The following is a 72,089-nucleotide window of genomic DNA, read 5'->3' as shown; positions in this document are numbered from 1 at the left end:
GGCAATACGTGTAACGACATTCCTCTCAACAGCGAGTAGTTCGCCTTCCGTAATGCTCGCACATGCATTGACAATGCGCTGACGCATATTGTCAGGAGTTGTCGGTGGATCACGATAGCAAATATCCTACAACTTTCCCCACAGAAAGAAATCCGGGGACGTCAGATCCGGTGGTTGCATGGTAGTACCTCAGAAACTGGAACGCAAAGTTGACGCGAGAAATGAACGAAACTCATTGCGATGTGTCTGAAGTACTACTATGTGACAAATGCTGCTGTCACACGTTGCTGTGTACATTTTTAGTAAATGGCCTGGGAAACATACGGATGTCCAGTCACCCACAGTTAAAACAAGGACACGGTTTACTTGTATGTGCTTTATTGAACCTTTCGACCGTACTACAATGGTACTACAATGGATATAACGGTAACGAAATACCGATAATCACCGGTCAGAGTAAACAAAATTAACGGCTTTCAAAGGGTCGCACGGAGGGATACATGCTATTTGTGTATAGTTGGACATCAAGTACACAGTGGTACATGCCACCTAAAGGACATGTAACTGAACATCTTCAATGACTGCGACACAACTGAACCATTGCAGATGGTGCAATGCATACATAAACGTACAGTAGTGCCAACGAAACAAACATACGTCTTCTCTGTAACACATAAAATGTACGCGGATGTGCAATCACATGTCTCGCAGCCCGCATCTCGTGGTCGTGCGGTAGCGTTCTCGCTTCCCACGCCAGGGTTCCCGGGTTCGATTCCCGGCGGGGTCAGGGATTTTCTCTGCCTCGTGATGGCTGGGTGTTGTGTGCTGTCCTTAGGTTAGTTAGGTTTAAGTAGTTCTAAGTTCTAGGGGACTGATGACCATAGATGTTAAGTCCCATAGTGCTCAGAGCCATTTGAACCATTTTTTGAACATGTCTCGCATCCGAAACGCTACAACGTATGTGCGACGAGATCGCCATTTCCTTGGTAACACCGCTGTGCACGCTCCATCACGGATCCATTCACGGCTGGGAGTGTTTGTGGTGTTATTGCAGCGCATGCATTGGTAATACGGGCTTTCAGCCGGCCGCCGTGACCGAGCGGCTCTAGACGCTTCAGTCCGGAACCACGCGGCTGCTACGGTCGCAGGTTCGAATTCTGCCTCGGGCGTGGATGTGTGTGACGTCCTTATGTTAGTTATGTTTACGTAGTTCTATATCTAGGAGACTGATGGCCTCAGAAGATAAGTCCCATATTGCTTAGAGCCATTTCAACCAGTTAAACGGGCTTTCAGGTTGCTCATTGTTGCTGGGACCGGTTGATAAACCACAGACTTCACATGTCCCCAGACTAAAATGTCCATGGGGGTGAGCTACGGTGTCCGTGATGGAAATCCCTGAATGGCACTGCCCCGTCCGCTTGTCGAAATTGTAAGTGTAGTGCCACCACGGCATTATGTTCAGGGTATCAGATATGTTGATACCACACTATTTGACGCAAATCAGTTCAGGTAAGGTACATCACAGGAACCATTCGTACTGTTGCCCATTAACGTGTCATCAAAGAAATACGGGCGAATGATGTTGTGCACTACAATATCACACCATACATCGACATTCCACGGATGTTGATGTTCAACCCGGCGAATCCAGTGCGTGTTTTCTGGTGACCAGTAGTGCATATTGTGTAAGTTGACGTTCCCATCGTTTATAAACGTGGCCTCACCGGTAACCATTACCCTACACATGAAGCCATGGCCTTGCCGCAGAATCCACTGGCAGCATTCCAGGGGATTGTGAACACGGAGACCTTGATTTGATGTGAGTGGTGCAGAATACGCATCACATTTGTTCGAGGGATTCTCTTCTGTCCCTCCATTCCAGGAATACTTCCATGAGGACTTATTGCAGCGGCCACCAGAACAGGTACTTCTGCTACTTCATGTGTTACGCGTCTGCTCCGGATCCGCTTTGTTCGTGAAAGTATGGGGGGTCGGCGGAACTCTATTAGGGTACTGCTGGACATACAGTTCTGCTGCATGTGCGCCATTTCGGTGGCATTCTCCGTACAGTAATATCGTATCAACCATTTCCTCATTTGAGGGTACCATGTCGAAGGCCTAGAATGGATGGACAGGTAAATTAATATCACGATTACAACAGTGACACCAAGTACAATGTACAGTACACCGATGCCTTGTATCTGTACGTACTTACGCATAGAGAAGCCTGCTCCGTTGTGAGCCGCTCGCCGCTCCCATATACAGCGCCGATTGCGGCGCTGTACAACTGCAGAGGGGAAGGGTAGACCTGGGCGGTGTAACGGGGCGGTATACAACGGCCGCTACTGTTCCGTAGTCTATACGTAGATACAGGGTGTTTCAAAAATGACCGGTATATTTGAAACGGCAATAAAAACTAAACGAGCAGCGATAGAAATACACCGTTTGTTGCAATATGCTTGGGACAACAGTACATTTTCAGGCAGACAAACTTTCGAAATTACAGTAGTTACAATTTTCAACAACAGATGGCGCTGCGGTCTGGGAAACTCTATAGTACGATATTTTCCACATATCCACCATGCGTAGCAATAATATGGCGTAGTCTCTGAATGAAATTACCCGAAACCTTTGACAACGTGTCTGGCGGAATGGCTTCACATGCAGATGAGATGTACTGCTTCAGCTGTTCAATTGTTTCTGGATTCTGGCGGTACACCTGGTCTTTCAAGTGTCCCCACAGAAAGAAGTCACAGGGGTTCATGTCTGGCGAATAGGGAGGCCAATCTACGCCGCCTCCTGTATGTTTCGGATAGCCCAAAGCAATCACACGATCATCGAAATATTCATTCAGGAAATTAAAGACGTCGGCCGTGCGATGTGGCCGGGCACCATCTTGCATAAACCACGAGGTGTTCGCAGTGTCGTCTAAGGCAGTTTGTACCGCCACAAATTCACGAAGAATGTCCAGATAGCGTGATGCAGTAATCGTTTCGGATCTGAAAAATGGGCCAATGATTCCATTGGAAGACATGGCGGCCCAGACCAGTACTTTTTGAGGATGCAGGGACGATGGGTTCCCCATATGCGCCAGTTCTGTTTATGGACGAAGCCGTCCAGGTAAAAATAAGCTTCGTCAGTAAACCAAATGCTGCCCACATGCATATCGCCGTCATCAATCCTGTGCACTATATCGTTAGCGAATGTCTCTCGTGCAGCAATGGTAGCGGCGCTGAGGGGTTGCCGCGTTTGAATTTTGTATGGATAGAGGTGTAAACTCTGGCGCATGAGACGATACGTGGACGTTGGCGTCATTTGGACCGCAGCTGCAACACGGCGAACGGAAACCCGAGGCCGCTGTTGGATCACCTGCTGCACTAGCTGCGCGTTGCCCTCTGTGGTTGCCGTACGCGGTCGTCCTACCTTTCCAGCACGTTCATCCGTCACGTTCCCAGTCCGTTGAAATGTTTCAAACAGAGCCTTTATTGTATCGCTTTTCGGTCCTTTGGTTACATTAAACCTCTGTTTAAAACTTCGTCTTGTTGCAACAACACTGTGTTCTAGGCGGTGGAATTCCAACACCAGAAAAATCCTCTGTTCTAAGGAATAAACCATGTTGTCTACAGCACACTTGCACGTTGTGAACAGCACACGCTTACAGCAGAAAGACGACGTACAGAATGGTGCACCCACAGACTGCGTTGTCTTCTATATCTTTCACATCACTTGCAGCGCCATCTGTTGTTGACAATTGTAACTACTGTAATTTCGAAAGTTTGTCCGCCTGAAAATGTGTAGTGGACTGACAAGGCAGCCAGTCCACAGTGACGGGTAGCCGAAAGGGCACACGTACACACACGCTGACTGGCGCGAAGTCTGGAACAGGATTCGTAATGAATGTGATAAAGAAAAGAACGTAGCTACTAGAACACTTAACTTTTATATCGTCCTTTGGTATACAGCATTCTTGATGATACAAGTGAGACTATCTTGAGATACATGCAATGGTACAAATGGCGCCTTGCTAGGTCGTAGCCATTAACTTAGCTGAAGGCTATTCTAACTGTCTCTCGGCAAATGAGAGAAAGGCTTCGTCAGTGTAGTCGCTAGCAACGTCGTCGTACAACTGGGGCGAGTGCTAGTAAGTCTCTCGAGACCTGCCTTGTCGTGGCGCTCGGTCTGCGATCCTGACAGTGGCGACACGCTGGTCCGACATGTACTAATGGACCGCGGCCGATTTAAGCTACCACCTAGCAAGTGTGGTGTCTGGCGATGACACCACAAAATGAACTGTTGTCCCAAGCATATTGCAACAAACGGTGTATTTCTATCGCTGCTCGTTTAGTTTTTATTGCCGTTTCAAATATACTGGTCATTTTTGAAACACCCTGTAAATACAACACGCACGTGGGACACCGTTATGTACATATCAATGTTTGTGGCAGGAATTCCTGTTATTGCTTTCGGGCCTCGTGATAACAGTGCAAGTAAGAATATCGTGATTTCGAGCAACGTACGGATCACGCTTGCTTTTGGAGAGTCGCAATAGCGGCGTGTTTCGTTCATTTCACGAGTCAACTTCGCGTTCCAATTTCTCGGGATGTAACTGACCTATTACGAAACAGCCAACGCCATTATTATTGTGATTTCTCAACTCATTGATTGCAGGTGGAATAATACGAGGCACCCATTTAAAAAACACATACGTTCGCGTTAAAAACAATATTTGCACACTGTTTTGAATGTCTCATATACTTGCACTCGTGAGCCTCCGCAGTACATTCATACACAAGAAAGCCGTTTGTCAGTATCTACTGTGGTTCCAGAGATATTGGCGGTGAAAAGTTTATGTGGGGCACCTGTATATAGAGTGTTACAAAAAGGTACCGCCAAACTTTCAGGAAACATTCCTCACACACAAAGAAAGAAAATATGTTATGTGGACATGTGTCCGGAAACGCTTACTTTCCATGTTAGAGCTCATTTTATAACTTCTCTTCAAATCACATTAATCATGGAATGGAAACACACAGCAACAGAACGTACCAGCGGGACTTCAAACACTTTGTTACAGGAAATGTTCAAAATGTCCTCCGTTAGCGAGGATACATGCATCCACCATCCGTCGCATGGAATCCCTGATGCGCTGATGCAGCCCTGGAGAATGGCGTATTGTATCACAGCCGTCCACAATACGAGCGCGAAGAGTCTCTACATTTGGTACCGGGGTTGCGTAGACAAGAGCTTTCAAATGCCCCCGTAAATGAAAGTCAAGAGGGTTGAGGTCAGGAGAGCGTGGAGGCCATGGAATTGGTCCGCCTCTACCAATCCATCGGTCACCGAATCTGTTGTTGAGAAGCGTACGAACGATTCGACTGAAATGTGCAGGAGCTCCATCGTGCATGAACCACATGTTGTGTCGTACTTGTAAAGGCACATGTTCTAGCAGCACCGGTAGAGTATCCCGTATGAAATCATGATAACGTGCTCCATTGAGCGTAGGTGAAAGAAACTAAAGCCGGCCGGAGTGGCCGTGCGGTTCTAGGCGCTACAGTCTGGAACTGCGTGACCGCTACGGTCGCAGGTTCGAATCCCATCTCGGGCATGGATGTGTGTGATGTCGTTAGGTTAGTTAGGTTTAAGTAGTTCTAAGTGCTAGGGGACTGATGACCACAGAAGTTAAATCCCATAGTGCTCAGAGCTATTTGCTATTTGAAGAAACTAAAATGAGCTCTAACATGGAAATTAAGCGTTTCCGGACACATGTCCACATAACATCTTTTCTTTATTTGTGTGTGAGGAATGTTTCCTGAAAGTTTGGCCGTACCTTTTTGTAACACCCTGTATATATAAAATCGCGTCATGCATTATCCAGTTAGAGCTCCCATACTGGACGGTGTTTACTAATAGCACGCTTTATGGGCGTCTCCCAGTCATGTAAACGTACCACTGCCTTAGCAGCACGCCGCGAGCAGTCCAGTATCAACAACAGCTCCCTTCCATTTGTGTTTAGCATTTCAATAACATGCCAAGTAGAGATATACAACAACTTGATAGAGTCAGGATAGTGGCTTTACTCTCATATATATATATATATATATATATATATATATATATATATATATATATATATATATATATATATATATATCTGTGTGTGTGTGTGTGTGTGTGTTCATTCTTGTCTGGGGACTGTGCTGGCCATTGCATTCAGTTAATGTTGCATAATTGAAGTAATTGAAGATATTGAGATACTGCTAGAGTATGGTGTGGTCTTGCATTGTCATCGGCTAGAATGCAATTGTCACCGAGTGCACATCTGCGCGGCCTTAAAATCGTTTTTATTACCTCTTGGAGGTATCGGGGACCAGTCAAAGTGACGTAGATGGGAATTAGAGGGGTCCGGCGTCCCATCATTATTGCCCCCAGAACATCTCACTTCCACTTGCAAACGGATGGACCTCCGGAACGTATCGGCAGTCCTGGTGTCGTCTAGCACTTCTTCAAACCCTAACACGTTCCTGGGCCCATAGAAAACATGAAATTACTCAGTTTTGCTATGGTCCAAAGTGGATGTGCAAGAGTCCAGGTCCTACGATATCTTTGGTTCCGTTGGTTCAGTACACAATGAGTTTACTACAAAGACTTCTTATGGTACACCCACTGAAGCCTCTACAACACCTCATTAACAATAAAACTTAATTCCTTCTGAAAACAAGAACGATTTTAGCTAACAACAAAAATTCATTACAAAACAAAGGAGGCTCTTTCCTAAGTGTACATCTTGAAAACAAAAAAAGTGTAAATCCTTATCTCATGATATTCTTCCACTCTGCAAGGCTTGCTCTGGTTGAGACTATCAAGTTAAATTTGGGGTATGAAGTCCCACTCCTCATTGACGTTCTGTAGACTGTCAGGTGGATTCAGACGCTCTGCAATGCCCACCTTCAACAGGTCCCATGCATGCTCAATTGCACTCAGGTTTGATGTTGCATTTTTTAAGATATTTGAGGCAATGCTAGCGTACAGTGCGGTGTTGCATTGTCATCGATTAGGATGAAGGTGTCACCGACTCCACGTCGGCAGAGTCTTACAACCGTGAGGTGTGTCTAAGTTGTGAAGAAAGTACAGAGAGACGGTAAATGTGAACGACAGACCTCGCAGTGGTCGTTCCTCGTATGACAACACCACTGTAGGATTGGTTTCTCTAAGTGTTGGCTCTCGGGTGCCCAGCATCAACTCCCAGAAATATTGGCTATCACTTCTCCCGGGCAACAGGGATTCGTATCTCAGACCAAACACTGCGTAGAAGATTTCATCAGCATGGTCTTCTGGAATCAAGAAAAACGAAAAGTTTTGTACTGAACCGACGATTTCGTAACACCTGGACTCTTGCACATCAACATTGGACCATAGTAAAACTGAGTAATGTCATGTTTGCTGACGGGACCAGGAACGTGTTAGGGTTTGGAGAAGTGCTAGACGACACCAGGACTGCCGATACGTTCTAGAGGTCTGTCCGTTTGCAGGTGGAAGTGTGTTGTTCTGGGGGGCAATAATGATGGGACGCCGGACCCCTCCAATTCCCATCTACGTCACTTTGACTGGTCCCCGATACCTCCAAGAGGTAATAAAAACGATTTTAAGGCCACGCAGACGTGAAGTCGGTGACAATTTCATTCTAGTTGATGATAATGCAAGACCACACCATACTCTAGCAGTATCCCAGTATCTTCAAAGATGCAAAATTTACTGAATGCAACGGCCAGCACAGTCCCCAGACAAGAATGCAACTGTGATGCTTAAAGCTTTCCCGGCGTACTGATTGTTCCATAAAAACACGGGAGAACTGCCGGATATCAGTAACGTCCTGCCACGATATTGCGGCGCATAGTCTTCTGGCTATCTTCAGGTGAATGCCACTGTAGTAGTACTGGCGAGTACGCTTTTTTTTTCCTTTATTGTATTTCAATTCCCCATCGGGGCGGGCTGGCAGCAGCATAGGCGCTGCTCTTCAGCCGAAAGACATAGAACAAAACAATAGAAGACATTTAAAAACAGCAAAGGAGAGAATAAGGTGAACATAGATATAAAAAAGGGGAACATCATGGAAGACAATAGACAAAAAACGGGGTGACTGTAAAATGGAGATAAAAAAAACTGTTAAAAGTAGCACACACAAAAAGCCACACACTGCGACGGCTAAAAGAACACAAGGCACAGTATGACTGGAGCATAAAGGTAGCGACGGATGGCATAGCACATAACGTAACACTGACGGCGAACCTCAAGGCAGGACACAATTAAAAGCACACCTCTTGACGCACACGAGAAACAGCACTAAACAACACTGATGTGGCACACTGATGAAGAACAATACAGAGGATCTGCCAGGCACTAGGAGATGAGGGAGACCTGAAGAAGGGAGGGAGGGAGGGGAAGAGATGGGGGAGGTGAGCGGGGGGCGCGCGGAAGAGGGCCAGGTAGGGAGGGATGTGGGAAGGAGAGAGGCAAGTATGGGGTGCAGGGTCTCAGGGGAGGGGGGGACGGAGGAAAATCCGCTCTGGGAGAAGGAGGAAAGAGGAAAAGGGGGCCCTGGGGAGAGGGGGGGGGGAGGAACAAGGCCAGGTTATAGTTGGAAGGAAGGGTAGATGTCACGGCGGTCATCCGGGAGGGGGAGGCGTTGGAAATTGCCCTGATGAAGGAGATGGAGGGTGTGGAGGTGGAGAGAGGGAGGGATACAGCGATAGAGGCGCGGCAACGGGCAGGGGGTGGAGAGGAAGGAGGAGACCAGAGGGTGGGGGGGATCAAGCCTGCGAACAATGTAAAGGATGCGGAGATGTTGGAGGAACAGGAGGAGGTGGGGGAAGGGGATCAATTCATACAGGAGCCGTGTGGGGGAAGGAAGGCGGATACGGAAGGCAAGGCGGAGCGCATGGCGTTCAAGGATTTGGAGGGCCTTGTAAAAGCGGGTGGGGGCGGAGATCCAGGCAACGCTGGCATAACAGAGGATAGGACAGATGAGGGATTTGTAGGTGTGAAGGATGGTAGAAGGATGCAATCCCCATGTCCGGCCAGACAGGAGTTTCAGAAGGCGGAGGCGGGAATGGGCTTTCTGCTGGATGGTCAGGAAATGAGGGGTCCAGGTGAGGTGTCGGTCAAGGGTGAGGCCAAGGTATTTCAGGGTGGGGGTGAGTTGGATAGGACGACCATAAAGGGTGAGGTAGAAATCATGGAGGCGAAAGGAGCGAGTGGTGCGGCCTATGATGATTGCCTGGGTTTTGGAGGGGTTGAGACGGAGGAACCACTGGTTACACCAAGTGGTGAACTGGTTAAGGTGAGTTTGGAGGGTACGTTGAGACCGTTGAAGGGTAGGATAGAGAGCCAGGAAGGCGGTGTCATCAGCATACTGGAGAAGGTGGACTGGTGGGGGTGGCTGGGGCATATCAGCTGTATACAAGAGATAAAGGAGAGGGGAGAGGACAGAACCTTGGGGAACGCCAGCCGTGGGATAAAAGATACGGGAGTTGGTGTTGTGGATGGTGACATAGGAAGGACGGTGCGAGAGGAAGGAAGCGACCAGACGGACAAAATTGATAGGCAGGGCGTAGGTTTGGAGTTTAAAGAGGAGACCGGGATGCCATATACAGTCATAGGCATTTTGGAGGTCAAGGGAAACAAAAATGGCGGAGCGACGGGAGTTGAGCTGGAGGGACAGAAGGTGAACAAGGTTGAGGAGTTGGTCGTCAGCAGAGAAGGAGGGTCGGAAGCCACACTGGGTAAGGGGGAGGAGGTGGTGTTGAGCAAGGTGCTGATGGATACGGCGGGAGAGGATGGATTCAAAGACCTTACTGAAGATGGAGGTGAGGCAGATGGGACGATAGGAAGAGGCGGCAGAAGGGGGTTTGTTGGGTTTGAGGAATAAGAGGACGCGGGAGGTCTTCCACAGGTCAGGGTAGAAGCCAGTAGAGAGGACGACATTATAGAGATGGGCGAGGACAGTCAGGAAGGAATAGGGGCTTTCGCGAAGGTGACAGTAGGTGACACAGTCGTGACCAGGGGCCGTGTTGCGTTTGGACCGGAGGATAAGTTTAATGTCTTGTGCTGTGATGGGAGTGTTTAAGTCGGAGGGGGGCAACTGCCCCAAGTACTGGAGACTAGGAGCAAGTGGAGCGACTGAGGTATCGGCACGTTCCATGACCGTGGGGAAAAGAGAATAATCAAAGTGGGGATCATCGGGGATGGAGAAGACCTCGGAAAGGTGGGAAGCGAAGTGGTTGGCCTTACTGAGGTTGTCAGGAAGGGGGCGATCGTTATGGAGAAGGGGGTAGTGGGGAGCAGAAAGGGAACCAGTAAGACGATGGAAGGCGGACCAGTACTTGGAGGAGTTGATAGGGAGGGTGGCGTTGAGTCGTGTGCAGGTCTGGCGCCAGTCTCGGCGTTTCGTTGCTGTAATAAGGTTCCGTACGTGTCGCTGTATTTGCCGGTGGCGTTGGAGTGTATCCCTGTCACGAGTGCGCAGGAAGGAGGGATATAGGCGGCGGGATTCACGGAGGAGGAGGACAGCCCGTGGAGGGAGAGTGGGATGGTGTGGGTGGATGGTTTTAGTAGGAACATGGGCCTCCACGGCGTCAGTAATTACCTGCTGAAGGAGGGACGAGGCGTGGTTGATGTCGTCAGGATGGCGATAGGTAAGAGGGTGGCTTTCGACCTGGGTGGAGATGGAGTCCCGGTAGGCATCCCAGTTGGCTCGGCGATAGTCGTGGACGACCCTGGGAGGGGGTACAGGGTGCAGAGCCGGAGGGGGGCGGTTTGCAGACGTTATGGTGAGAAGAACAGGGAGGTGATCGCTACCTGTGGGGTCAAGGACGGCGACAGTGATACGCCCAAGGAGGTTGGCGGAGGCAATGACAACATCGGGGGTGGTGTTACTTTCAGGTCGGGTGTGCTGGGGAAGAGGAACAAGGTCACCTTGGAGTGTGGAGAGGAACTGATGCGACCGCCGAAGGGCAGCAGGAGTGCGGCTATGGATATTGAGGTCGGCGACAGTCACATAGGTGGAGAAGGTGTGGTCAATGTGTGAGATGAAGTCATAAGGAAGAGGAGCAGTGGAGCGGACATAGATGGTGGCACAGGTATTGGTGAGGGAGGGGAAGAAGACGCTAAGGATAAGGTGTTCAGTGGGGTCATTGAGGAGAGGTTGTGGCCGGACAGGGATATGCTTAAGGTGGCCAATCGCGAGTCCACCCTGCGCACGAGGACCAGGAGCGTAAGTGCGGTGGAGGATATAGGGGGATGTGCGGATAGAATGGTGGGGCTGGAGAAAGGTTTCGTTCAAGAGGAAGGTGTCGACCTGGTGGTGGGAGAGGGTGTGCAGGAGGAGGTATTTGTTGGAGCGGAAGGAGCGAATGTTCTGGAAGAGGATGCGAGACTCGTGCTGCGCCATGACGGGAAGGAGGGGGGGAAGAGAGGGAAGGGAAGAGACTTAAACTAGGGTGTCGAGGCGGGTGAAGGTGAAGTGGGCTTGGTTGTGGGAGTAAGTGGCGAAGGCGTTCAGGTGGAAAACAGAGCGAGCAGCAAGGGATATTTGTTGGAAGGTGTGGGGGCGCTGAAAAGGGTGAATGTTTTGGAGTACAACGGTAATGAACCGGATGATGTCCTCGGCCGTGGGGGGTGGACGGAGGGAATTGTTGGGGTGGACAGGGGGATCGACGGGACGAACTGGGACTGTAAGTTCAGGGGTGGCTGGAGGGGGTTTAGCTTTACACTTGTGGGAGTATGTGGGATGGGGGCCATTGCAGGTATTACAGGAAGGAGGAGCAGCGAGGTTGGGGCAGTACTTAAGAAAGTGGGAGGCCTTGCAATGGGGACAGGTGGGGGGGTTTTTGCAGTTGGGAGTCAGGTGGTCATTGTACATCAGGCACCGCTGGCAACGGTAGGATTGGGGAGGGGATTTGGAGGATTCAACAGGGTGGCGACGGTGGTATATCAGGGCACGCTGGGTGAGGAGATGGTCTATGGATGGGGCGGATTCAGAGAATACCCGCATGAGGTAGGTGGGACCAGAGGCATTGTGGATACGGCGGGCAGAGCGGATTTCCAAGTCTGGGTGGGAGTTCAGTTCTACCAACACTTCATCCTCTGTGATCACCGGGCTGAGCTTGGTGATCACAGCAGTGTAGGTGGGGGGGGGGCGACAGGGAGGCTGGGGCTGACGAGGAGTGGAAGCGGAAAGGAAGGGTGTCAGAGAGGCGTGGGGGCCAAACATAACTCGTGGGAGTTTTCGCAGGAGGTCTGTGTGAAAGGATGGGGACGGGGACTTGATAAGGACTGAGTCCCCGCGGGGAATGAGTTGGGAAATGGGAGCACCAGGTAAGTACTTTCGTATGTCCTTGGTGAGGGTACGAGCGTCGAGGAACTTAGGATCGGGAGTTGACAGGACAAAGGTGTGGAGGGTGGGGGCCAAGGTATGGGTGGCAGGAGGACGGGTGGTGTCCATGGTGACGGCAGGGGGAGGGGGAGGTGGTGTTGATTTTTTGTGGGAAGTGGCGGGAGCAGAGTCGGTAATGACACGCTTTTGGGGTTGTTGGAGGCTGTGAGGAGGGGAGAGGGACGGGGAGGAGAGGGAGGTGGCGGGAGGCAGATCCCTGTGGCGTAGTGGAGGCACCGGGAGAAGCAGCTGGTTCAGTGGTGGCGATGGTGGCTCGGCGCGACGTGATGCGTGCGGCAGATGCAGAAGACGAAGCGACGGGGTCGGTGAGAGAGGGGAAGCCAACCACCTGAGGGGCGGCAGCAGAGGCGGCAACAGAGGCGTACGTGAGGGCGGGGGTAGGAGTGGGAGCCGTTGGGGATGTGGAGGCTGGAGGAATGGTGTAGAGGTGTGGGTATACAGCAGGGGAGGAGATAGGGGGATGGTTAAGTGGGGGAAGCGAAGGGGAGGTGTTAGGAGGGAGGCCAGGAGCGGCACTCCAGGAAGTGACTGTGGGAGAGGGGGAGGGGGAGGTTTAGATGACGGGTGGAGGTGGGAGTACTCATTGCAGACGAACGGCGACGGACAGACGGACGTGCAGCAGGCAGCGGCAGCGGCGGCGTCGGCGTCGGCGTCGGCGATGGTCGGCGGCGAACAGACGGACGAACAGCAGGCGGCGGTAGCGGCGGCGGCGCCGGCGGCGGCGCCGGCGGCGGCGGCAGCGGCAGCGGTTACGACGACGGCGATGGACAGCGAGCAGGCAGGCGGACGGACGGACGAACGAACGAACAGCGACAGCAGCAAGCGGCGGGCACACAGACAGACAGACAGACAAACAAACACAATCTTCGAAGACGGAGATTCCACCCTGAGAGTAGCCCAGGCTTTGCAATCTGACGCTTTCGAAGGAGGGGATCCAACCCTCTAGATGTCCAGGGCGAGTACGCGCTGAGCTCCGCTATTTAAAGCCTTCTGAGTTAACGTAAGGAGGGCTATGCGAGAAGCGTTCAGTGAATTCGAAAGTAAAATTCTATGTACCGACTTGACAGAAAATCCTAGGAAGTTCTGGTCTTACGTTAAATCAGTAAGTGGCTCGAAACAGCATATCCAGACACTACGGGACGATGATGGCATTGAAACAGAGGATGACACGCGTAAAGCTGAAATACTAAACACCTTTTTCCAAAGCTGTTTCACAGAGGAAGACCGCACTGCAGTTCATTCTCTAAATCCTCGCACAAACGGAAAAATGGCTGACATCGAAATAAGTGTCCAAGGAATAGAAAAGCAACTGGAATCACTCAACAGAGGAAAGTCCACTGGACCTGACGGGATACCAATTCGATTCTACACAGAGTACGCGAAAGAACTTGCCCCCCTTCTAACAGCCGTGTACCGCAAGTCTCTAGAGGAACGGAGGGTTCCAAATGATTGGAAAAGAGCACAGGTAGTCCCAGTCTTCAAGAAGGGTCGTCGAGCAGATTCGCAAAACTATAGACCTATATCTCTGACGTCGATCTGTTGTAGAATTTTAGAACATGTTTTTTGCTCGAGTATCATGTCGTTTTTGGAAACCCAGAATCTGCTATGTAGGAATCAACATGGATTCCGGAAACAGCGATCGTGTGAGACCCAACTCGCGTTATTTGTTCATGAGACCCAGAAAATATTAGATACAGGCTCCCAGGTAGATGCTATTTTTCTTGACTTCCGGAAGGCGTTCGATACAGTTCCGCACTGTCGCCTGATAAACAAAGTAAGAGCCTACGGAATATCAGACCAGCTGTGTGGCTGGATTGAAAAGTTTTTAGCAAACAGAACACAGCATGTTGTTATCAATGAAGAGACGTCTACAGACGTTAAAGTAACCTCTTGCGTGCCACAGGGGAGTGTTATGGGACCATTGCTTTTCACAATATATATAAATGACCTAGTAGATAGTGTCGGAAGTTCCATGCGGCTTTTCGCGGATGATGCTGTAGTATACAGTGAAGTTGCAGCATTAGAAAATTGTAGCGAAATGCAGGAAGATCTGCAGCGGATAGGCACTTGGTGCAGGGAGTGGCAACTGTCCCTTAACATAGACAAATGTAATGTATTGCGAATACATAGAAGGAAGGATCCTTTACTGTATGATTATATGATAGCGGAACAAACACTGGTAGCAGTTACTTCTGTAAAATATCTGGGAGTATGCGTGCGGAACGATTTGAAGTGGAATGATCATATAAAATTAATTGTTGGTAAGGCGGGTACCAGGTTGAGATTCATTGGGAGAGTGCTTAGAAAATGTAGTCCATCAACAAAGGAGGTGGCTTACAAAACACTCGTTCGACCTATACTTGAGTATTGCTCATCAGTGTGGGATCCGTACCAGATCGGGTTGACGGAGGAGATAGAGAAGATCCAAAGAAGAGCGGCGCGTTTCATCACAGGGTTATTTGTTAACCGTGATAGCGTTACGGAGATGTTTAATAAACTCAAGTGGCAGACTCTGCAAGAGAGGCGCTCTGCATCGCGGTGTAGCTTGCTCGCCAGGTTTCGAGAGGGTGCGTTTCTGGATGAGGTATCGAATATATTGCTTCCCCCTACTTATACCTCCCGAGGGGATCACGAATGTAAAATTAGAGAGATTTGAGCGCGCACGGAGGCTTTCAGACAGTCGTTCTTCCCGCGAACCATACGCGACTGGAACAGGAAAGGGAGGTAATGACAGTGGCACGTAAAGTGCCCTCCGCCACACACCGTTGGGTGGCTTGCGGAGTATAAATGTAGATGTAGATGTAGACATTGCGCATGCGCTGCTCAGCGTGCGCGTTCATAACGGCTCCGTGCGCTGCGCCTCGCGCCCTCCACGGTGAAAGCCTGGCGTATCGGTATCAGGTCGATTTCCATCTTTATGCAGATAACTACGTCGACTACGAAGTTTCTCTGTAACAGGATTCCAAGCAGAGTTTAGCTGATAACCGCTATCTCGATTGATGAGAGTCTCGTTGTCAGACAATCTTATTTCCACAGATTCATTGATAATCGAGCTCCAAAAGTTTGATGTATGGGCCAAAATTTGTGTGTCGTTGTAATTCATGGAATGGTCTGTTGAAATACAATGTTCGGCGATTGCGGACTTGGTGAGTTGGAGAAGGCGAGTATGCCGTTGGTGTTCCACAATGGTTCCTGCACAGTTCGTGTTGTTTGCCCTGTATATGATTTGCCGCACTCACACGGAATTTTGTAAACACCTGGTTTACGCAGGCCCAGGTCGTCTTTAACGGATCCCACCAGTGATGAAATTTTGGAAGGAGGGCGAAAGATGACACTCACTTGATACTTTCTCAATATTCTGCCTATCAGTGAAGAAATATTCCCAATAAATGGTAGATAAACAGTCGACCTGAAGGCCTCTTCCTCTTCCTTGTTCCGTCGTTTGTAGGTCTTCATCACTCTGTTCACTTGCCTAGGTGAAAAGCCATTCTTCAAAAATACTTTTTGCAGGTGTTCCAGTTCCGCTTGAAGACTGTCGGCGTCAGAGATAGTATGGGCACGGTGGACCAAGGTTTTGAGAACGCCCATTGTTTGTGCTGGATGGTGGCAATTAGTAGCTTGTAGATACAGGTCTGTATGAGTGGGCTTTCTGTACACCGAGTGACCAAGTGTGCCGTCACTCTTCCGTCGCACCAAGACGTCTAAAAATGGCAGACAACCATCTTTCTCTATCTCCATGGTAAACCTGACAATTTTTGGCCCATACATTAAACTTTTGGAGCTCGATTATCAATGAATCTGTGGAAATAAGATTGTCTGACAACGAGACTCTCATCAATCGAGATAGCGGTTATAAGCTAAACTCTGCTTGGAATCCTGTTATAGAGAAACTTCGTAGTCGACGTAGTTATCTGCATAAAGATGGAAATCGACCTGATACCGATACGCCAGGCTTTCACCGTGGAGGGCGCGAGGCGCAGCGCACGGAGCCGTTATGAACGCGCACGCTGAGCAGCGCATGCGCAATGTCACCTCAGAAGGCTTTAAATAGCGGAGCTCAGCGCGTACTCGCCAGTACTACTACAGTGGCATTCACCTGAAGATAGCCAGGAGACTCTGCGCCGAAATATCGTGGCAGGTCGTTACTGATATCCGGCAGTTCTCCCGTGTTTTTATGGAACAAGAATGCAACTGATCATGCATGGGACCTTCTGAAGGCGACCATTACAGAGTGTCCAAATCCACCTGACAATTTTCAGGACCTCACTGAAACTGCCAATGAGGAGTGGGACCTCATACACCAAGATATACTTGATAGTCTCATCCAGAGCATGCCTCGCAGAGCGGAAGAATTCATCTGTGTGCAGGGAGGACATATTCACTACTAGAGGCTGATAATCGTCATCATGAGATGAAGATTTTCACCTTTTTGGATTTCAGTATATATGCCTGCTTTGTTGAGTAATGACTTTTTGAACTAACCAAAATCGTTCTTCTTTTCAGAAGGAATTATGTTTATTTTGTTAATAAGGTATTGTAAAACCACAATGGGTGTACTAAAAGAAGTCAATGTATTAAACTCTATGATACCCTAAACTTTTTTGGCTTCACAATTCACGTTACACATTTCTAGAGGTTGTGGAACGGACTTAGTAGATCAAGTTTTCCGTAGTGAACCATGTCTGGAAACGTCATCCATCGATACTACAGAGCCTCAAAGCAATAGGCGCCGGCACCTGTAAATGTACGTACATACTGAGTGATCCCGTGATAATGTTACAGAGGAATAAATGTGTCAATTTGAGGTATGGGTCCCTGGTCCGGATAGGATCGACTCGAAAAAGCGAAAATCATTCTATTATCTCTGACAGTGGAATAAATGTACCGTGACTGTTGTTGCTAAGACTGTAGGGTATTTATCATTCAGAGATGGTAGCATAAAGCAAGACGAGAAAAAATGTATAGTAAACATGGGATCTAAAATGCTTACGTAAGGAGCTATGAGCGCTTGCTCATCTTCTCTAGTGTGAAACACGTTTCTTCAATTGAAGTGCTCACAGTTCTCAAGGTATGCAGTTTAGAGCCGAAATTTAATAGACATTTTTTTTGTTTTTTTTTTGTCCATACTACCACTTCCTGAAAGTTACCCTACCCTACAGTCTTAGTAACAACAGTACTGGTACGTATATTCCACTGTCACAGGTATCACAAAACTGTGCGCTCATAAATTGCCTCAAATTGATACATTTATCCTTCTCCATCATCCTTGAAAGCTTGTAACATCATCACGGGGTCACTCTGTACATACATACATTTACAGACACTGGCGCCTATAACTCTGACGTTCTTGTCGTCGTTGGATGAAGCTTGCGGACATGGGTTCCTATGTAAAACTTCGTCTACTAACGTCTCCTCTACAACCTGTAGAAGTGTGTAACACGAAATGTGAAACTAACTGTACGTATATACAGTCCATTTACATTAATGCGACCACCACCCGTGTTCAGCATCAACGGTCCAATAACCACTCACAGACGGGAGATGGCAGCACTAGCAGTGGAGGGTATACAGAATGATCAGATACAATCTGAAAATTTTGTAAGCGTGTTACACGATAGGTTGTGCTGAGAAATAATTGTTAAGGGAAAAATTCGATACTTTGCGCCTTATTCGAGTTAATTAGCATTAAAGTTATCCAATCAGAGAATTGTGCGCACAAATCCAGCAGCCCGCCAGAGACGATGACGCCAAGGGTGTTCTTCGTTTGGTTTCCTAGAATCCAACAAGAGAGGGAAACATAGACTGGAATGCAAACTAAAGGCTGAACAGTCTCATGCGCTATCATCCACGCCACGAGAACAATTGACATTAGCTGTATCTAGCGAGCCGCGTGTTGTGCACTATTTGTTTGGGCTGACTTCAGCTACACAATGCAAAAATAAAATTGCAAATACCTGCCGAAACACTGGAGAAAATGCTCCTGAAGACTCTTAGGTCACACACACAATACATGTATGTGCTTAGTTTGTAAAAAATGGATTCTGATACTGTGACGTTCCACGGGATGTTTTTGAAATTTATAATTCTTAAAATGTTATTTTAACGCTTTCCTGAGCATGTTAAAGGAATGAATACAACATTTGTTTCACATCGCTTCAACCGCGACAAAAGTTCTATCATTTCGTAAGTGTCCGCAACTCGTGGTCGTGCGGTAGCGTTCTCGCTTCCCAGGTCCGGGTTCCCGGGTTCGATTCCCGGCGGGGTGAGGGATTTTCTCTGCCTCGTGATGACTGGGTGTTGTGTGCTGTCCTTAGGTTAGTTAGGTTTAAGTAGTTCTAAGTTCTAGGGGACTGATGACCATAGATGTTAAGTCCCATAGTGCTCAGAGCCATTTCAATCATTTCATAAGTTGCGACTTGGTCACGGATAAAGACAGTGATCCTGGAAGTGAAGAATGAATTTCTTTTATTTCCGCCATCGAACACAAAACTTTTGGTTCTTAGATTACCGGCCTCAGTCAGCAATGATTATCTTCAGAATGCAGCAAATCATGGGAAATGAAGATAGTGAACAGATTACGTCTTAGAACGATTGAATGTGCCATAACCGAAATTTATTACTTTCATGGATATGAAAGCATGCGCTTAAAATATGAAGAGGAACACCTGTTTCACCACTTGTCCTAAAATAACAGAACCATAGCGGCGGCGTCACAAAATGAACATAAAATCAATATAGCATCGTCGCAAATATTTAAAATGTAATGTAAGCTAGGCGACAGTTCTGGCAGAATCATACTGTCTCTGTCGCTACAGGTCATAACAAACTGAAATACAGTAGCCACAAAATATGTTTGTGCCCTAAGCTCCTTATATGTTGCTACTGTAAGACTAGACATATTCCAAAATTACTTTTGATCAACGGATGACTTTACGAGACGATAAATGGCAGCTTAATCTCCAAACATCAAAGACGACTGCTTGGATTGTCTCCTAAATCGTTTATATAAATTAGGAAAAGCAGAGTGCCTATAAAACTTTGTTGGGGAACGCCTGATATCATTTCTACGATACTGTAGTACCTGTGTTGTTCTGAATACGATTATTACTTTGATTCGTAATCAGAATAATACAGGCACTGCAATATCGTATTTATCAGCCGATACCGGTTAAGCGACTTTCAAGTACAAAGTCTGACCTGTACGGGAATAGACATAATGGATCTACGAGTACAGGTCGTAGACGCATGGGTGACAATATATGGAAGGTTGGGTCTGGCCGTGAGTCGTGCACGTCTACCTAAATGCTAAGGCGACCGCTCGCGATAAGCGGGATATCCGGGTTCATGTCCCGGTCCGGCATAAATTTTCGTTGTCATCATGCCGTTCTACAGCTAATGGTAGTCCTTATTCGCAACTGCGAATTCATTTGATGAGATATCATTTATACCTTACTCGACGACTTTCTGTCAGTTACTACGAACAGTGACCTATCTGACAGCAAATCACGAATCGAACAGCGCCATTGAGACGATAATCTGTAGCGCGAAGTATGATTAGAAGTCTATTGTAAGCAACGGTGTCAAAAGTCTTCCGGAAATCTAGAAATATGGAATCAGTCTGAGATCCCCTGTCGGTAGAACTCATTACTTCGTGTGAACAAAGACCTAGTTGTGTTTTACAAGAACGATATTTTCTGAATTTCTGGCGTCTATGTGTCAATAGATCGTTCTCTTTGAGGTAATTCTTAATGTTGGAACATCCTACTGCAAATCAAGCGGATTACAGAACCCATTTTTCCGTGTGACCTGTACGACTTCCCAGGCTGTAGGTACGTATCGTTCGTCGAGTGAGCGGTTGTACGTGATTGCTAAGTAGGGAGCTATTGTATCAGTATACTCTGAAAGGAACCTGACTGGAATATAACCTGAACCGGAGAAGTTGTCTTGATTAAGTGATTTAAGCTGCTTCGCTACACCGACGATATCAACTGACCAATGTTGGCAGCTGTTCTTGATTAGAATTCTGGAACATTTACTTCGTCTTTTTGTGGTGAAGGACTTTGGAAACGCATGTTTAGTAACTCCGCTTTAGTGGCTCTGTCATCGGTAACATTGCCACTCCTATCGCGCAGTGAAGTATAATGCTGGCTTCCTGTTGGGAATAATTAAATTTGATAGTGTCGATTGTAAGAAGGTGAAACCATGTTGGTAGGTACTCAGAGAGCACACAGGATAAGGTTATGATTGTGGATGGGGCCGTAAACAGTTACTGTGAGTTGCACAATCAAACACACAAATTTATTTTTCTAAGAACCACTCATTTATACTCTGCTTTAAAAGATCACGATTGAACAATACAGCTGAACGCCTAGTTAAAGAACTTGAGATGCTTTCTGGGCTGAAGGCCCAAAACCACACCAAAAACAAGAAGGCCTGGCTTGGAAATCAAAAGCAATTAAAAATAGAAGGTAAAAAACTTTCCTTTTTATAAAAACTTGCAATTGAAAACTGTGGTGTCACAGCCAGACACCACACTTGCTAGGTGGTAACTTAAATCGGCCGCGGTCCTTAGTACATGTCGGACCCGCGTGTCGCCACTGTGTAATCGCAAACCTAGCGCCACCACATGGCAGGTGAGAAGACACGGACTAGACCTCGCCCCAGTTGTACGGACGACATAGCTTGCGACCAGACGTACGAAGCTTTCCTCTCATTTGCCGAGAGACAGATAGAATAGCCTTCAGCTTAGTCCATAGCTACTACCTAGCAAGGCGCCAATTGTATCAGTGCTAATAGCGTACTAATATTCAAGAGAGATGTATTCCAACAAGAGAATAAAGATAAGTATTAAACGCATCTACGTACTTGTCCTCTTATTCATTAATAAGTCTCATGTTCCAGAACTTCAAGCCCGTCTGCGTTAGTTTAGCGTGCACCTAGCTACCTCATTGTGTCTATGCTGTATGAAATAGACACAACAAAAACAATTAGCGGCTGAAGGCCTACACTACACGTCTGAAGGACAACTATAATTAAAATACATTAATAAACAATTTTTCCAACCAAGAAATTTCTTTTTCAAACTTACAACAGAACGTCCAAAAGCTTAATTAAAGAACTATTAACTTATTGCATGGCTGAAGGCCACAAACAAATTTGAAACAATTGCTGAAGGCCTGAACAACAAATGAGACAAACAATTTAAAATAAACCCCTTCCTTCTTATAAAAAAATTTTCTTTATAGAATACACAAGGCTGAAGGGGTTCACGTAAATCCTCGGCTGAAGGCCACACACAAAACATCGTACAACTAACGGCTTAGGTCCTGGATTACAAACAATTTCAGATAGAACCAATATTAAGAAAAAAATTTTTGTGCTTTTTAAAATAGAATCAAACTTCAAAATTTTAATTTAACTCGGCTGAAGGCCTTTATGTAAAATTTAAAAATAACTGAATTAATACACGGCCGAAGGCCTCGCACAATACTTCAAACTAAAATGAAAATCACAATCTAAAACAAACAGAACAAGTAGTGCTCAGAAGTGTTCCAAGGGTCAGCCTGAGAAGGTGGCTCAAACGTAAGGTGAGGTGAGACAGGCAGCCAAGATTTGAAGTTAAATAATCGGATGGCAACCCAAACTAGGGACGGCCCAAGGACCGACCAACAATTTAACCAATTCCCTTCTGTCCGACCAACGGCACAACGATTGAAAATATCGGCCGAGGACGAGGATGCGAACAGCACTACGTCTTCAGAAACTGGCGTTTAAAGACAGCCAAGGGAACAATAACCACTCAAATATGAACCAAACAACTTAAAAGGCTGTTGAACTACACGCCGTGCCAACCAGCATCAACACGACGAGGAAAGGCACATTGCCAGGAAAGTACGGTAACGACCAGGGCAGGTAACTGGGGCGTTAACGGCCACAGGGCAGAAAATACCGCTGGTGTACTTCACTGGTAAGTAACAGTCAATTTAACAATTAATCACATTATAGAAAGACAGCTGCAAGATTTCGCCAACCCCAACACATCATACGTTGCTGCTAGCAAAGAAATAAAAAGTTAGAGGAACAGAATTATGTATACTACATGTGATATAATACGTTTTGCTGTCAAAAACAGGAATTACCTAAACAAGAGTTATCTATGATTTTCTGTAGTATTTAGTTCTTGAATTTATACTGTAAAAAATATACTACAGTCAGTAGTACATACCAAAATGGTAGTGGCTTTATTGGAGGAAGGCCCATGTAACAATTGCCTAGTCGGGTAGTAGCTCGTTTCCTGCTTCATAGCAGTACAGAGGGATCTGCTGCTTTCTGCTATGCAGATAACAATAACTGAGAGCCCTATTCCGGCACTCTGTTGCAATTTATTTAACAATATGAAATGAAGTCATAAGCCTTTTTTTTTTGGCTAGTAACACGAGTAAAAGCATCGTGAAATGAAAGTAAGGCATTACTTGTATATTTTAAGAACTAGAACCATATGAAATTTTCTGCTGCGAGGAGAATAGTGACGAATGGCGAAGTAGCTTTGAGTACAAATGGCTCTGCGTGCACTTGCTATTGGTCAATATTGATCGCATTTTTTTATACTCTCCAAATTTATTTTAAATTCAGAATTAACATTCATTTTCCAGTGGAGTATGTTTTGATTTGAAACTTCTTGGCTGTGCAGGGCTGGTACACGAACCTGTGATCTTCGCTTTTCCCATGTGCTCCACCAGCTGAGCTATCCAAGCGCAACTTCCACCCTCGCCTCCTCCCCCCTCACACTTCACAGCTTCACTTCCACAACTACCTCCCTATCTTCCAGCCCTCACAGAAATTATCCTGCGTACCTTGCGAGACTAACATTCCTGTGAATTTTCATTCTGCAGCGGAGTGTGCGCTGATTTTATGTACTGAATTTATGCATTTCCTGTACAGCAAGGCAGTATGCGAGATCAGTTTGCGAAGATCATATTTTTTGTAAGCGAGGTGGACAGGAGGGAGAGATGGGGTGTTGGATGCGGGTTGCTACTGTCCTGTCTTGCCCCTGTTGGGTACGCCCTAGACTGCAATGGCCATCTGTGCGTTACGTACCGAATGACGTTCGTATTTTAATACGTTTGGAGTGGTATAACAGTTTTTCACCTCGGAAAGATGCAAGCTGATACACGTGGTATCAATTCTTGTGTAAATGTCACAGCTCACTAATAACGCATTCTAGAACATACATCCGTATGAATATTTTATACTCCATAAATTCACCTGAGTTGTGGACCGTCATACTGTAAAATGTTGACCCAATGTTTCTGCCTTTACTGCGAGTGGCGTTCATCAGGCTATTACACGGGTTCGATTCCCAGCGGGGTCACGGATTTTCACCTGCCTCGAGATGATTGGGTGTTTGTGTTGTCCTCATCATTTCATCATCATTCATGAAGCACAGGTTGGGAATTTGTACGGGCGCTGATAACCACGCAGTTGAGCGCCCTACAAATCAAACATCATCATCATCAGGCTATTACATGAAATACTGATTCAGCGTTTCTAAATATTTTGTCTTGTTGTGATATTATGGATGCCTCTCCCAACACCACAGGCCATCTTACTCCCCCCCCCCCCCCCCCAATATCCCACCATTTTCTTAAAACTTTTAAAAATGCTTAGTATATCACACAAGCCAAGTTCAAGAATGTGATTAAAATTCAGGGTGAAAAAATATCAACGGTAAGATTGCTGATGACGTTAGTATCCTCACTGGAAGTGAAGAAATATTGTAGAACCTGTTGAACAGAATGGACCGTGTAATGAGTACAGAATATTAAACGGGAGTAAACCGATAAAAGTAGAAAATAATGAGAAGAAGCAAAAAGTTACTACCCATTAACTTAACGTTATAGATGGTGACTAATAGAACAGCAAGAAGGCATTCCTGTCAAAAGAAGTCAACAAGTATCAAATATAGGTCTTAATGTGAGGAAGAAATTTCTGAGAATGTACGTTTGGAGCATAGCATTGTGTGCCAGCAAATAATGGGCTTTGGGAAAAATCGAATAGTCCGAGATATTGTGCTGTAAAAGGACGTTGAAAATTAGGTGGATTGAAAAAAACAAAAAAGTAATAGGGAGCTTCGCCGCAGAATCGGTGACGGTAGGATTACGTGGATAACATTGACATAAATAAGGGACACGATAAAGCAGCGTCATAAGGCTCCGAGAATAACTTTCAGCGTGCTACAGAGACCTGTAAAGGGTACAAACAGGTTTAGAACAGACAGAGCTTGGAATACGTCCAACAAAGAATTGGGGACGTAGGCTGTAAGTGCTGTTCTGAGATGAAGAGTTTGGCACAAGAATGGCTCAGAACACCGATTACTCAAAACTATCAAATATTGTCGTATGTATTCTTTCTCTCGCCTTCTTTTCTTTTCGTATTTTTTTCTGTTCGACCTTAGTTCAAATACGAAAGAAATTTTTTAAATTCAGTCAAATCAGACATAAGCTATACAGCGAGCTGTACATTGTAAATAATCCTCACCGCTAGCTAGTTAAAATAATCTAGAATATAACTACATATTTGCTCAAAACAAACAATAAATTCAGCTGAACATCAGTATTTCGTACAAACATTTAAAAGGCGATAACCTCCACGACGTATAACATAAAGTTAAACCAAACAGCTAATCCATTTATGATCGTTGAACGTAACGAACGTCTCCAATTGACAGTAAAGCACCGCGAATTCGACTGTTTATTTTAGTGTGTTCTGTGTATCTAATGAAATCGCCTATAATTCCAGTTATTCTTTTTAAAATAGAAAGAAATTTATGTCATCGACTAAGCAAAATTTCCTACAGTTTCAAGTAGTACATATATAGATTGCCGATTGGAAAAGTTTGGCGTACGTGAATTTCAAAATCCAACAAGTCAACTTGCAAAACAGGAACTTCAAATGATCTTCTCATTCTGAATACCTTTTATCTTGGTCTTATGGCTTACAGAAGTATTTCATCGTATACAGTTCCCTGATTAAAAACCAGCTTAATGCTTTTTCAGGCAGTTGACGTTTGGAGGAGGGAAGCCATCACAGAAAGAAATACAAAACATTAATTTTAACTAATTTTATTGAGATTAAAAGTCTGGTCCATCGCACCGCTATGGTGGAAAGCGCTCTACGTACTGCCTGGAACTAATTATAAGAAGTTTGGTGGCCATATTTTTCCCTGCTTTCCAAGGACGATAATTAACTGAAAACTGAAACCGCCGAATAAAAAGTAAAGTGGAAGCAGTTTGCAGTTCCTAGCTCCTCCGTAAAGCTCACATTTCCGGGGATTTTAATTATGTTCCGCAAACAGGGCACGATTTTGTGAATTACGATTTCCTACCGGCCATTTTGCACGATGAAAGGCTCTTTGATCACGGCCACCAGTTTGGTGTCGCGTACACTCAGCAAGCGTCGTTTATTTCATATTTCAAACAAATAAGCATATCTTTTATAAACGGATTACGACGAGTCATACGGAACTTACAGCTGCAAAACTATAATATTTGTTCTGTTTCGTAAAAAGCATATAATTAACACTTTTCTCAAACAAAAAAATTGTGTTTACATACCAAAGCTACAAAAAACTGCGGATGCTCCAATGAAGGTCATAGAATGTGAAACGTGAAGAGCGTGAAGCAAGCTTAAGGTAATATCTTGTCATATTAAGGATATCGGATTTTTGAATGTACAGGGTGATCAAAAAGTCAGTATAAATTTGAAAACTTAATAAACCACGGAATAATGTAGATAGAGAGGTAAAAATTGACACACATGCTTGGAATGACATGGGGTTTTATTACAACAACAACAAAAAGTTCACAAAATGTCCGACAGATGGCGCGTGAAAGATGTCTTGCGCGCGTCGTTTGGTGATGATCGTGTGCTCAGCCGCCACTTTAGTCATGCTTGGCCTCCCAGGTCCCCAGACCTCAGTCCGTGCGATTATTGGCTTTGGGGTTACCTGAAGTCGCAAGTGTATCGTGATCGACTGACACCTCTGGGGATGCTGAAAGACAACATCCGACGCCAATGCCTCACCATAGCCCCGGACATGCTTTACAGTGCTGTTCACAACATTATTCCTCGACTACAGCTATTGTTGAGGAATGATGGTATACATATTGAGCATTTCCTGTGAAGAACACCATCTTTGCTTTGTCTTACTTTGTTATGCTAATTATTGCTATTCTGATCAGATGAAGCGCCATCTGTCGGACATTTTTTGAACTTTTGTATTTTTTTGGTTCTCATAGAACACCATGTCATTCCAAGCATGTGTGTCAATTAGTACCTATCTACATTATACCGTGATTTATTCAGTTTTCAAGTTTATACTGACTTTTTGATCACCCGGTATACTTGAATCTACACCTCAACGCATATGCGTTAAATTACTGTTACAGATAATCAGAGCTACAATTTCATGTCAGCAAATATTTATGCTTTTTGGTTTACTCCATACATTTAGTCTTAATACGCATACAAGATACTGGCGCACCGTCACATCAGAAGCAACCTTCGGAGTCATAAACAGATCGAAGCTGGTGATGGCTCAAATGGCTCTGAGCACTATGGGACTCAACTGCTGTGGCCATAAGTCCCCTAGAACTTAGAACTACTTAAACCTAACTAACCTAAGGACAGCACACAACACCCAGCCATCACGAGGCAGAGAAAATCCCTGACCCCGCCGGGAATCGAACCCGCGAACCCGGGCGTGGGAAGCGAGAACGCTACCGCACGACCACGAGATGCGGGCGAAGCTGGTGAATCGATGTACTAGAGTGCAAAGCTTAAGAACGAAAGTAACTATCGCATGATGTGTCACTGCCAAGTATCATACCTCGATAAAACTTGGATCACACATAGAAAGAATTGCTACAGCGTACTACAAAAGGTAACTGAAATATTTGCGCAGTGAGACGAACAGAAATAACAATTTTACTCAAACACAATAATTACACTGATGTCACCGCTATTTACGATGGTCGCCTGGACATCGCAGGATGCGGTGCATGGCTGTTAATAGGGTTGTGATCGCCACGGACGACAATGCATGCTAGCCAACGTGATCCCATGCTGGCCACGAGGTACCTAAGGAGTTCTTTTGGTAAGACGCTCCATTCCTCCACTAGCGCGGTTGACCGTTGTTGGCTGGTCTTTGCTGCATGTGGACGTGCTGCAATACTTTGTAACGTCCCCTTAGAAAAATTAGCAATGACTGTGCTGGTAAACTTCTACGTTATTTAATTTTCAAACAGCTAAGCAAAACTGAACGTAATCAGATAGTTCTCTTTTTACTTGTTCTGGTCAACCCTAAACTGACACACAATATTTTTAGCGCAACGCAATCTGACTTTCAATAATACCCACAAAAGAATGGCCCTGACTAACAATAGCCTATACCTTTCACATATATATATATATATATATATATATATATATATATATATATATATATATATATATATATAAAAATCAGTTCATGACATCCCGTCTTACAAATTTCCTTTTTCTGATGGACACACGTCCAGATCGTCCGCTGTCAAAACTCTGCCATCTCTCACCCCACATCCACCACTACTGGCGGCTCACCTCCAACTGCACAACGTTACGAGCTGTTCACATCCAACTGCCCAACACAATAGCAAATATTACAACAATGCAAACCAGCCACAGACTGCACACATTTTCATACAGAGCGTTACGTGGCGTTACCAACATAAAAACCTAAACAGCCTACTTACAACTTCTTCCCAATGCATCCCACACGTGCTCGAAGGGATTTAAGTTGTGGTATTGGGCAGGCCTGTTCATTCGCTGAATATTCTCTCGTTCCAAAGAACTCCTCCAGCTGCGTTTTTCAATGCGGTCACTCATTGTCATCCACAGAAATGAAGTCCCCCTTCGGAGGACGCACATGGGGAACTAGTACAGCGTCAGAACAATGTCCAGAGGTGAGTGCACAGTGTTCAAAGGTTTGCGATGGTGCCGAGAGCATGGCGATTGGACCAACGAAGAGGTGGGTCGCGTGCTTTCCTTGAATGAGAGCAGATCAGACTGAATAATGATTCTGGACGTGCCCTTCTATGGCGAGATGGGAGGATACGTAACGCACCCAGGAACATTATCTAACACAGTCTGACATGTCTGTCTGTCTGTCCGACTGTTAGACATCTATCTTACAGGAACAATTAGAGGTATCAAGCTCAAATTTATGTCAAATACTAAGGTCCGCGTTCCCCAGGTGGTGTGAGTAATTTAAGCTTCTAAGTCAGTGCAACCAATAGATACTGCCATACGTGTCACGTTTTTTAATACACTCCTGGAAATGGAAAAAAGAACACATTGACACCGGTGTGTCAGACCCACCATACTTGCTCCGGACACTGCGAGAGGGCTGTACAAGCAATGATCACACGCACGGCACAGCGGACACACCAGGAACCGCGGTGTTGGCCGTCGAATGGCGCTAGCTGCGCAGCATTTGTGCACCGCCGCCGTCAGTGTCAGCCAGTTTGCCGTGGCATACGGAGCTCCATCGCAGTCTTTAACACTGGTAGCATGCCGCGACAGCGTGGACGTGAACCGTATGTGCAGTTGACGGACTTTGAGCGAGGGCGTATAGTGGGCATGCGGGAGGCCGGGTGGGGACGTACCGCCGAATTGCTCAACACGTGGGGCGTGAGGTCTCCACAGTACATCGATGTTGTCGCCAGTGGTCGGCGGAAGGTGCACGTGCCCGTCGACCTGGGACCGGACCGCAGCGACGCACGGATGCACGTCAAGACCGTAGGATCCTACACAGTGCCGTAGGGGACCGCACCGCCACTTCCCAGCAAATTAGGGACACTGTTGCTCCTGGGGTATCGGCGAGGACCATTCGCAACCGTCTCCATGAAGCTCGGCTACGGTCCCGCACACCATTAGGCCGTCTTCCGCTCACGCCCCAACATCGTGCAGCCCGCCTCCAGTGGTGTCGCGACAGGCGTGAATGGAGGGACGAATGGAGACGTGTCGTCTTCAGCGATGAGAGTCGCTTCTGCCTTGGTGCCAATGATGGTCGTATGCGTGTTTGGCGCCGTGCAGGTGAGCGCCACAATCAGTACTGCATACGACCGAGGCACACAGGGCCAACACCCGGCATCATGGTGTGGGGAGCGATCTCCTACACTGGCCGTACACCACTGGTGATCGTCGAGGGGACACTGAATAGTGCACGGTACATCTAAACCGTCACCGAACCCATCGTTCTACCATTCCTAGACCGGCAAGGGAACTTGCTGTTCCAACAGGACAATGCACGTCCGCATGTATCCCGTGCCACTCAACGTGCTCTAGAAGGTGTAAGTCAACTACCCTGGCCAGCAAGATCTCCGGATCTGTCCCCCAATTGAGCATGTTTGGGACTGGATGAAGCGTCGTCTCACGCGGTCTGCACGTCCAGCACGAACGCTGGTCCAACTGAGGCGCCAGGTGGAAATGGCATGGCAAGCCGTTCCACAGGACTACATCCAGCATCTCTACGATCGTCTCCATGGGAGAATAGCAGCCTGCATTGCTGCGAAAGGTGGATATACACTGTACTAGTGCCGACATTGTGCATGCTCTGTTGCCTGTGTCTATGTGCCTGTGGTTCTGTCAGTGTGATCATGTGATGTATCTGACCCCAGGAATGTGTCAATAAAGTTTCCCCTTCCTGGGACAATGAATTCACGGTGTTCTTATTTCAATTTCCAGGAGTGTACTTAAGAGGAGGCGGAATCGAATCTCGGCCGGGCAACGAATTTTCTTTTAAGCAGGCCCTCACCTGTCGGCGATGTGAGGAGCCCCCAGAAACAATATGTAACTCGGACTCCACGTTAAACTGAAGGACCCCTTTCCCCATTTTGATAACTGGAATATCTTAGGGATACGCAAGTCGCCAAAGTGATATCAAATAGAAAGATTTATGTTATTATAATAGATATATAAATATATTTAAATACATAATTAACACTACAGCCGACATATTCGTCCCGAGAGAATCAGAAACTATATCGAGACTTTAAAAAATTCTCATTTATTCTTCAGTCTCAGTTGCACATTTTCAATTAGATGACCCGTTCTATTACTCTGCATCATCTTCAGATCTATGTAATGGTGTCAACAACCCGTCCTGTCTGCTCAGAACTTCGTATTAGAGTACTGTTTGTCTGTCTGTTTGACATGAGTTCCTGAACAAACAAGACGGATTGCTGACGCAACTACTTAGATCTGAATCTGATCCAATGTAATCGAAACAGTTTATGTAATTAAAAATTTGCAGCTGAGACTGAAGAAAAATGAGAATTGTTTCAAAGAAATAATTAGGTTTGTACGGAACTCTCAGAGCGTAAGTCCTACTTGCGCTTGTTCACTTTTTTATTATGGATGGACAATGCGCGATCGCATCTAACAGCGCTTGTGGAATAACTCTTGGAACGAAAGGATAATCGGGGAATTGACTGGTCCGCCTGTTCCACCGATTTAAATCTCGTCGAGCACAGGTGGGATGCCTAGGTGAGAAGTATTGCTGTACGTCCACATACATTAATGACCATCCTGCAGTTTTCAGTCGCGCTGCTGGACGAACGGAGCGCCCCACCACACAACAACTACTTCGGTACCTTGTGGCCTGATGGGAGCACATTGCACAACATGCAGTGTCCTATATGGTGATCACAGTCTACTAGGAACCACTGCTCGCTCGCCATATCCCGCCATTCCCATAATAATTGCTTATAGGAATTGAAGGATGGGTGAACGGTACGTATACTTCTGTCATGTTTATGTGTCAGATATTGCCTACCGGCTCCTTTCTGCAGCTGAATGAGGAAGCGACAGAAAAGGCAGAAGGAAATATGACAAAGCGTTTCTGAAAAGACTCTTATCCATCTTGACAGCAGATCAGTGCCGGAACTTTCAGTAAACATAGTGACAACTGAGAAAACCCAAGGTATACTGTATGGCTACGACTGTAGTATTTCTGGTAGCAGACAACCATTGTTAGAAATTCGAGACAATTGTGTAATGAATAAAAAAGCTGTTGCCAGATTCAAGGAGGAGGCAAATGCCTACGAACGTACACTATAGCACAAAAAAAAAGAAACACGCACAACGAAGGGCTTATGCAAACTGATCACAAATTGATATTCATGTAGGTATCGACGGAAAATGCAAAATTATAAAATGGGACGGCCGATGGATGAAAGCGTGACATTGTAGTGCTATTTCATCACGCAGCTGGCAAGGACAGTTAACAGGCGATATGTCGATACCAAGGGCTAGAGTCTTTGCAGAGTTGGACAGCAATTATGCCCCGCAGAAAGATCCGTGAATAATATATGTAGATATCGTTCGAGACAGGACGCGCAGTTTTTAGGAATCAGAGAATCGCTCGACAGTTTAATCGATGCCACTGTCCGACGATGTTGGCAGCGATGGGTGAACGATGGCCGAATGCAGCTTCAAGAAGGAATCGGTCGACCTTAAGAGAGACGACAGAATATGAGAACCGAGAAACCGTCAGAAAGGCAGTCGGAGCCCCGGAGTCACTATTATCATCTATCCGACGTGCGATTGGTGCTTCAGTGACCTTAGGGCCTATTGCTAGATGGCTTACAGAAAGAGGGCTAAGCTCACGGCACCCCTTGCGCCGACTTCCATTGACCGCCATACATCAAGAAGTCCGTTTGCAGTGGTGTCTGGCATATTCGGCCTCGAAACCCATTGACTGCGATAGAATCATCTTGGACTGTGATGAGTCCTTCTTCGACCTGAGCCGCAGTGACCAGCGAAGAAGGTTCTGGAGACGCCACGGACAGCGCTGGGGTACCAATCCGACTGCCGCCCGCCATACGACCCGACAAGCAGGAGTCGTGGTCTGGGGTGCAATTTCTCTCCATAGTAGGACCTCTTTGGCTATCATCCACAATACCCTTAACACCACAGCGGAACCTCGACGATATTCTGCTTACCACTTTTTTCCCCCTTCATGTCAAACCGTCCTGTGCTTACGTTTCAGGAAGATGATGGCCGCCCACACACGGCGAACGTTTCTTCTGCCTGTCTTCGTGCTTGTAAAGCACTACCTTGACCAGCAAGGTCGCCGGATCTCTCCCCAAATGAGAATGTTGGAAGAATTATGGACAGAACCCTTCAACTAGGTCGGAATTTTGACGAACGCGCCAGTTATACAGAATTTGGCATGATATCCCTCAGGAGGGCATCGAACAACTCTACCAAGCCGTATAGCTGCCAGCATAAGAGCCTTAGGCGGACGAGCGCGTTCTTGAGTTGTTTCATCTCTTTCTCTTGAATGTATCATTCAGTTTTTCTGAGACTGTAATCATTTGTTTGCCTGAACATTACGTCGCATCCACCGATTTCTGTCACATTCGAATGATTACTTTGTAGTGCGTTGGTTTTCTCTTTCCTCCTTTTTTTCCTGCAGTGTATATCGGAAGTTCGAAACAAGGGATTACCAAGAAATCTCCAGTACGTCCTCTGATCACCGAAGTTGGCCTAATGTTTCAGGAGTTACAGCTTAGCGATGTACACATCTCAAGCCATTACACAATGTTCGCTACGCATAGTGGAGGTAGTGACTGCACTTTACTGGGCACGTGCCTCTTTACCACAGCACATCTCTCATTACTAAATTCTCCATGTTGGAAGGAAGATGCTCGTCAGTGCTGCACGTCAAGCTGAAGGCCTCGTCAAGCTGTTGAACTACTTAGAGCGCTGGAAGAGCCGGGTCTAGTTAGCGACTGTCTGTCACTCTACAGCCATCAAGGGCCGCACGTGCCCTACATCGAGGATCGCACGTGGCGCCGCCTATGCAAAGTTACGCAGAGCTGAGAGACGGGGACTCCTGTGAGCCCCAGACAGGCTAATGACTCTCATTCAGGAACGCGGTAGTGCCGCTGGCGGGCCCTCGAGTCTCCAAATTGAGCTCAGCGCTTCCCCCCGCTATTAATGATAGCAGGGAATATCCAGCTGTGCCGTAACTCGTGAAGGGCTGAATTCATTGGCGTCAGGTGCCATTTCACAGAGAACCGACGTGCTACAAACGTTACCGCTTCGCCTGGCCCCTTTTGAGAGCTTCTGCGACCAAGAATTCTGAAGACCGGTTATTCAGTTCACTCACTGCCGTACAAGATAGTAATGCGTGTTACTAATGGTTGATAGCGATTACGAAACTTTTAGGCAGATTGATACTGTGTAGTCGACTGGGACTCGAACCCAGAGCCTTACGTTTTGCTGATAATGCTCTTACCGACTTCCATTTTTGTAGCAGATTGTGGTATTATATTTACTTTTTTGGAGAATTACGATATATTTTTTTATGTTGGGGATTGCAAATCCATACAAATCAAGATCGCACATGAAATATTCTTTATTTGGATGGATTACTAGTTTCAGCTCACAATCTACCCATCTTCAGATCTGAGATATAAAACAGACTTTTTCTTATGTTAGCAACAAACAACAATTTACAGAACTGCAGGTAATACTGTAGCAGGGTTCAAGAAAATATACACGATTTAGTTACGGAATATAATTATGAAAAATCCCCTTCGATTGCACAAACTACCTGGTGTTTACCTAGGTTTCAGCGCGGATAACAACGCCTTCTTCAGAACAAATATAAAACAGCTTCCCTAAATAGGCATACTCAAAGGCTAAAATCAACACCTACAGCGGCAAGACCCCATAATTTATTTTAATTTTTTTTTTACAAATACACGGTACATACGTACCAAGTCAATAATGTTACTTATCTCAACCCTGTGTGTACTGCCTCGCCCAGCCCGCCGGCGCCGCCCGCAGTGGACGCGTCGCTGCAACCGCCTGGCGCCTCCCTGGGTCACGCGCCGCCGCTCGCTTCCCGTGACCGGCTGTCCTCCACCATGGAACTCTTGCCCGCTCCGGACCAGATGTCGTCTTCGCCCGTCGGGTGCCTCGACCACATGGAGGTCGACCCTTCGGCCCCTCCTGTCTCTCTACGGGCGCATACACCGCATGTTGACGTGCACCCTGGACTAGGTTTTCAGGCGTTTCCTAGCTCCCCTCGGACCGAATGGCCGGGTGCGGGTGGCACAGCCTCGCCTGTTGTTAGGCTCCCCACCTCATCGCATACGTCAACATGGGGTCCTCCCCACGGCGGGCGGAAGCCTTATAACACGACCGTTCGCCGATTTGCGGGGGAGGAATGTGGTGTCACTGCCAGACACCACACTTGCTAGGTGGTAGCTTAAATCGGCCGCGGTCCATTAGTACATGTCGGACCCGTGTGTCGCCACTGTGTGATCGCAGACCGAGCGCCACCACACGGCAGGTCTCGAGAGACGTACGAGAACTCGCCCCAGTTGTACGACGACGTTGCTAGCGACTATACGGACGAAGCCATTTCTCTCATTTTCCGAGAGACAGTTAGAATAGCCTTCAGCTAAGTTAATGGCTACGACTTAGCAAGGCGCCATTAGCCTTAAATAGCTTGTATATAAAGAGTCACTTGTATCGCCACAATCTCCAGATGTCTCATCAAGAACGATGTATACAAGGACGGATTAAAAGTTAAGTAGTCCAGAAGATACGTATTTTCTTTATCACATTCATTAAGTCTCCTGTTTCAGACCTCACTCCATCCTTCGTGAGTTAGCGCGTGCATCTTGGCCGCCTCTTTCAATTAGTGTGCGTAGTGTTGGCAAGTCTGCCGACACTACAATTTTGGCGACGAGCGTAAAAACGGTCTTCGTTCTTCTTGCTTTGCTTACATTACTTGTGTCAGGGCTTCGCCAGATGTACTGTCCGAATTTTATCGCTTGCAGAATCAGCAGACGCAGGCGTTATTGGATGCCCTGGGACAGCTCGTCCAGGGTCAACGTCCGCTGCAAAACGATGCGGCCGCCGCCGCTTCATCGCTACCGCAGCCGCAACACGCTGTTGCACCACCGTTTCGTCCATATAACGCGGACGACGAAACGTGATCTGAATGGTCCCGACAATTCGGCTTCCATCTAGCCGCCTACAGAATTCAAGGTAATGAGCGGCAGCCGTTTTTGCTTTCTTGTGTCGGTGTGTCCACCTACCGTGTGATAGTGAAATTGTTTCCCCGACGCGACATAGCAACTCTGTCCTACGACGAAATTTTGTCTGCTTTAGATGCCTATTTCAAAGAAACAGTTAATGTAGTTGCCAAAAGGTATACGTTCTTTCGTACCAAACGTACGGCCGGTCAGACTAATAGGGAGTGGGTTGCAACATTGCAAGGACTTACTAGGGATTGTGATTTTGCATGTGAATGTGGACTTCCGTATTCAGATACTATGGTGCGTGATGCAATTGCACAGAACGTTTCTGATGTTCGCATACGGGAACAGATTTTGAAACTAGTAAATCCCTCCCTTCAACAAGTGATAGACATTTTAGATAGGCAAGACACACTTGACTTTGCTCAGGAATCACTTGAAACTTCGCCAGCAGTGTGTCGCATTGACCGGCCCGCCGGGCGCGCAGCACGGGACGCTAAACGGCCCTCGCGCATGTCAGCGCAGCTGCAGCCTAGCTCGCAAACACGAGTCCAGCCGCGTAAGCATGCCAATGCAGTTCTCAAATCATGCCCGCGGTGTGCTACTAGACATTCGCGTGACAATTGCCCGTCACGCCAAGCTATTTGCTTTTACTGTCATAAGAAAGGACATGTTCAAAGTGTTTGTCAGAAAAAGCTAAGATCAGACAATCAAAACCATTCCAGGCCCTTTGCTTCGCGCCGGAATCGAACCAAGGACAATCAGGCTCGTGGACCTTCGCCCATGGACATTCATGTCGTTAATTCCACCCCGTCCAGTGGCACTTTATATCACAGTGACTGTGTTCGTCACGCACAAAGTGTGCGTCGACGTCGCCGGAACTCCCGTAAAGTCGCAAGTGCTTCTGTACCTGTATCAGTTCAAATTGCACGTGAAAGTCGCTCTTGTCGTCAGCAGGACAATAAACTTTTTGTAGACTTAGACTTTGGAGGCAAAGTGATACCATTCCAGCTCGATACCGGAGCTGCAGTTTCATTGCTCAATCAAGACACGTACAAACAGCTGGGCAAGCCTCCGTTGCGTGCCGCAAATGTTCAGCTCAATAGTTATTTAGGACAGCAGATACCTGTGTTAGGACAGTGCAGCCTTCTTGCCACATACAAGGGACAAACAAAACTTGTGTCGTTTTACGTTCTTCGTTCTTCTACGGCAGTGAACTTGTTTGGTTTAGATTTATTTCAGTTGTTTAACTTGTCAATAGTAAATCAGGTCCTCTCAGTGAATCAGACTGTGCCTTCCGCCAGTGTTTCTAATCTATGTGAGGAATTTGCAGACATTTTTGCACCGGGCCTTGGTTGCGCTAAGAACTATGAAGCACATTTGGAACTCAAAGTGGACGCGCAACCGAAATTTTTCAGAGCGCGCAATGTTCCCCACGCATTGCGTGATGAGGTCGCAAGAACATTACACGGTTTAGAATCTCAAGGTGTAATTGAACGTGTGCAGGCTTCTCTCTGGGCCTCACCCTTAGTAATTTTGCCAAAACCTTCCGGAAAATTGAGACTTTGCGTGGACTTCAAGGCAACTGTGAATCCACAACTTGTGACTGCAACTTTTCCTTTGCCCCGCCCGGAAGATCTTTTTGATAAACTGTGCCCGGGTAAATACTTTTCGAAATTGGACCTAGCAGATGCGTACTTGCAAATCCCTGTGGACGAAGAATCACAGCGCGTCTTGGTGGTTAACACGCATCTTGGATTGTACCGCTTCAAAAGCCTGCCATTCGGGTGTGCATCCGCCCCTGCATTGTTGCAGCAATATTTACAAACTGTTTGTGCGTCGGTACCTACTGCTGCGAACTATCTGGACGATATTGTGATCTCCGGAAAGACAGAAGCCGAACATTTAGCCAACCTACGAACGTTATTTCAGGTCTTGCGACAAAATGGTCTTCGCTGGAGGAAGGACAAATGTGTGTTTTTTGCTCGTGACTTACCATATCTGGGCCATGTCTTAAATGCACAAGGCATACATCCGAGTCCAGAGCACCTCCGTGCCATACAGGAGTTGCCTTCGCCACAGAACTTGAAACAGCTCCAGAGTGTGTTGGGAAAAATTCACTACTATGCCAGGTTTGTGCCGCGCGCTTCTTCCATTTCAGCTCCGCTTCATCGCTTACGCCGTAAAGGTGTTCCGTTCGTCTGGACGACGGAATGCGAACGCGCCTTTCGCCAGTTGAAATCGGCGTTGCTTTCTAATACTTGCCTTACGCCGTTCGATCCCCAGAAACCACTTTTGTTGATGGTCGATGCATCGGATTTCGGGATCGGTGCTGTGCTTGCACACAAAGATGGATCGCATGATCGTCCTATTGCCTTTGCTTCAAAATTGCTCTCGTCTGCGCAACGCAATTATTCCCAGATAGAGAAAGAAGCTTTAGCTCTCGTGTTTGGTGTTACTAAGTTCCATGATTTCTTGTATGGTCGTCACTTTACCATCATCACGGACCACAAACCTTTGACATCGCTTTTTCATCCGAACAAGCCTGTACCTCCACGTACAGCGCCGAAATTCATTCGCTGGTCTCTTTTCCTCTCGCAGTACCGCTACGATATCTTGTATCGGTCCACTGCTAAGCACGGACACGCTGATGCGTTGTCCCGTTTGCCTGTTGCTGAGGATAAAGCATTCGATTCTTCCGAATTTGCTTGCATGTTCATTGATTCGGAAACCGATGACGTGGTCGAATCGTTTCCGATTGATTTTCGTCGTGTAGCTACAGCCACAGCTGCTGACCCTGTCCTTGCTACTGTTTTGCGTTTTGTTGCTACGCAATGGCCCTTGTCAAAGTCACGGATCGAGGATCCGTTGGTTCGCCGATTTTTTGCTCACAAGGAGAGACTTTTTGTACGACGTGGTGTTTTGTTGTTGCGTTCGGATAATGATCAATCCAGAGTCGTGGTCCCACGTTCGTTACAGTCCTCTGTCTTACGGCTTCTTCACCACGGACATTGGGGTATAGTGCGTACGAAACAACTTGCTCGTCAGCACTGTACTTGGTTCGGAATCGATGCTGCGATTACGAATATGTGCTCTTCTTGCGTGGCGTGTGGCGAACAACAATCCGCCCCGCCGCGGAGATTCTTTGCATGGCCGAAAGCCACTTCCCCTTGGCAACGCTTACATATCGATTTTGCTGGTCCATTCTGGAATGCTCGATGGTTGGTTGGTTGTCGATTCATTCAGTAATTTTCCATTTGTTGTCCAGATGTCTTCCACGACGTCATCTGCCACCATCCAAGCGTTGTCCGCTATTATTTGCATTGAAGGTCTTCCCCAGACTATTGTTTCCGACAATGGCCCACAATTCATGTCCGCAGAATTTCAGTCATTCTGCAAGGCCAATGGTATTCAACATCTGACATCCGCGCCGTTTTCGCCTCAGTCAAACGGTGCCGCTGAACGATTGGTCCGGACTTTCAAGTCACAGATGTTGAAGTTGAAAGAGTCGCATTCTAGGGAGGACGCATTGTTGCTCTTTTTGTCTTCGTATCGCTCTCAGCCCCGCGATGGTCGCTCGCCGGCTGAGTTGCTCCATGGTCGTCCTCATCGAAGCTTGATGTCTTTGCTGCATCCGCCGCATCAGGTTCCACTGCAGCGGCAGACTACTGCTTTTGCTCCTGGCGACGTTGTTTTCTATCGAAACTATCGCGGTTCACGGCGTTGGCTCGCAGGGCGCGTTCTTCGCTGCCTCGGCCGCGCGATGTATTTGGTTTTGGGGGCCTCTGGTGAGGTGCGTCGGCATCTCAATCAGCTGCGCCTCTGTAGTCGCCTGGGTTCTGCCGCTCCCCGTCTGCTTTCAGCGACGGTGCCGTCCGGTCAGCGCCCTGGGGACCCATCTACTGGCTCGCCTCATCCCCAGGTGTTACCGACGCTGCCTTCCATTTTGCCTCATGGCGACGCGCCGCCGCCGCCGCCGCCTGTTCTCCCGCCGGCGCCGCCCGCAGTGGACGCGTCGCTGCAACCGCCTGGCGCCTCCCTGGGTCACGCGCCGCCGCTCGCTTCCCGTGACCGGCTGTCCTCCACCATGGAACTCTTGCCCGCTCCGGACCAGATGTCGTCTTCGCCCGTCGGGTGCCTCGACCACATGGAGGTCGACCCTTCGGCCCCTCCTGTCTCTCTACGGGCGCATACACCGCATGTTGACGTGCACCCTGGACTAGGTTTTCAGGCGTTTCCTAGCTCCCCTCGGACCGAATGGCCGGGTGCGGGTGGCACAGCCTCGCCTGTTGTTAGGCTCCCCACCTCATCGCATACGTCAACATGGGGTCCTCCCCACGGCGGGCGGAAGCCTTATAACACGACCGTTCGCCGATTTGCGGGGGAGGAATGTGGTGTCACTGCCAGACACCACACTTGCTAGGTGGTAGCTTAAATCGGCCGCGGTCCATTAGTACATGTCGGACCCGTGTGTCGCCACTGTGTGATCGCAGACCGAGCGCCACCACACGGCAGGTCTCGAGAGACGTACGAGAACTCGCCCCAGTTGTACGACGACGTTGCTAGCGACTATACGGACGAAGCCATTTCTCTCATTTTCCGAGAGACAGTTAGAATAGCCTTCAGCTAAGTTAATGGCTACGACTTAGCAAGGCGCCATTAGCCTTAAATAGCTTGTATATAAAGAGTCACTTGTATCGCCACAATCTCCAGATGTCTCATCAAGAACGATGTATACAAGGACGGATTAAAAGTTAAGTAGTCCAGAAGATACGTATTTTCTTTATCACATTCATTAAGTCTCCTGTTTCAGACCTCACTCCATCCTTCGTGAGTTAGCGCGTGCATCTTGGCCGCCTCTTTCAATTAGTGTGCGTAGTGTTGGCAAGTCTGCCGACACTACAATATGTATTCGACATATCCTCCTAAACCGCGGGACAATTTCAACCAAACGTGGTACGGATATACCTTACCGTCAGGCAAAAATGTGCAAGGACTACCTGCCTATCCAACGGGTGAGGGGTGGTGGGTAAAAAAGAATGGTAGCGGGTGACGCGTGTGTGCACAGAATTTATTAATCCAGTATTTGAGAATGAGAGTATTTAGCGACTTGCGAAAAACTTTACACATGATTTCAAACGTGTATGAATTTTTTTATCGTTGACAACACTTACAAAATGATGATTGTGTGTGGAACTTCAATGTTCAGCACTAGTAGTACAGTCGCTTCAGACAGCATACGAATGTGTCCTCCATCAATTTGTTTCTCTGTACGGTTGTACAACACAATGGTAAGTAAAAGCCACTAACTATTGTAAAATATAAAATGTTGAACAATTTCCATATGGTTGGTTGATTTGGGAGGAGGGGACCAAACAGCGAGGTCATCGCTCCCATCGGATTAGGGAAGGATGGGGAAGGAAGTAGGCCGTGCCCTTTCTAAGGACCCATCCAGGCACTTTCTGCGAGCGATTTAGGAATTCACGGAAAACCTAAATCACGATGGCCGGACGCGGGTGTGAACCGTCGTCCTCCTAAATGCGAGTCCAGTGTGCTAACCACTGCGTCACCTCGCTCGCTCAGTTGTCATATGGATTCTGGATGAATATTTAATAGTCACTAGATGTAAGACAGCTGCCTTATCGATGGGTTTCGAATACACTCATCTTCAGAATATTATGTCAGGGAGTAGAATTTAATAAAGACTGTATGGTGTCTTGTGAACATGACACTTTCCAATACTTTTTGGAATTTCACATACTCATATGATCCCACACTGCCTGTATGAAATTCTTGTCCCAGACGTGATATTCTGAAGATGAATGTATTCTAAACCTGTAGATAAAGCCATTGTTTTATACCCAGTGACAAATATTCATCCAGTGTCCACATCAGCACTGTTAAACATTTTAAATTTCATAAAACGGGTGCATACCTCTTGCGTGACTACATGTCACATCGTGAATTTATTGTAAAATATTGGTTACGTAACACAACTGAGGAGAATTCGCTTTAACGCTTCTTCTACAATGCCATAGCCAATGATTTTGCTCGTTGGTCAAATATTTACTTCGGAACATTTGGTTTCTTGAGTGCTGGTGTCTTCTGTGGACGCTAGTAATTTGTTACCTGATGTTGACCTAGTTAGCCCAAGGCTGGTTTCTAATAAAAAAATATTAATGTTACAAAAGAAAATTTGCTTGTTTCCCACTGCGACACCTGCTTTTTTTTTCAAATACGGTTTAAAATTTTCTTCACTGCAACCCTGTTTCTCCATCATCTTTTTGAAAAAAAATTTAGATGTTTAACCCTAGAAACAAAAAAATGAAAATTCAATATAAAGATTCCCTCAACAGTTTGCAAATCGTCCACTCCATAACAAATGTTTCATCGTTCTCAAATGTGCTAATCATTTCTTATGACTTGTATTGTACTGTACTCACAGGCAACACAACTGGAGAATTACTCCGTACTCAGAGATCGAATTCAAACTGTGTGGTACTAAAGGAAGACGATACATTTTAGATTACATTCCAATGCATACAGCTCCTGCAAATACGTGACTGCTAACATTGTAAAAGCTATGTGTTTCATTTACAACACGTGTGAGGTATTTTCATCGAAGAATATTCTGGCAACAACATTACCAATATAATATACTGCATCCTGCGGATGGAAAAATGATACAAAGAACTAAACACGTAATATTTGAATACCCAGTGCTATTTCCTGCAGCATCGACGGAGAAGCCATGCTGAATACCAAAAGGTTGAACTGACTGAAATTCTGTGAAAATTCATCTCTGACTGTCTGTATCTAAAATGAAGTCGCCGTCTCTCCATTATACATAATTACAAATACCGCTTCAGCTCAGAACTCATTCATAAAAGATTCCGTCAGGGAAATATCTTACATTTTTTTGTCAATATACAGAGAGCTATTACGAGCTTTCGCTTATTACGTGCGGGCCTGCCGTATAGTAATCCGCAAAGCAGTCTATAACTGTCCAGTGTCCTCTCTATTAATTTTCCGTTGCCATGCAATATTCTGTTACCTGTCACTCTCCGTTTACGGTAATATTTGACTGTTATTTCGTTTCTCTTACCTTTTCTAGTAATTTTTTGAAGAATCACTTGCATCCGTTCTCTAAGACGTTACTGTCACCCTCTATCTCCTCCTATGACGTACTACTAATTTCATCTCTTTACCCAGCATTCTCTATAATCAGGTTACATATTCTAACCTTCGTCTATCCCTAAAATGTTTCCCATCTGCTACCTCTTACAGTACCAAGTTTACTATTCTTAGATCTTTCCCAAACGTCTAATTAACTTCTCAGCTCTTCTGATGCGGTTTTTCTACACGCTTCTCTCCTTGCCTATTTTTTTTTTCTTTTGCTACCTTTTCATTTCGTACTTATCTGTCCTTCTATAGCAGCCCGATTCAAATAGTTTGTTTCCTCGATGCTGCAAGCATATTATTATGGGAACTTCTTTCTTAAACTCGTGTCAACAATTGTTACCTACCGAGATTTGTTACTGTAGAATGATTCGCAAACTGTAACAGTTGTAGAATATTTGAGAACAAATGAAAACGTGTGCTGGGCCTGCACTCAACCAGGATTTCCCGCTTGTCACGAGCAATTGCCTTAACCACTTCGACTATCAGAGAACGCTTCCAGGAGTGGACCAATCTTCCATTCGTTTTGGTGTCTACATCTTTTAGTGCTCGCACTATACTATCGTGATTCCCGCTCAGATTGAGATACTGTTTTTGACTCTCACAGTGCCCTGATATCACGTGAAATACTGTACAGTGCTGTGGCGCAGTGTTTGTGTTGCACTGTATAATCCGAAACAATGTTCATTCGGACTGTGCGGTGCAACAGACACTGCATTACAACGCATTACTGAACAACGTTTTCTGCACAAGTCTACTTCCAACATTTACCTTTCTTTGGACATTCTGTCTAATCTTCCTTCCTGGATAGGAGGATTCTTTCACTTGTTCAACTCCTGCCGTTTAATATGTCGAATATTTTCCTTTCTAGTAGTTGTCATTATATTAGTCTCACGTTATAGTATTATTGATTCATATTCTGTACCAGGTAGGTTGGACGTTCCATTAAACGGCATTCATAACCCTTCATTATTTTCTATCAAAAGGGCTAAATCAAACCAGAATCTTAGAATTAATACTGTACCCATAAACCTGTGAATTCTCTTCATGCCACGTTACACGCTTTATCTTGTGATTGACATACTGCACTGGAGTTTCAACTGTTGATTTGTTCACCAGTGAGTAGCAGAAGATATAATATACTCACATGAAGCATTGATTTACGACCGGCCGAAGTGGCCGAGCGGTTCTAGGCGCTACAGTCTGGAACCGCGCGACAGCTACGGTCGCAGGTTCGAATCCTGCCTCGGGCATGGATGTGTGTGTTGTCCTTAGGTTAGTTAGGTTTAAGTAGTTCTAAGTTCTAGGGAACTGATGACCTCAGAAGTTAAGTCCCATAGTACTCAAAGTCATTTGAACCATTGATTTACGTCTACTCGGTAAAACACACACACACACACACACACATTACCTTAAAAATTCTTTAGGTTAATTTTGTACTGTCTTTGCAACTACAAAAATGAGTGATTTTTTTTCACCAGGCGCGTTTCGCTTTATTAAGGTAAAGCATCATCACTGGTCTATTATTAAGTTATTTACATTTTGATTTGCTTTTAGATCGAAAAACAGTTCGTTAAGAATAGATTGATTTGTACTTACGGTGATTTTTCGGCTGATTTCTCGCTTACATCTGGAAATGCCGTCTGCTAGCACATCGTTGTTTTTCTGTGTTAGACATTTACCAATGTAAGCGAGAAATCAGACGAAAAATCGCTGTAAGTACAAATCAACCTATTCTTAACGAACTGTTTTTTGATCTAAAGTAAATGAAAATGTAAATAACTTAATTACAGACCACTGATGATCCTTACAACAATAAACCGAAACGCATCTGGTGAAAAAAATCACGCATTTTTGTAGTTGCAAGGACAGAACAAAAATACCCTCAAGAATTACAAGGGAACTATGGGCACTATGGCCACACAAATGAAGAATTTAATACCTTAAAAATAGTTCCTGTAGTTAGAACCTAGCGGAACAACGTTTGCACAAATTATGCAAACCTATTGGATTTACGTTCGGGATGAGCGGGGTTCAAATTCCGACCCAACTAATCAGATTTCGATTTTCCATGGTTATTTTAAACTGATGAATGCAAACGCGTATGGTCCGATCTAAGCATGTACTCCATCTCTTATAAACTTGTAGCTGAGAAAGCGTTAACTCTAGTCTTACTTCCTTGTACATAGTGGGCCGTCCTTGCAGCAGCTTAACCTCTCGTCTGGAAACCGAAACCGAAAATATGTCCTTCAGGCAAGTCGAGTCCTTCAACCGTTACTACAGTAGAGCGCCAAAGTGCCAAGTGCAGTGGTTCTTTATTTTCACGTAGCTCACTGAAATTAAACCGTTAATCAATCTTTTAGATTCTATTTCAGTTTTATGTCTATTCCCACTACTTGACATGTTACCCTGAGACACGAATCTCATTGCCTTCATAGGGAACATCGAAATATGTTACCACAATATACAAGCACATGTCCTTATTTACCAAGGCCACCGTTACTAATATGGTTCAAATGGCTCTGAGCACTATGGGACTTAACATCTATGGTCATCAGTCCCCTAGAACTTAGAAATACTTAAATCTAAATAACCTAAGGACATTACACAACACCCAGTCATCACGAGGCAGAGAAAACCCCTGACCCCGCCGGGAATCGAACCCGTGAACCCGACCGTCCGTTACTAATATGATAGCCGTTTCAACTTCAAGTTCATGTTGTCTATGAGACGCTAAAATCTGCAACGTACATACCTCCACTGTATTGGGAATGATGAACCTTCATTTTACGTATTTTCGAATAGTCACACTTGTCCATGATAGTTTCTCTACTAACAAATGTAACGTCGATTTGAAACGTAAACATTACGAGCAGCGCCTTTTAACTTCTACCTTTGCCGCAAGGGTATCCTCGTGTCTTGGGGCGGTTGTAGATTGAGTTGAATGAGTGTCTTGCGGTACCTACCCAGTCGTAAGCCTTTCGTTTTGACGCCACTTCGGCGGTCTGGATGACAACTTTACTGCCTGTTTTCTTAAATAGCTTCTCATGGGTCTCACAGAGCTGCGCTACACTAAATACCATACCAAAATGTTCAAATGTGTGTGAAATCTTATGGGACTTAACTGCAAAGGTCATCAGTCCCTAAGCTTACACACTATTTAACCTAAGTTATCCTAAGGACCAACACACACACCCATTCCCGAGGGAGGACTCGAACCTCCGCCGGGACCAGCCGCACAGTCCATGTCTGCAGCCCCTTAGACCGCTCGGCTAATCCCGCGCGGCAAATATACCATACCACGATGGAGATAAATGAATTAGCTAACGCTCTAATTAGAATGACTTCGACAGGTCAAAGTGCTTCACACAGAGGGTGTCAGAAGCAACACACACAAAAATCTCTCAATGAAGACAGTGTAGAGAGTAGTGAGAACCCACCGTTGTACCCAAGAGTGTATTTTCGTCGTGCACAACATTGGACCAACAGTCGAATGTAGCAGAGTTTAAATATTGTCTGTGCGTCACACTTGGCGAATGCACGTATGGTTCCTTAAACACGCCCGCACATCCTTCCTACTTGTTCATTCGAGCTAATGCCCATATCCAAAAACCATGTTGTCAATGGGACGTTCACATCTGCGATGTACATACCTCCACTGTATTGGGAAAGATAAATTTACCTTTTTACTTTTTTATGATTTTTATAAAAGAAAGTGAACTGGCGTTGTTAAATAACCTATCTGCTCCGGAAAGCTCCAAGGCAGCCACTATCCGTAATGTTCCGACCCAACGGAATCACCACCAGCAACAGTACATTCTGTTCTCGCTACATTAGAAACTTCAGAGAGACGTGAAATTTAACACAGGATTATCATCACCATGAGCAGCAGCAGTAGCAGAAGCAGCCAACTCGCTCACTTGATCATGTGGCCCCTTTGAGTCGGCGTGCAACGTGGGATACCTACAGGTTCTTACATTTCTGCCGATTTTCAGCTTCCCGCCACCAGTTCAATCCAGCTACATTTCTTTAGTATATGCCCCACCTGTTCAGTGGTCTTCCCCTTGATCTTTTTGGATAAACTGGGCTCCAATCTACACTGCGCAATAGAATTAAATGATCTCTTTTCCGAAATTCCGTAATTCCCTCCCACTGCGACGCTGAAATTTGGCTCTAAGGTGCGAACAGTCTTCCTCTGCAATGGTAAAAATGGCAGGGTCCTCCGACGTCACCCTAGGGCTCGTCGGCTTTTCAAACAGCAAGGTGTCGCCACATGCGGAGAACGGCCGCAGCTCAGAAGTTCGTGTGATGTGCAAGGTGGGTTAACTGCACCACAATTCTGTCCATAGCCACCATCGACGTGCCACACAACAGGAATGTCGTCACTACGATGAGCAACAGGAAGACATTCATTTCGTCGAATGGTTTTGAACGGTCCCTAGTGGTTCCAACCTGTAGACCTGAGCAAAAATTGCGGTCGCGCTGCCCTCCAAAGTGGTCAGATCACATTTGATGGGGATGTAGCCCCACAGCGTCCTTACAGAAGGGCTGAAACGTCAGACGGTCAGCAGTGTCAAAGGTTGTCGAGAACGTCTTACTACTGCTCATAGAACTACGAACTGTCGTTCTCAACGTCGAAATGTGTGGGAACCAACGCCCCAGAGAAAGCGGCGGTTTCATTGCCGTTCTTTATGTCACCCTCTGAGGCGTTTTCGTACAGATTTTGTGCGGTGGTGTATCTGGAATGTTTTCCTCGGCCAGTCATAAGGAAACTGCATGATTTCAACATTGGGCGTCGTGGTTCTAACCTCCATAGCAGAGGCGTCAAAAGAAGGGATGAAATGTGGGTAAGAGAGGTTGTGACAACATTCTCATCGTGTGACACATCCACGGTAGCAGTTGGCAGAATTGTGGTGAAGTGTGGTGCCAATGTAACAGCACAGCCCACATGAACCTCTAAGCCGTGGCCTTGTTTTCCCAAGTGCTGTTCGAAGCGTCGTCAGCCCGAGGGTAAGCACCTCAGGGTGCCACGCTTTTTCTCCATTAGGGAGGAAGGTTGTGGGCACCTTTGAGCCAGATTTCACACTTACGCGTCGCAATAGTAGACACGGTGTTTCGGAAAAGTAAAGTGATCCTTAAATTCTGTTGTTTTGTCCACCTGGCTTCTTTTCTTCGACCCATATGACCAGCCCACTGCCATTTCCATGTAGCCATTCTTTCCATTACGTCACTGACCTTTGTTGTCTGTCTGATATCAATTTCTTTCTTTCCGTCTTCCTTTGTGTAGCCCGACATTGACCTTCTCATTTCTCTATGGCCTACTGTTAGTTTCCGATGTTAATGTCCACGTCTTACAACCATAAATTATTACTGGCAGCACAAATTGGCCAAAAACTGTTTTCTTAGGCTCGGCTGATAACTTAGACTTCAAAACTGAAGAGTATCGTCCATAAGCTTGCCAGCCTAATTTAATACATCGACATATTTCAGGTTTTAGGTCTCTTTTAGGTCTCCTTCGTATTTACAAGTTGACTCACCTAGACATACTGTGACCCTTTGCAGCTGCGTACTTCAAAGAGATATATTTCCTTCCGGTGTCCATTCATTCATAATGATCTTGGTTTTAGCATAGTTCATTTTTAGATCAACTACAGAGCACACTAAAGCAAGTTCACTAATCAGTGTTTGCAGTGCTTCTGTACTATCTGCTAGTATCATCACCATCACTTAGGTTATTTAATCACTTTCCCAGAATTTGGATTCCCTTTGTTTTCCTGTCCAATGTAGACATCGCTTTCTTAAGAACTGCTGAAAATAGTTCTGGAGATCTAGAGTCATCTAATTTTACACCCTTGTCAATGGGAAATTCAACAATTTCTTCAACAACATTCACAAACGCTTTGGAGGTTTCGGATATGTTGCATAAGACCTTAATATAGGTCTGCTCTATACCATGTTCTGTTAGAGCTGGGTGACTGATCGAGGCGAATGGTTTTTCAAAATCTATAAAGGCAAGGCAAAGAGGTAGGTGGTACTTATTTGCTCTAGTAATTGTTTTCCATCGTGTGAGAAAATGATAAATTGTACAACCCTCTTCGTCAACGAGCTTGGTCATTGGTTGAGCCAGGTCAAGTGTAGTGCTCAATGTGGTATTCAAAATACTATGGAAAACTTTGCACAGAGTGGGCAGGAGGCCGACAGGGCGATACTTCTTTATATCTTTATTAGAACATTTATTATGCATTAGAATTATCTTGGCTTTATTCCAATCTCTTGGTAATTTTACACTGTGCAAATAGCTTGAAAATATTTTAGCTAAATGCTTTATAGATTCATCATTTATCAGCTTTAATATATCGACTGAGAGGTCATAACTCCCTGCAGCAGTTCCTTTCTTTCATCTTGTCTATATCACATTAGACGTCTGATGTGAGTATTTCTGAGATTTGGGAAATCCAATTCGTTTAGGAACGTATCATCATTGACTTACCTGTACAAGAAACTATAAAAATTCTAAATATATCCGAGTATTTCTTTCTTATGTTTAATAACCCATGATATTGTCATAAAATGTGACCATCGAAAAATGTCTTCACTTTTCATAAGTCTCGAGATGAAAATATACTTTGTTTTTAGGGCGGAGCCACCTATCCCTTAGTCGAGAACCACTATGTCACCACGATTTATCTAATCTGGACCACAACTAAAATGTTAAAAACTCGATGGTTTTTTCTATGGACAACGTAACTCACGTACTATCAATGTATCGTCCAACAGTTTCTGGCGCAAAGTCTTTCAGAATGGAACTGCAGGTAAGATCGGTAGTTTCTATGAAATTTGAAAAATTGGATTAATGCCTAATGGGGCGTCCACAGACGCCTTCCAGTTTGACATTCTCTCGGTTCTTCTCAGTTGTGTGAATCGACCAGTGAGAAGTGCTTGAGTGACTCAAATGATAGACCACTGCCCACGAAATTCATGAGCATGGGGCACAGATCAGGTCCGATGCTCTTACTTTCTTCTATTTAACAAATGCAACCTACTTTTCACAAAGAACAGAAAATTCATCTCACACAACTACGTGTAGTTAATTAAGGAACTCTATAGCTGCTGTGTGTTGAAATAAGAATAAGTTAGACACTAATACAAAATGAAGAATGATAAGTGATTTGTAGACCACTAAGAGAATGCCATCCTTGTCTGTTAGGCTATCAATCAACACTTACTGCGCACCTCTAGTAAGCTAGGATGTTGAAAAATCTAAATAACCTGCTGGTGACATTTGCTGGGGAATACTGTTGGTATTCAGTTTTGCCGGCCGAAGTGGCCGTGCGGTTAAAGGCGCTGCAGTCTGGAACCGCAAGACCGCTACGGTCGCAGGTTCGAATCCTGCCTCGGGCATGGATGTTTGTGATGTCCTTAGGTTAGTTAGGTTTAACTAGTTCTAAGTTCTAGGGGACTAATGACCTCAGCAGTTGAGTCCCATAGTGCTCAGAGCCATTTTTTTGGTATTCAGTTTATGAAGAGTAAATGGGAAGGTAACCAAGTATTTTTTTTATTAAAAATGAAACTCCTCCAGTTGTACTTAAGATTTCCTATTTATTTGGCTACTAGTTTCGACGTTGCGTTTACGCCATCTTCAGGCCCGTACGCTTTGATGATATCAATTGTGTGTGGCTGAGTATTACAAGTCGCGGTGAGACCAATACGTGCTCCACGTGGATGGCGGGCAGTAACTAGTGTGAAGTTTACACCAGTGGGACAGTGGGTCAAAGATAGATACAGCAGATGCTCCTGCAGCAGGGCCGCCTCCCGCTCGCCTACGCCGTCACCTGACCCACAGAGGGACGTGTGCTGGTACCACTGGCGTTTCGCGGAACGTGCTCAACCCTGAACTAAACCGCGCGCGTTCCCAAATGCCAGCGGAAATTGAACGTAGGCCCTTCGACCCATTGCCGGCCAACATCACAGCGCCTATTCATCAGCGGTCGACACACCGGCTGTAAGTACTTGATTGATACTGGCTCCGACATAAGTATTTACTGACATGATGCTACATCGTTGCCGACAGCGTACGTCGATCTGCCTGACGGCCGCGAATAACTCGTCTATTGCAACGTACGGCTTGCACAGAATAGAAGTGGATCTTGGCCTCCGCCGCGCATCCTTTGGAATTTCACGCTGGCAGATGTGGTAGAGCCAATAACAGGAGCGGATTTCTTGGCGTACTGTAACCTTTTGCCAGATATGACTAACACACACACACACACACACACATACACAGGCGCGCGGGGGGTAGGCGGATGCGGGTCGCTAGAAGTTCAGCATCCAAGTTACTGACAACAATAATAAATAGAAGAATGGAAAAAAATTGAAGATCTGTTAGTTGACAACCAGTTTGGCTTTAGGAAAGGTAAAGACGTCGAAGAGGCATCCTGACATTGCAGTTGATAATGGAAGCAAAACTAAAGGAAAATCTTGTCATTTCATAGGATTTACTTATCTGGAAAAAGCATTCGGCAGTTTCAAATGGCGCAAGATGTCAGAAATTCTGAGAAAAGTTGGGGGAAGCTAGCGGGAATGACGGGTGATATAGAATATATTTTGAGAGCCAATACGGACCAATAACAGTGGAAGACCAAGGACGAAGTGCTCGAATTAAAAAGGGTGTAATCCAAGGATTTAGTTTTTCAACGCTTCTGGTTAGTCTATACGTCGAAGCAATGATTCAAATAAAAGAAAAGTTCAAGAATGGAATTAAAATTCAAGGTGAAAGGATATCAATGAGAAAATTCGCTGATGACATTACTGTCATCAACGAAACTGATGAAGAATTGCAGGATGTGCTGAATGGAATAGATAGTGGAAAACGTGGAACAGAAGAGGATCGAAGCTTCTAAGATATGGTTCTACAGAAGAATGCTGAAAATTAGTTGGACTGATAAGGTCCAACTAATGAGGTGGTTCTCTGAAGATTCGGCGAGGAAAGGAATTTATGGAAAACACTGACAAGTGACAGGGTCAGGATGGTAGGATATTTGTTGAGACAGCAGGGAATAACTTCCATGGTACCGAGAGAGCTGTAGGGGGTAAGAACTGCAGAGAAAGACAGAGATTGGAACACATCGAGCAAAGAATTGAGAACGCTTGTTCAAGTATTATTCTGACACAGGATAGAAATTCGTGGCGGGCCACATCAAACCAGTCAGAAGACTGATCACTCAAAGAAAATGTTGATAAATAACGAACAACTAAAATGTTATGTTAGAATATACTATTTATTTCAAAACTTTTCAACCATGACACTTCCTATTTTGGATAAATAAGATATTGTAACTGTTTTTTGTTTCTTAACACAAACTTCAACGGCACTTCCTTTTATTTTTAACAACACGGACTTCCATTACACATTCAATCATGTTAAACTTGACACTGCATGACATTTACACTTATTGCTTTTACACTAAATTTTGTAATGACATCGCTGATAACCTTGTGAACCTGATACACTGTTAACCGAAGCTGCTTCTCTTTAAATTATTTCTCTCTCTTTTTCCGATTTCTCTGTTTCCTCCATCTCCAAAATATTTTAAAACATGGGTTGATTTCTAATCTGGTACATGATACAATAAAATAACAATAAATAGATTTTTATACGAGCCCAGAATAATTAAACAGAGTACAGTCTATGTATACTTGTACAACGTTTTCGTAGAATTGAAACTGTTGTTTTGAAAATATTTTCTCACTTTCTTCATACATTTATTAAGGCCTAACAATGCCATAAATTTGTATTCTTTATGTACACTATGCGTTTTAAAAAGTTGTAATGAAACCTGTACTTATGGAGCTTATACAAGCCATTATCAACTTCTATGACCACATCTATGGTCCACATTTAGTGTGGGAACACATACAGTCGTTCCATTGTCAGTTGCAGGAAATTTTGCTTGATGACAACTTCATTATTTTAGCTCTTTGTTTCTAAACCTTTTCTCTGAAATTTTTGCGTTCTGTGTTAATTTACTCTCTTCTGTCATCGAGAGATCTGCCACAAACAAATGAGCCACTTGCAGTGTTCGAAGATGCTGTAACAGTCAACATTAAGAAAACAGTACTGCAAATTTAAATGTTAATACAAGATATTTAAGCATACATCGTAACGTAAACGAAATGTAAGGTGATTAAAAATTTGCTCACCTAGAGCATTTGTAATGACGTAACCGTTTGCTTCATCCTCGTTTTCTGCTTACTCGTTCTCCTCTCCATAATTATCAAATAAAGTCTCAAAATGCCAGTCTTCATGTGCATCAGAAATTTCATTAAGAGAAATTTCATCAGATAACAATTCAATTATAGCAGAGTATCGAAACATAGCTTCATACGGCGATCGATCGTTTCCTACAAAATGACAGAGAGATGAAGGTTTCAACGTGCACAAAAAAACCTTATCAAGTATAGAAACAATATTTTTCGGAATTTTTCTTAAATACGGGCCTGTGTTATGAAAAATCCTTACCCGAATGGAGAGTACGATTTTTCTGAAACTGAATGAACTGCAGTCCCTTAGGCCAGTCTGGTGTCTTATTTTCCATGCACCTAACATTTCATCAACGTCCCAGTTCACCCTCTCCACCGAACCCTGGCTCTGGTTGTCTTGGTTTACCATGGACGATTTTAATCTCGTTCGACACTCATTCAATATGAAGTTTAAAAACTCTCGTCCGTTACGGGAATGTAAGAATACAGCAGCTCCGAAAATTGCGTTAATATGAAGTACATAAATGGCTACTTCTGCTTGGTTGCTTTTTAATGTTTTCAAAACAACGGATTTTGTCAAACGATTTTGATAAACCATTATAAATCAAAAGACAATTGACGCCTTTCGATTGCATATCTGTCAGATCGACCTGCAAACAGGGGCTTAAAGCTGAATGCGGAATAGTTTTCCTTGCTGTCCCTTTTCTTTTCTTTTATCAAATTCTTGAATTTCTTTTGACACTGTACACATAGACGTATACAAATCATGATACTTTCCTTATTACGCTGAAATACTTTTTCTTTAATTCACATGCCATTCTTTTTTTCCGCCATGACCTTTTGACGAATATGTTGCATGAAGATTATCAAATACTTCATCATTTATTATGTAATAAAATACATTTTTGTATTCACTTCCGTTGGTCTTACAAATTTCTCTCTTCACATGATTGCAATGACATCATATTTCCGTACCGTTCTCTATCCCTTAGCTCCAGAAGTTTTCAGCCTTTCCTTAGATTGTTTTACAAGTTTCATGTGTTCATTGTACTCATCATGTGTAATACAGGCCTTGTAATCCGTTCGTTTACTGTCTAGAATGGAGACCACAGCTTTATCAAATTTCGTACGCACATCACTGTGTGTGTTACTCATTTCTGCTACCACATCGTAGACACAGTACACTGCAATCACTTTAATACAACGGGAAACTCAACTAACACGTTACAAATGCCTTTTTACACGAAGTTCGCAAACGTCATCAGTTTATTTATCACACTCGCTTGTGCACTGTCGTCGCATTCCTGTCTGACTTACAATTACAGCAGCGTTTTTGTTTCTTGAAGCCGCTCTATGCATTGTCGTCGAAAAACAGCATTCATTACACATTATCCAAGGAGACACGGAAATTTACGAAATTCTCCGGACAATGGAGAAACATTTCGAAGTGAACATGCAAGGAAGAATGTATCAATATTGATTTAATAAGGCAGTTATTTTTAAGTACATGATTCAACTTAAGTAAAAAGACACAAGAAGAACAAGCACAATAAAGACAATCAGAAACAAGAATACTAAGATACTAACAATAAATTTCAGTAGATATTAAATAAGAAGGAAAGGCATTAGGATATAAAGGAGGTAAAATTAAACAATATGGTTAAATGAACGGCGAGCTGGAGAAAGGAAGACGAGCATGTAGATATAAGAATCTTGCAGTCGACGGAACTTTACGTTCTTGTCCCTCTTCCGCTATGTTCAGTACACGATTGGAATCATTCAGTAAATAATAATGATAACGATAATAATAATAATCATCTAAAGTACCTTTTCATTTGAACTACCCACGTCTAGCTCGCCCCAGCTGCATTATTAATGTGTGTCCATGTTCAACAATGGACACTTGGTGGTAATTGTAAAACACCTGCATGCAATTTTTACTAATTAAATAGAAGACTTATTGCAACAGGCTCTTCAGCGTTCTCGAGTTATATATTTTCAAAAATTACTGTTGTGAAACGAGGTCTGTTGATCACCTGCAGGTGATTATGATCCCCAATATATATCAGTCAACTCCGTATCATTTGCTTTTTTAACGATTGTTACTGTTTTAGTATACGGTCTGTTCCTTAGTTTATAGCAAATTGTGAATGGTCCAAATGATCCGAAGTCGAAGAGCAGTTTTCCAGTAATACAATTTTATGACTGCAAAGTGATGACTTACATGTAGGCCCAGCGACTACTTTTTTGCACGATCCGAACGGTAACTGGAATATGTTAAACCAGTGTTAGTTAGATTTACAAATCTGACGTGTTCATAGTGCAAAGCACCAATATATTTCGGAATATTCCGTAACTGACGAAAAAATTCTGCAATCTTTATATGGCTCTCTCCTTTTGGTACCGACTTAAGAGCATACGTCCTTCGAGCACGATGCATCCAATAATGGTTTCTCCTCGTTCGATCTAGGGTGAAAATGAAATAACTGTACATTTCCTTTTTAACTCTAAGGAGTGAAGACATGTTTTACCTGAATGCAAAGAAGAAGTGGAAACTCTTACGGACCACCTCTTTCGGAACACGTAGACGGAACTTATTTACTGTTTTACTGATTTACTGTAAGTAGAAATTAAATGAACAGCCTCCTGTCACAGAGTGACTAATTTCGTTCGGCATGCAGTAATACATCATCTCGTGTTTGTATAATGTTATTATGCCTTGAGAAATAAATTGTACTAAATCACAGTTGGATGTCTGTCTTTCTATAAAAGGCTATGAATTTAGATTACGTCTGTTAAAGCTCCTTCGCTGCTACAAATAGCCTTCAGTTTACATTTATCTTGATGCTTCGATAAATATAAAATCTTCTTCGCACTCTTAATCCAGTACCACGTCTTCCTCAGAGCTTGAATCAGTAGGAGTGTAATGAAATTACATGGCCACCGCCTATGTTCGACGTCAACGCGCAAGAAACAACACTCACAGACGGCATGCGCCAGCAGTAGGAGTGAAGCGTCGGGGTGGGAGGGGGGGGGGGGGGGGACGCTGAAAAAGAGCGCATTCTTTGCAGTGCGGAAAGACAGTGATTTACCTGACGTCCAAAAGGGCCTGATCATTGACTTTCGGTCAAGGGTTTGGTGCGTGCTGGTCAAAATGCATTTCGAATCTGCTTATCTGAGTATCCGTTCTAGACAAACACGGAGAGAAGACGGTTAAGCTCTACTGATAAGCTCCCTCGATCTGAAATAACTCTAGCCCTATGAACGAGAGTCCGTAATACAGCACTGCACTGAGATGAGTGATGGCACCTCATAGTCTGTATATGTAGGTCATTGTGACGGAAAACGCTTTGACCCAAGGAACCATCAGTTTTTCTACTGACCAAGGCATCTGAAAACGGGAAGTCTCCACTATTTTCCTCTTCCATGGTGGAGCACATCCTCGAATGGAGGGAAATAATGTGTTCCAGAAATGAAGAAAGCGTTGCTGTCCCATAGCGTCATATGATAAAGACGTCGTCCTCGTACGTCCAGAAACATTAAGGTTTCAAAACCCCCGACTAAAATGCTTTCTCCTTGAAGTCTTCGACAAGAAGGTTAGCTAAGGCAAAGGGCTACCCATAGTAACACCGTCAGTTTGTTCAAACTATTGTTCATTAAATAAAAAATAATTGGATATAAGTACATGTTAGAAAAGATGTAAGATGTCCTCCTCAAGCTTAGCTCCTATGACTTATAATGAATTCACCACAGGAATTCGTGTGAGCAGAGCGGCCACACTGGACGCCACTAATACGTCAGTTGGTTCGAGACGCAGATTCTTCAGTCGCGACGGCGCTTTTCCCGAGTCACGCATCCGAAGACTATGGCCCATTTCTTTGGCAAGGGGCCCTCAGTGTTAAAATCCTCTATGATTCGCCTACGGTGTTATAGCCTCAACCCTTGACACCTGCGCTCCTTTAGCGACCCATCGTATATATTGGCGAGAAACTGCAGCAACAGGTCATAATCACCTGGAGATGTCTCGTTGTGCAGCTTTCACAACACTATCCGACGCGACGGCCGTGAACCACCGAAGCATTTATTACGTCGGGAAAGTCTCAAACAGCAAAATATCGTTTACGTCTACATAGCCGCACATCGTACAAAGGCCGCCAACAATAAGGTGTGGGGATGTTCTTATTCTGCTTTACCTTTTCGCGAGACAACTGCTAGCACAAAAGTTTTGCTCTTCATAGATTTCATATTTCCCGACCGTGTACTATCTACAAGTCACCGATCGCCGTGTAATTTGTGTGTGTTTGTACGTATGCCTTCAAAACCGAAACAAATTTCAAGGGAAAAGTATTCAACTGAAACAGTTATCGCACCCTTTGAAGAGGCTAAAACACTTATAACAAAAGTATGCACTTTTCCTCAGACAACTTCAGAGAAATTAAGCTCTAGGAAATCACAAATACTGCTGGACTGTTGTCGCGACAATGTCTGTGGTTACGCAGTGAAAATAGAGGAGGTACCTGGGATGAATTGCACCTGACGCCCACGTAAACCCACCCAGCAAGCATCGGTCCTATGTCTCCACACAAGCTCCTTATCTCCGAGCCATTTACCCTGTACAACACATGTGAGAGCGATATCTTCCCTATAATTTATGATGATGAATTTAATTATAGCTACACGTAATATTCAGATAAAGCTTATTTACGACTGAAATTTGTTTCCCTTTGTTTTCCAACACTTCAGTAACTGATCTATGGATTTGAACTATTCGTATTTAATGCAGCTAGTATGATCGAACCGCCATAACTGATTGATGTTAACGCCTGAGATCTCTTTCTGTGGCAAACAGTTTGTAACGTAGAAAGTTATCACGAAATAAAATTCGATGCTGTAAGGCACGCAGCCGTGTAGCACGGTGGCTTCAGAATGGCTACGTTTTTTCTTCGCTCTGACTCACAACGCAGCTGACGCTATCGGCCGTGTGAAAGGTCTCAAGTCGGTACGCAAATTCATACCCCCTACGAATCTAAATAAACTATAGTAATTATCAGCCGATTTTTTTCAAACTTGGTACACAGTCTTTTGTAATTAAGGAAGGCATCCTGTCAAAATTTCAGATTTTTATCTATTATAGTTACGGAGACTGAGAAAATTACTTAAATGTCCTAAAACCGACACTCATGTTTCAAAACTCAATTAGTAACAATAACCAAATGTCTTTCATTATCATCTGAAGTCATAACAAAGTTCACAGTTTATGAAATCACTTAATCAGAATTTTCTTTTGAAAACTTTAATTACTCTATTTTATGTAGTATAAAAATCATTCAAAATTAATATTTGCTTATCATTTTGTTGTGTGAATACATGTGAATGAATGAGAGAGTGTATTCGGGACAAACGTTAAAACTTAATGTCATTTTATGTAAAACCTTATAAAATTCAACAGTCAATTCTGAAGTCATAACAAAGCTCACAGTTTATGAAATCACTTAATCAGAATTTTCTTTTGAAAACTTTAATTACTCTATTTTATGTAGTATAAAAATCATTCAGAATTAATATTTGCTTATCATTTTGTTGTGTGAATACATGGGAATGAATGAGAGAGTGTATTCGGGACAAACGTTAAAACTTAATCTCATTTTATGTAAAACCTTATAAAATTCAACAGTGGGAAAATTGTGTTTCAACCACGATGCTGATGACGTATGTCGATGTGTGCTTGCTTTTGTAAGAGAGCAGCCAGAATAAAAGTCTGAAGCGGAATAAGTTTCTAAATTAATTTAAATAATATTTTGCATTTCACTCTATTTTACTAAACAATATATTAAAAATTGAAATTGTAATGACGTAAATGACTATCTGATTAGTGGTTGGCTAAGGCAAGTTTTGCCGCGAGAATGATATGTACGGATCATTCTGATTGGTCGTTCAGATCAATAGCCAATCAGAATTAAGCGGTTCCCTCGTGCAGATAGTTACGCAGACAGAGAGGAGAGGAGCATCGAGAGAGTCGCTAGTTAACTTGCTTCAGGGTAACACCATGCTAGATGTCTGTGTGAAAATAGTATGTAAAATGAAGAACTAGGGAGTTCATTGCGTTTAGAAGGTGTCGTGACTAAAACGGCATAAGTTACGAAAATTTTGATGAAAGTGTGATATTTCTGATTTAATTAATTGCAGTTTTATGAGAGTGTGAAATTTTCGGTCATAGTGACAACTCCACATGGCATATTCCCTGTTCTTGATGGAATACTTTGGCGAGCACTCCTTAGAAGACCACTGAAACGACCGAATGTTCAACTCCCTAAGAGTGGTGGGTCAGTGACTTTTAGATCACAAATTTAACCGGGTCGAACTTGCCGGAATTCTGGCTGCTTTTACGTGTGAAATAAGTTGGATAGAAGTGAGCTTTGAATGATAGAGTATTACCGTAGTAAATACGGACTTAATAGCCGTTTCAAGTGCTTCCTTATGAATAAAAAGACGTTAATAGAATTTTCAAATGATAACTGAAATTTAACTGCATCCTCCGAATGCCCTCAATTTGTGAAAATGAACTTACAGGAACTGAGTTGCAACTTGAGTTACGCGGCCTCTGTGTGGTAGGTATTAGGTAGTGGTTTCATCAGCGCTGCTTTACACTGCCTAGTGTGTGTCTACTACTGCAGAATAAAGTAAGAAATATAGAGGTAGGTCAACTGTTCGATGAAAGTGACTGAGGGGGTGTAAGGAGTCGAAAGGACGACAGAACGACCCCGCCCCGCCGCAAGTTATGGACACGGTTCCTTGTAACAATTCTGGAAGACTGTTCGAGCTCGCAGAAGTGATCAGTCAGGCCTCTGCGCCCATTTCTCTTGACACACTCGAGCGGATGTTGGCCAGCTTTGTTATTCGTTTACACCATTTCACTACCAATGCTGTACACGTCGCTAATTATGAATGCTTTTGATCTGTAATGCCAGTGTGCACATGTCGGATGTACAACTCTTATTAGCCTCTTTCTCCGTCTCCTTTCCTAGACAGTTACCTCTAAGTTCAGTCAGACATTAGGTATTACCTCCGGCCACCCACTTCCCTCTGTCGCCTGTTGCCTCCCCCTCCCCCACATTATCACCAACTTAAGCACCTAACTAAACTGTGGACTGAAAGACTTTTATTGGAAATCTTTTATTTTTAAAATGAAAGATGAATTGTATTTGTGTGTGTGTGTGTGTGTGTGTGTGTGTGTGTGTGTGTGTGTGTGTGTTAGAATGAATGACGAAGGAATTCGAGGTGCATCGCAACTCCTTCTCAGATCAGAAAGCTAACCACCCACAGTGAGGTAGACACTTGTTGCAAAACATACCTCCCCTGCGTTACTCCTCTCCATTGGGGCACTTGTTCGACCTGCACACTGAACCCCAGTTCAAATCAAACAAATTCAGATGTGTGTCCTATACTGACTGTTTGTAAATCACTTGACTGCTGCACTCTTTACTTCTGAACTGGTAGAAATTGGACGGAAGGTTGTTAATGCTTTGTGTCTAACCACACTAATAATAATAACAATAATACTGTGTACAGCACTATAGTAGCCCTTATGTATTTACTGATGTGTTGAGCTGTCAATTAATTCATTTATCTGTTTCGAAGCGAGTAATGAAGCAATTTCCGGAATATTGCAGACACTACACACAGCTTTGAGAAGACGTTTTCTTGAACTGTTTAGCATTTGTTACGTGTATGTCTCACTTTTATCGTCAGTGATGTACGGGACATAGCACAAGATATGATTGTAGTGGGTGGGCTATGAAAGGAACCTGTAGCCTCTACCGCATTAATGTTACTAATTGAGAAAAAGTAATTATTGATAACTCATATAATCAGTATTAGAGTGTTACAGAATTGTGATGATAGTAATGATCTTTTGAAAATAATTGACTGAAACATAATCGTATCATTTGGTTTTTATCTCTCAGAAAATTTCATTTCACCCTTTAGGGGGTAATTACCCCCAGGTCCGGAACCATTGGTATAGAGCGTACATTCTGGCCAGTGGTTATATCGACGATGATTGGCTAAGAGCTCAGGACACAGTCTTATTACCTGTGCTATGTTTACTGTGGTAGCAGTATTGTGCGCGGCATTGTTGTACACCGGTTTTAATGTCCCAAGAGCTATAATTATCTGTATATCCTTTGTCACTTCGTTTTACATAATTTAACATACCAAAAACAATCACGTTGTAATTGGAATGTGTGTCAATGATTACCGCATTACATCTTCTCACCAGTTCTTGTAGGCTACATTTTGATTACTGGGTGATTTAATGATTCAGTGACTAATATTGTATACGTAATATTGAAGGACAATAAAGAGCAATTCAAGGTTGTTACTGACTGAAAAAATAAAGCTATTATTAGCGACAAGTGAATTAAGAAGCTAGCACTGGGCTGTTGTAGATGACCCAGAAGACAGTAATCATAAAGGCGGTTTATGAAAACCTACAAATAATTTTTTTCTGTGTGATGTACGTATTTTGTGCAGTGATACGGCATTAGTAGTTTTTCTACCCAATAACGTTTCGTTGGGTCTTCTATGTTGCATTACTACTCAGTGCTGCAGCGTACAATTCGCTTGATTGCAGCAGAGGAACAAATAGAAATGTCACACTTTTACTACAAAACTGTTGTCTTACGAAGATAGGCCGGCCGGGGTGGCCGAGCGGTTCTAGGCGCTACAGTCTGGAACCGCTACGGTCGCAGGTTCGAATCCTGCCTCGGGCATGGATGTGTGTGATGTCCTTTAGTTATGTTTAAGTAGTTCTACGTTCTAGGGGACTGATGACCTCAGACGTTAAGTCCCATAGCGCTCAGAGCCATTTGAACCATTATGAAGATATTCGTAATTGACTAACACACATCACTGGAATTTCCAGAAAGAATTTTCGCTCTGTAGCGTAGTGGCGCTGATTTGAAACTTCCTGCCATAAAAAAACTGTCTGCCTGACCAGGAAACGAACCTGAGACCTTTGCCTTTTGAGAGCAAATCTTTTACCGACTTTTTTGCCTCCAAATCTTCCCTTCTAGCCCATATCAAACGCTTTCCTTAACTGCTTTTTCACCCAGATATACTAATGAACTGAAAATATTTCTCCTTCCTCATAATTTACACTTTGAGATTAAAAGACTTCTTTTACACAAAACTGAAATGGCTTTAAAACATGTGAAACAAAACGAAAGAAACTTTATCTGGTCGATATTAATTCCAGACCTTCAAGGAGATTGTATTAAATTTCATAGCTCTTGGCGCTCATCCGAAATATACAGTGCTTCATACCAGAGTGCTCAGTACTGAATGTATATCCAAACACACTTACGAGACAAACGTCATGGGATAGCGATATGAAGACATACAGGTGGCTATAGTGTCTCGTACACAAGATATAAATGGACAATGCACTGACGAAGCTGCCATTTGTACACAAGTGATTCGTGTGAAAAGGTTTCCGACGTGATTATGGCCGCATGACGGGAATAACAGACTTTCAACGCAGAATTGTAATGGGAGCTAGACGCATGGGACATTCCATCTCAGGAACCGTTGAGGAATTCAATATTTCGAGATCCACAGCGTCAAGAGTGTGCCGAGAATACCTGTAACCGTGAACACCGCAGTGGCCGACAGCTTTCAGTTAACGACCGAGAGCAGCAGCGTCTGCGTAGAGTTGTCAGTGTTAATAGAGAAGCAACACTGCGTAAAATAACCGCATAACTCGATGTACATATACAACGAACTTATCCTTTAGGACAGTGTGGTGAAAATTTGGCGTCAATGGGCTATGGCAGCAAACGACCGATGTGAGTGCCTTAACTAATAGCACAACATCGCCATCTTCGTTGGACCCTAGAAGACTGGAAAACGGTGGCTTGGTCGATGAGTCCCGCTTTCAGTTGGTAAAAGCTGATGGTTGGGTTCGAGTGTAGTGGAGACACACGAAGCCCCGGTCCCAGGTTATCAACAAGGCACTGTGCAACCCGGTGGTGGCTCCATAATGGTGTGGGCTGTCTTTACTTGGAGTGGACTGGATCGTCTGATCCAACTAAACCGATCATTGACTGGAATTGGTTATATTGAGCTACTTGAAGACTATTTGGAGCCATTCAAGGATATCGTGTTTCCAAACGACGATGTAACTTTAGTGGACGACATATGCGATATCACCAAGCCACAAATGTTCACGAATGGTTTGAAGAACATTCTGGACAGTTTGAGCGAATGATTTGGCCACCCACATCGCCCGAGATGAATCCAATCGAACATTTATGGGATATAATGTAGAGATCAGTTTGTGCACAGAATCCTGCACCGGCAACACTTTCGCAATTATGGACGGCTTTAGAGGCAGCATGGCTCAATATTTCTACAGGGGTCTCCCAAGGACCCGTTGAATCCATGTCATGCAGAGTTGCTGCACTATAGAGGGCAAAAAGACGTCCGACACGATACTAGGAGGTATCCCATGACTTTTGCCTGCTGAGAGTACATATGGGGAAGATATTCGTTTTTGCCACGTACCAAGTAACAGGCTAGAAGTGTTGCTTCGGCATTACTTTTCAGATTGACGTATTGTTACCACCGACTGGGGAAGGCACGTCACGCTTTGCGAAGCTGCCTATCTGGGTCTATCCCCTGTGTAGTCTAAAAAAAATATGGCGGCGGCCTGAGCATTAGCCATTCTCTGTGAAAAAAATAGCGCTTTGAACCCGTAGCGGCTATTTCTCGAAATAGTTGCGAACTCCTGGATGCGATTTTTACTTTCTCAATTTTGACTATTTCTAGACTGTATCTTTTTTCACTTCTCAGCAGAATCTACGATCTTTCAATGTTCCTGACATTCAAACTGTGAGCCAGACTGGAACTCGAAAATGGGATCTTTCCTTTTGAATGAGCTACCCAGTCACGATTCATGACTCTTTGTTAAGGAGAAATATCACATAAAAAGGTACTGGAATACAATCAGATAATAGGAATAAAAAAGAGAAGCAATGATTAACTGTATAAGTAAACCAAGTAATTAATGTTACATTCAGAAAGCTAATTACAATGCTATTGGAATTTGGACTGCATGAATTGAAAAATTTTACGGACGTGTTAATAAGAGGAAAATAGCAAGGCACGAATGGATAAAAGGAACTAAAAGGTTTCTGAGAGAAGTAGGAATTAAATCCTTGAAGTATACGCCAGGAAAAAAATATTTCGTAGCCTTGCAAAGGAAAATTAGATCAAAGAGCTTGGAAGATTAGTACTGGTAGTTTCCTCGAAAGAAGGAATACTGGTGCAAAAATGAACTTTCAAATAATAATATTTAATTTTGGTCCAAAGGTGCCCAAACAGAAAGAAAATAATTACTAGGGAAAATATGTTCAGTCACGTGCATATTCGTTTCCTTTGATCCTCTTGCTGCTCATTACGGCACTGTGGTCTGAGAAATCCACGTTCGGGTACATTATTTTCCAGAGATATCTAAATACTCACACACCTGGTACGTGACAGGCCGTTCCAAGACGTTTACTCATTAAAATTTAAACTGCGATTTTCATTCTGCTGCTTATGCTCTGAGGAACTTTACGCGGTAAAAGTGTAAACGAAATACTGCCCTTAGGCGAGTACAGCAGAACCTTTTCTGTTTCCGGAAGGACTCCCAAATGAGAGGCGAACTCCGTGTGCAGAATTAATGGCGGAGAGGGGAGCGCCATCCTGCGTAATAATACCCGCGTGGCGGAGCGGTCGCTGAAAGCCCGTCGTTAGGGCAGCAACGGGAACAAAGTATAACCGCTGCCATCAGCCCGTGTTGGGCCAATTAGCGTTCCAGATATCTTTCAGATTTCACTCCGCTTTTACAATTACTATAGAAGCCTTGGCCATTTGCGGTGGAGGCGAAAAATATCTGTTCACTACCAGGAATCTAGACCATAAACAGACAAGCAAAAAGAGTTCAAAGCACAAAATAAATTACATTAGGAGTTCACTTTTGTATCGTGTAGATATCCACTTAAGCAGGTGCAGCACTGACGACAGCCGGTAACGTGTTGTCATTCATCAAATCCAGTTTGAAAATGCTAGTGCTGTTCACAAACAAAAATTAGAAGAAAGTATTTTTTTCCACTGCTCTCTTCCTAATACAACTTCGATTCAGGGAAGAACGAGCAGCAGAGATGTGAAAATTTTGACAGTCTAACCGCGTAAATGATATGACAGCAGAAACATGTCCGCATCCGAAGTTTTTTCTCTTTTGTAACTCCTACTGTAGTACAAATGAATTACTAATATCCATGGTAACAACGTAATTCGGATTAATGGCTACATGACTTTCATTTTAAGACACAAGTAACTCCTCATTAAATTATGTATATTATTTATGTATGTATGTATTAAACCAGGCACCTAGAAACGGCGGAGAGATTTCGACCCGCCGTAGTCCTCAGTGGTTCACAACCCCACAACAGGCCACAGCAGTCCACCTACACCACCGCCGTCCCATACCGAACCCAGGGTTACTTCGCCGTTCGACCCCCAGTGGACCCCCCGGGAACGTCTCATACCAGACGAGTGTAACCCCAAATGAGACGGAATAAGGGGAACCAGCCCGAATTCGTCGGGGTGGATGGAAAACCGCCTGGAAAACCATCCACAGGCTGGCCGGCACACCGGACTTCGACACTATCCGCCAAGTGGATTCGTGCCGCAGACCGGCACGCCTTCCTGCTCGGCAAGCAGCGCGTCAGACTGTGCGGCTAGCCGGGAGGGCATATTATGTATACTATCACATTTTCGACCATGTGGATTCATCTTCAGACTCATATACATTCGAAAGTGGATACTCTTGGAAACAGTGCACATGAAGATATGCATACAGTGTGCGTACATGTCAACATAAATTGAACAAAATGAGAAGGCAATTATCAGAATCAGGTTTAAATCCGTAGATACGATGTACTTTTTCAGACAAGCAAATGATTACAATTTCAGCAGAAATGGAGGACTTATATAGAGAAAGAGCTTCACAGATTGAGAACATCAATAACGCTTTGGTCCGCCTCTGGTCCCCATGCAAGCATTTTTTCGGCTTGGCACTGATTGACAGAGTTGTTGGATGTCTTCCTGAGGAATATCGGGCCAAATTCTCTCCAGTTGGCGTTTTAGATCGTCAAAATCTCGAGAAAGTTGGATAGGCCTGCCTGTAATGCTCCAAACTGGCGAGATATGCAGCAACCTTGCTGGCAAAAGTACGAAAACAAGCAGTGGAAACTCTTGCTGGATGTGGGCGAGCATTATTTTTCTGAAATGTAAGCCCAAAATGGATTTCATGAAGGACAACAAGACGGCGTGTAGAATATCGTCGACGTATCGCTGTGCTGTATGGATGCCGCAGACGATAACCAAATGGGTCCTGCTATGAAATGAAGCGACATCCGGAAACATCACTCCTGGTTGTCGGCCGCATTGTGGGCGACAGGTTGGTATCCCACCGTTATCCAGAGCATCTCCAGACCCATCTTCGGCCTGGAATCTCATTGACTGGAGTAGAATTCTCTTCAGTGGTGAGTCCCACTTCGGACTGAACCAGCGAAGATGTGTCTAGAGATGCCCTGCACAGTGGTGTGATACCAACCTAACGCCCGCCTTACGGCTCAACAACCACGAGTGAAGGTCTTAGGTGCCACTTCATTTTATAGCTGCACCCCTTTGGTTGTCACCCATGGGGCCTTTACAACACATCAATACGTCGACGGTATTCTAAACCCCGTTTTGTTACCATTCATGGCAAGCTATCCGAGATTTACACTTCTCCACAACCGAAACCAATCTTCCCCGAGGTTGGCTTCTAGCAGTCTTTCCCTCCTCCTGTAAGTAATTCGTGTCAGTATTGTTCAAGGATGACTTATTAAACTGATTGTTCGATATATTCACTTCTGGCAGCAGCTGTCTTCCTTGTGTTATGGCGTAAAGTCAGCGCCAGCACGCGAGTCGGGAACGGCAGAGAACAGAAGGCCGTGAGAAGAGGTCAGCCAATCGCACGCTGACCGACCTCCCTCCAGAATGGCAACGTGACAGCAGCTGCCCTAGGTCAAGACTGCATAAGCACTGCGCCCGACTGGTCGCAGCCACTTCGATAGCAGCTTCAACGTTAGCCGACGCATCGTAACCTCTTCATTGGCAATCTCTACTTAGTGCAGTTAGAGATCAGCAGTCACTGCAGTTCAGTTGACAGACAGTTGTTAGTAGCGGTCGCTAGGACCAGAACTGTTACTTGTGTTTGTCTATGCTATTGCGACACATCTGAGTAATTGCACTTATGGATGATCTTGTGTGGAGGACTACAAGAATTCTCAGATCAAAGTTAAATATTTGTACTTGTTGTAATAAAACTCATTAATACGAGTTGTTTGATTGTTTGTTTAGAGAACCGAGTGTGCAGGATTCCTAGACACAAAAATTTGTAACTGCAATGATTGTGTTCTTGAAGGCTATTTCATATAACACGGAATAGTTTTGTGATAGTATGTTCTCCCAAAAATCTCTGATTCTGAGGAAATAGCGTGGACTCCAGCTACCTTGTTTCGACTTAGGTCATTCAGCACTCTGCCAATATGCGGTAAATCAGGAAAAATTCTCAAGTTTTTATATGGTGGAGAAATATGTTCAACTTTTTTGTTAAAATTAAAAATATGGAATGAAGATGAAACTTTTTTCCGTTTAGATTCTTTATTTATAAAAATCTCCTCGTACTTTAGCAACTACTCTGTCCTCTCACATTAATGTGACCACCTCTCAAAAGCCCCAATAACCATCTTTCACAGCTGGACCACTGTGAGACTATCAGGAAGAGAGTCCATGAGGTTCCAAAAGACGCTGACAAGGATGCAGAGCCTTGTCGACTCAAGTGACATTGCCAGCTGTTCTATGTTTCTCGGCCGAGGATCCGTGGTACAGAGCCCCTGAAGCTAGCCCGCAGATTCTTGATTGGATGCGAATTCAGGGAGTCAGGTGGCCGGGGAGGGGGGTTGTAAACTCATCCTGGCGCTCTTCGAACCACGCAACGCACGTAAACTGCGAGCTGCATTACATGTTGCGTTGTACTGTTGGAAGATACCATCACGCCAAGGAAAAACAAACTGCCTGTAGGGGTGGACATGGTCCTCAAGGATAGTTGCATACTTTTTTTGATCAATTGTGCCTTCCAGAATGACAAGATCACCCAGGCAATGCCACAAAAATATTTTCCAGACCATAATGCTTCCTTCTCCAGCATGGATTCTTCCAGCGATTGTTGCTGAGTGTTTGCTTTCACACATTTTACGCCACACACACCAACGGCCTTCTGTCTGACAGAGCAGACCATAAAACTCGACTCGTCCAAAAGGCCACCCACTCAGTAGATGTCCGGTTGTGGTACTGGCGTGGCTCGATGAATGGTCGTTCAGGAGGCACTGTTGGTAGTCCCTTGGTTCATCTGGGCGGTCAGTTGCTCAACAGTTGCACGTCTCTTCGCCCATACACATCTCTGTAGTCGTCATCCGCACCTCTCATCTATTTTCTCCGCTGCAACTCATTTGTCCCGTCTCCAGTTTTGGATAGAGCCTTTTTGGTATGCACGGTATACTTTAACCACGACAGCATGTGAAGAGTTCACAAACTTAGCCACTTAATAAAGCCTCCATCCCGGGCCTAAAAGCCAATCCAGTGATTGGTTGTTTGACTGGTTGGTCTGGAGAGAAGGGGATGTCAGATAAATTGCTTCGTTCATCTATTATGACAGCGACTGAACTAATTTCACATCAACAGTAAGTTCTGGGATACTTTTGATATGAAATTGATATGCAAATTAATTAAATTGTGACAGTTGATTGATTTATGACCTTAACCTATTACCCTCTTAAGTGGGTTTCCATTTAAGCCCTCCCCCTCTCCTTAACTTATTGCTCTGTTAATTGATTTATGGCCCACTGGGGATAATCTGTACTTCCAAGAAATCCCCCCATCCCTCTGGAAACCTCTAACCCTCCACCTCACTGATACAAGAACACTTTCAGGTCTGATTGATTCAAATAGCCCCCTCCCAATCTACCAGCTCGCTTGACTAACTGATTAAAGCAATAAATTAACTAACCCCTCCCCCTCTGGTAAATCCCCAGTCCTCTCCCCTCCTAACCATTAAACTGGTGGGAAAAAGCTTCAGTCTGTGCTGGAGAGGTAGGATCTCACAATAGGAAATTCAGTGTCATTTACATAGCAAAGGAAATACTGTTTATTTGTAAAATTCAATTCACAGGGGTCGGATCTCTCTTTTAATTTCGTAGGAAATGTTCATCATTCTCTGCTGCTTCAGAAGATGCAGGTCTCACAAAATACATCGAAAAGAAGTTATTTAATATATCACTTTCTTTCTGATCACACAACGAATACCATCACCAAATGGGTCAACATAACTCACCAAACGAAATTAAACTGTTAAAAATCTTTCAATAGCATGTTTACCCCAAACGTAGGACAGACATGCGAGTAGCTGCATCAGCCAGGACATCTCACACACAAGCGCCAGCCGCCTCACATATTACTACACACACAGTGACGGCTTGTCTGGCGTGCAGACTGGAAGTCACGCTAATCCCCAAACCAAGAACCAGGTGATGGCAGCCCCTTGATATTGATACCTGACGACCTGGCAAATTCCTGTCGATGCACATGCGCTCTACCTCTCTCTCTCTCTCTCTCTCTCTCTCTATCTCTCTCTCCACCCCTCTCCCCCCCCTTCTCACTCTTTCCCTCTCTCTCCTCTCTCCTCTCTCTCTCTCTGCCCCCCTCTCTCTCCCCCCTCTCCATCCTTCTCTATATGGGATACCAGTACATGCGAGAGCTCCATCCAAGGCAAATACCTGACTGTTAACCGATCGAGAAATACTGCTGAAGTCAATGGTTGATTGAATAAGTAATTTCTATAATTTCTGGTCGCATGATCATGATGTAGGGGATATAGGGAAGACACGGTACCCCACTGGTCTCAGTTGTAGTCAGTCTCTGGAAGGACTATGAAGCGCCAACAGCAGCTGAGATGCAGCAGAGAAGAAGCGTAGAAGTAAGTACTCATTACATGTCGTTACTACTATTACGTAGTGGTTCCTCCTCCTCTTCTTTGTCAAGTTTCCTTCCTTTCTTCAACTCTACATCATTGTCTGTGGATCACCCCAGAACATTTGTGTGTTACTGCAAGGACAAACTATTGATGTGGCGGGTGAGAAGCTGCCGATTCCTCCCAGTGCTCTACTGCTTTTCACTTACAATTTAACAGCTGTGAGTTCAAAGAGCTTGAAAGTTGGAATAGAAGAATCAGTGGAGAGTGACTGACGAGTTTTATTAGAGATCGAATATGCATCGAGAAGTGTTAAAGTGCGGTTTATGGAGTTGGAATGGGATGAACTGTGGAAATCGATCATGATGGAGAGTTTTACAATAGGTATTTCAAGACCGTGATTCAGCGGTGTGGAATACATCACTTATTAGCATTCACCCACCTGAAGGCGAGTATCGCGGAACGTCTGAACAGAACAATAAAAGGTCAAATATGGATACATTTTAATTTTTGCGGCTCATACAAATGGATAGATATCTTCCCAGAAATAGTTGCACAATATAATCGAACCAAACATAGCACAACAAAAATGAGACCAACCGATGACAGTGATGATGGACTCATGGATACGGTGTACTAAAGTATTAAACTGCTGAATCCACATAAACAGGAATTTAATGTCGGTGATTTGGAACATATCTCAAAACACAAGACAGCGTTTGAGAGGTCATAGCTGCCAAACTGGGCGAGTGAGATATTCACTGTTTCCAAAGTGCGGAGAACAAATTCCAGAACTTACATCTTAAAGGATAGCAAAGGCACTGGAATTTCAGTATGCTTTTATACCGGGGAAATGCATAAGAGCTCAGAGCCACACGTGTTTCTCCTGGAGCGTGTCATAAGACGTCGAGGGAATAGAACTTGTTTAAATGACTTGATTTTCCTGCAACACAATACAGCTGGATTGATGCTGACAAGGGTGAATGGAACACGACCAGTACAGTGGCGTGACATACGTTATGGGGGAGGCATTATAGGAGGCAGTGGGATTCTTGACAAACTTCCCGCAGAACTGCACGTTCCAGGGTATAATTAGTACGGACCTGGTACAAAGCTTCAAAAACGTCTGGCTCGTGATGATAATGGGATTAACCTGCTTGACGAGGTGTGTTTGTAACACGACATTGGATACACAAAACATAATGATCTTCCAGGACGTCCAGGACGTCACGTTGCAGATCGACTTCTAGTTAATAAAGCCAAAGCAATAGCTGAGAGAAAGGATATTGGTATTGGACAGCGCACTGCAGCATTTGTAGTTGATAAAGTCATGTGTGGTAAAATTAAGTTGTGGTGTGAATTTCAAGAATGTAATGAACGCTGCCCGTCATGCACTGGAGAAGAAGACAACAATGTAGAAGGAGAAGAAGGGGAGTTTAAAAAACTGTATCCTGACAGCGATGTGTGCCGCTAAACGTGCCCTGAAGCATAAACGATCGGACAAAGCATCCAGGTTCTGCCAGGACCCAAGACATCAGGTGGAACTATCCCCTTCCTTATTTCTGCTCTGGCAGGTCTCTCAGCGATGGGTTGACTCGCTGGTGGTGTTGCAGCTACTGCCAGAACAGTGACTAACGCACAAAATTCCCAGGAGTTGCTAGAGGAAACAAGAAGACATATCCGCATAATGGAAATAGCAACTGTCTGAAAAGGGCTATACCTGATACCATACAAGAAAGGACTCTTTATAAACAAAAAGAGTCCGTTGGCTATCCTAGCAGATTGACCACTTACAAATAAATGTTTGCTCAAGTTTATCAGGGAAAAATTCAGCATTCCAAGATTCCGTGGTGTCTTTATGCGGGATACATTACCGAAGACTATGTGGATATCCGAAGAATGTGCTAATCTGAATTTAGATGTTTCTGGGGGGGCTAGGAATCCACTGGGTGGCGTATGTTAAGGAAAATACAAAAAACCT

Source organism: Schistocerca nitens, chromosome 5 (genome assembly GCF_023898315.1).
Source record: "Schistocerca nitens isolate TAMUIC-IGC-003100 chromosome 5, iqSchNite1.1, whole genome shotgun sequence".
Classification (NCBI taxonomy): Eukaryota; Metazoa; Arthropoda; class Insecta; order Orthoptera; family Acrididae; genus Schistocerca; species Schistocerca nitens.
Note: the sequence above shows the minus strand (reverse complement) of the source record.